Here is a 62,183-nt window from a genome sequence, read left to right as displayed (position 1 = left end):
TGGGGGGCCAGGGGCCAGCATGGCTGGGTGGGAGGACGCAGCCAGCCGGGGATGGGGCAGTCCTGAGGTCCCTCTGCCTCCCCCGGCAGCACTGCTACCCGCCGGAGCTGGACCCTGGACCCCTCTGGAGATTGGTACTACTGGTGGATCAGCATCATGGCGCTGTCCGTCCTCTACAACTGGATCGTCCTCATCTGCAGGTGCCTGGGAGGGCACAGGGCAGGTGCTGCTGCCGAAGGCCCCCGGCGCCTGTGGCGGGGTGGGGGCACAGGGCATCCTGGCACTCGTCGGCACTGTCTGAGCCCCAGTGACACCGTCTGCACTGCCAGGTCCTGCTTCCCCGACCTGCAGGAGCAGTACATTGTGCTGTGGCTAAGCCTGGACTACCTCTGCGACGCGCTCTACCTGCTGGATATCGCCGTGCGCCTCCACACCGGTCGGTGCCTGCGCCCCGGTGTGCCCCAGCCCCCTGCCCCGGCCCCACGCCTGCTCCACACCTGGCTGCAATTGCACATGCAAATGCACACTCACCTGTGTGCACAGACGTGTTTGTGTGCACTCACAGCTATGTGCAAACAGCCATGCATCACGTGCACATGCATGTGCATGCCCATGTGTACATGAATGCACACACACGTATGCAGCCATCCACACCTCAGGCCATCGGGTGCACACACACACACCCCCCCCCACCCGCCCCAGGCACGGCCGTCACCCCATCAGCCAGACCAGCACGTGGGGGGTGGGCCTGGGTGGGTGCGCTGGGGTCCCAGCACCCACCGCTGAGACCCTCAGCCCCACGGGCAGCCCAGGCAGCACAGGGGACCCCCAGCCGACAGCAACGTCCCACGGGACACCTGTCTGGGTCCCTGCCAGGAGAACCAGGCCCAAGGACCCCTCTGTGCCCTGCAGTGGGCACCCACCTGGTCTTCCACCACTAACCTCCTCCCGGCACAGGGAAACCCTGGGAACCCTGAGCCCGTCACCCCTCACTTCAGCCCCCCCCCGCTTGATGGGAGACCCCCCAGTGCCAGCATGCCCCCACCAAGGAGCCCCAGCAGTGATCCGGGTCCTGACCCGCTGCCACCCCCAGGCTTCCTGGAGGATGGCATCCTGGTGCGGCACCGTGGCCGGATCCGGCACTGCTACCTGAGCTCCCCATCCTTCCCCTGGGACGTGGCTGCGGTGCTGCCCACCGACCTGCTCTACCTGTGCCTGGGGCCAGGGGTGCCGGCGGTGCGCGCCAACCGCTGCCTGCGGGCGCCGCGGCTCTTCGAGGCCTTCGACCGCTGGGAGACGCGCACGGCCCACCCCAACGCCTTCCGCGTCGCCAAGCTGATGCTTTACGTCTTCATCACCATCCACTGGCACAGCTGCCTCTATTTCGCCCTCTCATCCTGGCTGGGGCTGGGCACCGACGCCTGGGTCTGCCCCAACGCCAGCCGCCCTGGCTTCACCCACCCGCTGCGGCAGTACCTCCACAGCTTCTACTTCTCCACCCTCATCCTCGCCACCGTGGGCGACACACCGGAGCCCCAGCGCGAGGAGGAGTTCCTCTTCATCACCACCGGCTTCCTCCTGGCCGTGCTGGGCTTCGCCACCATCACGGGCAGCATCAGCTCCGTCATCTCCAACAGGAACGCAGCCGATGCCGCCTTCTACCCCGACCCCGAGCCGGTGCAACGCTACCTGCAGGCGCAGGGCGTGGGCGGGCGGCTGTCGCGGCGGGTGGCTGACTGGCACCAGCACCTGCGGGCACAGCGGAAGCTGCCGGCGGAGCGGTCGGTGCTGCAGCACCTGCCGCAGGGGCTGCGGGCCGATGTGGCGGCCAGCGTCCACCTGCCGGCCCTGCACCGCGTCGGCCTCTTCCAGAGCTGGGAGCGCGGCGTGCTGCAGCAGCTGGTGCTGCGGCTGCAGCCCCAGGTCTTCGGCCCCGGCGAGTTTGTCTGCCGCAGGGGCGACGTGGGGCGTGAAATGTACTTCATCCGCGAGGGGCGGCTGGCCGTGGTGGCGGAGGACGGCGTCACGCAGCTCGCCATCCTGGGTGAGGGGCTCTACTTTGGAGAGATCAGCCTCATCAACATCAAAGGTGAGCCCCCTGCTGCACCCCACCGCAGCCCCCCAGCCCCCCCCGGTCTCACCGCAGCCCCCACCTCCCCAGGGAACACCTCGGGGAACCGGCGCACAGCCAACATCATGAGCATCGGCTACTCGGACCTCTTCTGCCTCTCCAAGGAGGACCTGGCGGAGGTGCTGGTTGAGTTCCCCAGTGCCCGGGCCATGATGGAGGCCAAGGGCCGCGAGCTCCTGCTGCGCATGGGCAAGCTGGACGTGCACGCCGAGGCGGTGGCAGCGGTGGCGGCAGAGGAGGCCGAGCAGCGGGTGCAGGCGCTGGAGACTGCCCTGGAGGGGCTGCAGACCCGGGCAGCCCGGCTGCTGGCCCAGCTGGAGTCCAGTGCCTTCAAGCTGACGCTGCGCGTCGAGCGCCTCGAGTGCCGGCTCCGGCGGCGGCAGCCTGCCAGGGGAGCGGGTCCTGCCAGGGCAGAGGGTCCCACCATGGCGCAGAATCCCAGTGGGGTGCAGGGTCCCAGTGGGGTGCAGGGTCCCATGATGCCGCGGGGTCCTGCCCGGGGACCAGATCCTGCTGGGGGACGGGGTCCCACTGTGGCACAGGGTGACAGTGGGGTGCAGGGTCCCCCCAGGGTGCAGGGTCCCTCCACAGCACGGGGTCCCAGAGGGGCACAGGCTGACAGTGGGGTGCAGGGTCCCCCCAGGGTACAGGGTCCCCCCACGGCACGGGGTCCCCTCGGGGTGCGGGGGTGACAGGCCCCCGGCGATGAGCGTTACCTGGGGGCAGCCTGTGGCCTGCCCGGGGCGGGGAGGGGACAGCAGCAACAACAGCTGCTGGGTGACGGGGACAACCATTGCTGGGTAACCGTGACAACCGTTGCTGGATAACGACGAGTTGTTCAGGAACCAGGACAGCGCCGTAACGGGGACCGGGACCGGGACGGGGACGGGGATGGGGCGGGACACGGAGGAGGGCAGCGGCAGGGGCAGGGGCGGGCGCCGGGCTGTGCCGGGGCGGGGGCAGCTCGGGGTGCCGGGGGGTCCCGGAAAAGCGGCGGCGGGAACCGGGCGGGAGCCCGGAGTGGGGCGGCCCGGGGCTGGGGGCGAGCCGGGCCCGGGCCGGGGGCAGCTCGGGTCCCCCAGCCCCGCCGTGCCGTCCCCAGGGGCACCCACAGCCAGCAGCCGCGGGTGCCCGCACCGCCGCCCGGTGACCGCCGCCGCCGCCCGGTGCCCCAGGAGCGCTCCGGGGCGCGGCCCTGCGAACGCCCCCGGCGACCACCGGGCGAACCCCCCCCCCCCGAACCCCCTGACCCCGCCCGGGGCCCCGCCGGCTCCGGCTGCAGCCCGGTCCCAGCGCCCCAGCGCCCCCCCGCCCCGCTCCCGCTGTCCCCGGCGCCCACCGCCCTGCGCCCCCACCAGCCCCGTCCCCCGCACACCTCCACCCCGCAAACTCCCCTGCCTCCCCCCACGTCCCCCCGCTCCCCGCCACCGCCCCCCCCCCCGGGCTCCCCCCGCCGCCGCCACCCGCCCCCGGCCCCGGCCCGCCCCGCGCCGGGCGCCGCCCCCGCTCACTCTCCCGGCGGCTCCGGAGCGGAGCGGAACGGAGCGGAGCGGAGCCGAGCCTCCTCCCGGTGCCGCCGCCGGGGCGGGCGCGATGGGCGCGGGGCGGCTCTGACGGCGGCTCCGCCGGCGCCATGGACCCGCGGCGCCTCAACGAGTCGCTGCAGGAGCTGCTCTGCCGCCCCGGGAACGGCTCCGGCTCCGCCACCGGCTCCACCACCGGCACCGGCACCGGCTCCGCCGGGAACGGCTCCGCCTGCGACCTCCTCCGCAGAGGCTTCCGCGGGCCCCCGGCGCCCAAAGGTGAGACCGGGATGGGACGGGAGGCACCCCCCGCTGTCCCGCCGTGCACACCGCCCGCCCGCCCCGGTTCGTCCCGCCGTGCCTCCCGACGCACCCCGGTGCCCCGCATCCGCCTGCCCGGTCCGTCCCGGCGCACCCCACCCGCCTGCCCGGCGCACCCCGGTTCATCCCGCCGTGCGCCCCGGTGCTCCCCGCCTGCCGGCGCGGTGCAGCCCACAGCACCCGCCGTGCCCCCCGTGCGTCCCCGTCCCGCCACACCGGGCCCGGCATGCCCTGCCGGCCGCTGTCCCCAGCCTCAGCCCTGGTCCCCGGTCCACCAGTCCCGGTGCCGGCTCCTGGGGCAGCACGGCAGGCAGCAGAGCCAGCACGGCGGGGGCTGCCCAGGGTGCAAGCTGGGCTCGGCCCAGGGGGGCAGCGGGAAGGTGGAGGGGACCCCAGCAGGGGCACAGCCACTGCCCACCTGCCCCACCACCGGGGGCCAGGACCCCCGGCCCACTCCACCTTGCCCAGCCGGGGCTCCGCGGGCAGCGGGATGCAGTGCCAGCACCAGCTGTTGTTCGGCTCCTGGGGATGAACAGCCCCGGTCACGTCCCAGGGCGGCCGGGGGAGTGGGGGGGTCAGGGACCCGGCTCCCTCTGCGCCGGGAGGACAGAGGCCCAGGGGCAGCCGCAGGCAGCCACATCCTGCCAGCATGGCTGAGGGCACAGCCCTGGGGTACAGGCAGGACACGGGCAGCACCGCAGGGTGCCCCGGTGCTGGAACCCAGCCCAGGTGGCGGGATGTCCATGGAGCCGAGCCGGGGAGCAGCCGGGGCATCGCAGCCCCACGTCTGCTGTGGTCACATCCACGTGGAGGGAACCCGGGTGCCCGGCTCCCAGCTCCCCACCGAGCCTGCTGGACACGGCCGGAGGTGGAGCCCAGGTGCCCGCACCGTGCTCGGCCATGCTGCCCGCCTGTGCCGGGATGCCTGCAGGCTGCTGGGGGGGACATCTCCTCGGCCACGCTGCCCTCCCCTGCCGGGGTGCCACCAGGGTGTCCGCATGGCAGCCCGTGACCCTGCTGCCCGCAGACCTGGACCTGACAGTGCGTGTCCTGCTGTACGCGCTGATCTTTGTGCTGAGCGTCTGCGGGAACGCCCTGGTCGTGGCTGTGCTGCTCCTGAACCGCCGCCTGCGCACCGTCACCAACTCCTTCCTGCTCTCCCTGGCGCTCAGCGACCTGATGCTGGCAGTCTGCTGCATGCCCTTCACGCTCATCCCCAACCTCATGGGCACCTTCATCTTCGGAGAGGCCGTCTGCAAGCTCATGGCCTACCTCATGGGTACGAGGGGGGTGGCAGGCGGGGGCTGGGGGAGGGCTGAGCCCCTGCCGTGCTACTCCATGCGCTGTGGACGCTGACCCTTGCTGCCCGCAGGCATCTCCGTCTCGGTCTCCACCTTCAGCCTGGTGGCCATCGCCATCGAGCGGTACAGTGCCATCTGCAACCCGCTGCAGTCCCGCGTCTGGCAGACGCGGTCGCACGCCTGCCGGGTCATCGCCAGCACCTGGTTCTTCTCGGCACTGCTCATGTTGCCGTATGCCATCTACAGCACCACGCACGCCATGTCCACCCACGGCGCCCGCCCGCCCATCAGCCAGTGCACCCACAAGTGGCCCAGCGACCACGTCCGGCAGGCCTGGTGAGTCAGCCCCGGGACCCCCCATCTGCCCCCGGCACCCCGGCACAAGGCACGATGTGGTCCGGCCGCCAGCCCCGCTGCTGCGGCCGGGCTGGCGAGGGGCCACTGAGCGACTGGTGCCACATCTTCCAGGTATGTCCTGCTGCTCCTCATCCTCTTCTTCATCCCGGGCATGGTGATGATCGTGGCTTATGGGCTCATCTCCCGCGAGCTCTACCGAGGCATCCGCTTCGAGCTGGACATCAAGGGGGAGGCTGCAGGTGAGGGGCCGGGCTGGCGTGGGGCAGGGCTGGGGGCACCGCTCAGCCCTGCCCTCACCTCCCGCAGCAGAATACCCCCATGGGAAGAGCCCCCTGCCCTGGGACGAGGGGGAGGGCTGAACCCCCACCCCGGGTCCCCACAGCTGGGGGGTTCCCTGGGGACCCCTCCCTGTGCAGGGCCCTGTGCTGCATCCCGTCCCGACACCCCCGCTGCATCCCAGTGGAGGATGCGCTCGGGTCCTCGGGGCGACGCAGGTCCCCGCAGTGCCACGGCCGTGACCACATCCCCTCCTCCCCACAGCTCAGCGCAACGGCGGCGGGGAGCCGGCACCCGCCTGCGACGAGGGGGACGGCTGCTACCTGCAGCTCTCCCGGCCGGGCGGCGCGCTGGAGCTGCGGGCGCTGGGTGCGGCGGGCGCACAGCAGGACCGGGCACGCATCAACAGCTCGGAGGCGAAGCTGGTGGCCAAGCGGCGCGTGATCCGCATGCTGGTGGTCATCGTGGCCATGTTCTTCCTCTGCTGGCTGCCCATCTTCACCGCCAACACGTGGCGTGCCTTTGCCCCACAGGCGGCCCAGCGGGCGCTCTCAGGGACGCCCATCTCCTTCATCCACCTCCTCTCCTACACCTCCGCCTGCGCCAACCCCCTCATCTACTGCTTCATGAACCGCCGCTTCCGCAAAGCCTTCCTGGCCACTTGCGCCGGCTGCCGCCGTGCCTGCCCACGCCGCCCGCTCGAGGAGGAGGTGGCCAACGCCAATGCCTCGCTCTCCAAGTTCAGCTACACCACCGTCAGCAGCCTCGGACCCCCCTGAGCTGGCCATCCTGGCCCCCACTGCCCCCCGGGCTCTGCCTGCACCCCCCGCGCCCCCGCCTGCCCTGGCACCTTCCCTGTGCCCCCCGTGTGCCTGGCACAGCTCAGTGCACCCCCAGCCTCCGGGCCCCCCATGCCCCCCCCTCACCCGTCTGCTTCAGGGCCTCACCAGCCCCCGCACAGCCCCAGGACCCCCAGTGCCACCCCCAGTGCCCCCCAGCTGCACATGTCACCGTGCCCAGGCTGGGCTGGGGCCACAGAGCCAGGGCAGGGGCTCCCTGGGCGGGCAGGGAGACCCTCAGGGCCGGACAGGCCAGGGATGGGGGGGGTCAAGGTGCCCTCAGCCCAGTCTGGGGTCTCCCCGCTCCACTCCTGGGCTCTGGCCACAATAAATTCACCCTGCGCCTGCCTGCGCCCGCCTGCGCCGCTGCTTCCCACCGCACTCGGCCTGACCCGGCACTGGGGGGTCCACGGGCCAGAGCTGTGAGGGACCGGGACTCCACACTGCTCGGGGCACAGGGGGCCACGGGGCCAGGCCCCTCTGCTGCGGGAATGCCCGCACCCTGGGGCAGCAGCCGGTGCCACCAACAGGAGTGCTGGGTCAGTGCCCGGGGCTGGGGATGGCCATGTCTGGGACAGCCCTGCCGGACTCTGCACCAGTGCTGGGACAGCGTGGCACCGGTGGGGAACAAGCATGACACCAGGTCCTGCCGGATCTCCCAAGCATACCCAGGGAGTCCTGCTGCACCGTGCCCACCGGGACTGGACTCACACATGTGCACACACACATTGCTGCACACACCCTGGCACACGCGTGCATGCACACACAAGCACATGCATGCACAAACGGAGCTGCAGCAAACACCTGCACAGACATGCGTGTGCACACACACACACACAGAGTGGGAGAGATGCATACGTACTGGAACACAGAGACAGACACAAACCCCCTGCACCCACAGGCATCTCTGCACGAGCAGTGGGTGCTCGGAGCCAACCATGGGTGTAGTGACCCCACACGGCCGGGTCAGGACCCCAAGGAGACTCCATCTCCCACAGTGCCCCGAGGAAACTCCATCTCCCACAGTGCCCCAAGAGATTCAATCTCCCACAGTGCCCCCAGGAAACTCCATCTCCCACAGTGCCCAAGGAGACTCCATCTCCCACAATGCCCAACAAAACTCCATCTCCCACAGTACCCAAGGAGACTCCATCTCCCACAATGCCCCGAGGAAACTCCATCTCCCACAGTGCCCAAGGAGACTCCATCTCCCACAGTGCCCCAAGGAGACTCCATCTCCCACAATGCCCAACATAACTCCATCTCCCACAGTGCCCAAGGAGACTCCATCTCCCACAGTGCCCCGAGGAAACTCCATCTCCCACAGTGCCCCAAGAGATTCAATCTCCCACAGTGCCCCCAGGAAACTCCATCTCCCACAGTGCCCAAGGAGACTCCATCTCCCACAATGCCCAACAAAACTCCATCTCCCACAGTACCCAAGGAGACTCCATCTCCCACAATGCCCAACAAAACTCCATCTCCCACAGTGCCCAAGGAGACTCCATCTCCCACAGTGCCCCAAGGAGACTCCATCTCCCACAATGCCCAACAAAACTCCATCTCCCACAGTGCCCAAGGAGACTCCATCTCCCACAGTGCCCCAAGGAGACTCCATCTCCCACAATGCCCAAGAGACTCCACCTCCCACAGTGTCCCAATGAAACTCCATCTCCCACAGTGCCCCAAGGAAACTCCATCACCCACAGTGCCCCGAGGGATTCCACCTCCCACAGTGCCCCAAGGAGACTCCACCTCCCACAATGCCCAACAAAACTCCATCTCCCACAGTGCCCAAGGAGGCTCCATCTCCCACAATGCCCAAGAGACTCCACCTCCCACAGTGTCCCAATGAAACTCCATCTCCCACAGTGCCCCAAGGAGACTCCACCTCCCACAGAGCCCCAAGGAAACTCCATCCCCCACAATTCCCCAGCGGACTCCATCTCCCATCATGCTCTTGGCGCCATTTAAAGGCACCGCCCTCGTCCTGCTCTCTTCCCCCCGCCCCGCGCACCGGCCCCGCCCTCGGCCCCGCCCCGCGGTCCAGGCCCCGCCCCCGGCGGCGGAGGCGTCTGTCGGCCATGGCGGCGCGGGCTCGGGGCCGCGGCCCGGCCCCCCCGCTCTCGCTGCCGCTGGCCCTGGCGCTGTCACTATCGCTATCGCTGTCGCTGTCGCTGTCGCTGGGGTCGCCCCCTGCCGGGGCGGAGGCGTTCCTGGAGGCGGCGCCGCGCTGGGGCTGGCGGAACGTGTCGTGCCCGGTCTGTCACCTGCTCTTCGGGGCGCTGGACCTGGCGCTGCAGGTGGGGACGGGACCGGCACCGGGACAGGGACCGGGACAGGGACGGGCGGAGCGGGCCCAGCGGCGTCCGGGAGAGGAACGGGGTCAGGAGAGGACGGGGACAGGAGGGGGACGGGGACGGGTCAGGGCGGTGACAAGGACGGGTCGGGGCGGTGACGGGGCCCGGGGACAGGACGGGGCTGGCGGCAGGAGCTGGGTCGGGCCGGGACCTCGTGACGGGGCCGGGACAGGCTGGGGCACGTCGTGACTTGTGACAGGCACGGGACCGGGACAGGGACAGGCTGGGACGGGACGGGCCAGCGGCTCCGCTCTGAGGGACGGGGTCGGTCTGGGGACAGGCCCCTGTGGGCTCCCACTTCCTTCCCCAAAAGGGGAACTGGGCTGGGGCATGGCGGGGAACTGGGCGGCGGCGGGTGATCCCGGCCTCAGGGCTCCCGGCCGGTGGGCGAGGGGCAGCGACAACGGCAGGGCCGTCCCGGGGAGCCGGCCACAGTCCAGCCGGTCCCTGTCCCGCAGCTGGAGCCCAACGTGGCGCGCGTGGGGCGTGTGGCGGCCCGGCTGTGCCAGGACCTGCGGCTGGCGCGCCCCGAGATCTGCCGGCAGGCCGTGCAGCTCTTCCAGCAGGACGTGGTGTCGGCCTGGGCCCGCTCGGTGCTGCGTCCCGGCGAGGCCTGCGGGCTGCTGCTGGGCCGGCGCTGCGGCCGCTGGGACATCTTCGGCGCCTGGAACGTCTCCCTTCCTGCCACCCCCAAGCCGCCGGTGCAGCCCCCGGTGCCCCCGCCACCCGGCGCCCCCACCGCCCGCCTCCTTTTCCTCACCGACCTGCACTGGGACCGCCACTACGTGCCAGGCAGCGAGGCCGCCTGCCCCGACCCGCTCTGCTGCCGGGGCGCCATCCGCCCCGGTCCCGGCGGCGCCGGCTTCTGGGGCGAGTACGGCAAGTGTGACTTGCCGCTGCACACCATCGAGGCGCTGCTGGCCCAGCTCCCCGGCGCTGCCCCCTTCGCCGCCGCATACTGGACGGGCGACATCCCGGCGCACGATGTCTGGCAGCAGAGCCGACAGGACCAGCTGCTGGCCCTGCGCACCGTCACCGGGCTGCTGCGCCGGCACCTGGGCTCCCTGCCCGTCTACCCGGCCGTGGGCAACCACGAGGCCACCCCCGTCAACGCCTTCCCCCCACCATACGTGCAGGGCAACCAGTCCTCCGCCTGGCTGTACGACGCCATGGCCCAGGCCTGGCAGGACTGGCTGCCCCCCTCGGCGCTGGAGACCCTCCGGTGGGGGCAGCTGCTGGCTGGGCGGGCAAGGGGGGGTGCTCAGGGCTAGCAGGGGCTCAGAGCTGGGAGGGCACAGAGCAGTCTCCATACTGGGGGGGCAAGGGGGAGCCCCGGGCTAGGAGGGATTGGGGTGGGGGAACTTGGGGCTGGGAGGGTGCAGGTGTCTCGGGTTAGCGGGGGGGGGGGTGTCTCTATACTGGGAGGTGCAAGGGTGAGCTTGTGGCTGGTAGGGATGCAGGGCACTTTGGGTGGGCAGGGGCAAGGGGGGCTCCAGCACAGGGTGGGTGTGGGGGGCGTTGGTCAGGCAGGCAGAGGGGAGGGGGGTGCCGGGGTGGGCAGGGAGCTGGGGGGGCCCAGGGGCCATGGTGGGAGGGGGTGTGGCAGAGTGGGGGGGCAGGCAGCGCTCACACCACCCCCCGCGTGCCTGCAGGGCCGCTGGTTTCTACACGGTGCAGGTCTGGCCTGGGCTGCGCCTCGTCTCCCTCAACATGAACTTCTGCTCCCAGGCCAACTTCTGGCTCCTCATCAACTCCACCGACCCCGCGGGGCAGCTGCAGTGGCTGGTGGGGGTCCTGGCAGCTGCCGAGCAGGCGGGGGAGAAGGTGAGGGCAGGGTAGGGGGGGTGCTGTCCCTGCACACAGGGGGTCTCGGGCACCCCCCAGCCTGCCCCCGTCCTCCCCTCCCTCCTAGGTGCACATCATCGGGCACATCCCCCCGGCCCACTGCCTGCGCAGCTGGAGCTGGAACTACTACCGCATCATCAGCAGGTCAGCCCTGTGTGCCCCCCCCCGCGCTGCCCAGCCCACGGTGGATTCAGCGGTGGCATGGGGGAGGGGGGGGGGGACACGGGACGGTGTTGTGCCGGAGTGTCTGGGGTCGGGAGCCCAAAGCTGCCTGTGCCAGGCAGGGCTGCACCAGAGCCAGGGCAAGGGCCAGGCAGGAGCCGGCGCCGATGGGCACAGCCTGGACAAGCAGTGTCAGCTGAGCCCCGCGTGATGGGGTGGCGGGGGGGCTGCAGCTCATGGGACAGGCTGCACCGCACCAGCTGCTGGGCAGCACGGCAGGGGCAGGACTGGCTGCACTATGCCAGGTGCAAGGCAGCAGGGCAGGGACGGGACTGGCTGCACCATGCCTGCTGCCGGGCAGCACAGCGGGGCCAGGGCAGAGGTCTGGGCACCGGCAGCCCTCACGCCCCGGCCTGGTGCAGGTTTGAGGGCACAATCGCGGCTCAGTTCTTTGGGCACACGCATGTGGACGAGTTCGAGATGTTCTACGATGAGGAGACGCTGACGCGCCCCGTCTCCGTCGCCTTTGTGGCCCCCAGCGTCACCACCTACATCAACCTCAACCCCGGTGCGCCCTGACCCCCCCACCCCACCACTGCCCACCCCTCCGGCCACAGTGCCGCCGCCTGGCCCTGATGGTGCCCACCCTGACCGCAGGCTACCGTGTGTACGAGGTGGACGGCGCCTACCCTGGCAGCTCCCACGCCGTGCTGGACCACGAGACCTTCATCCTCAACCTCACTGAGGCCAATGCGCCGGGGGCAGAGCCGCACTGGCAGCACCTCTACCGCGCCCGCGAGGCCTACGGGCTGCCCAGCGCCTTCCCGGCTGACTGGGACCAGCTCATCCGCCGCTTCCAGGACGACGAGCGCCTCTTCCAGCGCTTCTGGTTCCTCTTCCACAAGGGCCACCCGCCCCGCGAGCCCTGCCTGGCTGCCTGCAAGGCAGCACTGCTCTGCGCCCTCCGCACCGGCCGCTCCGCCGACCCCAGCCTCTGCCAGCCCCTGCGCCCGGCGCTGCCCTTCCCGCGCATCCAGGCGCTCTGGCAGCAGCGGCGGCTCTGCTGAGGGCAGCGGGATCGGCCAGGACAGGCGGGGGCTGAGGCAGGTCCCTGCCCATCCCTGAGCTCCCGCCGGCCGCCGCCACCACCCGCGGCACAATAAAGGTGTGATGGACCCAGTGGCTCCTGCCCAAGGCCCCGCGGGATGCGCTGGGGAGCAGGCGGCCCCACTGCTGCTCCTCATCCTCCTCCGGGCGGGTGCCGCAGGGAAGGGGCCAGGCCGGGCTGGTGGAATGGGTTTATTAATTATTTAGTACAACACAGATCTTCGTTACAGCAGGAGTGGTGGCTCCGGAGCCGGCGGCCCCGGGGAGCCCCACGCCGCAGGTTAGACCACATGCATCGGGGCAGGGCGGGCCCTGCACCCCCGCCATGCCGGCGCCGTCGTCCCCGCGGGGCCGAGGGGGGCTCGCCCCGCCGTGTGGGGCAGGACCCACGACCCACAGGCACGGCCGGAGGGGCCAGAGCCACGGCAGGGCATGGCACTCGGCATGCACCCCCGGTGCAGGCGCGTGCCCTGCAGCCCCTCACGCACAGGGACGCTCACACACACGCATGCCCGACCCCCCGGCGCGGGCTCGCCCTCCCGCCGGCACCCTGCGTGTCCCCGGCACTGCCGCCCCATCCGTCCTGTCCCCCCCGTCCTGTCCCCGGGGGCGGCAGGTAGGGAAGGGGTCTTGGTTGCTCCCCCCCCATCCCAGCTCACGGTGTCTGGGCCCCCAGGCGCTTGGGCTTCAGGCTGCCCAGCAGGGTCTGCACGCCCCTGCGGACGGAGGAGCCCACCCGGCGGGCCACTGAGTCGGCGGGCGGCGCGGGCAGGCAGGAGCTGGAGGCCTGGGGCCGGGCGTCCAGGCACTTCTGGTAGCGCAGCTGGGGAGAGTGGGGTCAGCGGCAGGGCCGGGGATTGGGCTGCAGGGATGGGGAGGGGGCCGGGGCGAAGGACACTCACCATGCAGGCGGCCTGCAGCGCCTCGCTCAGCCCCGCGGCGTTGGGCTCGCACCAGACCATGTGGCAGCGGAAGGCGCCCGGGGCGCTGGCCATGATGAAGGCGAAGGAGCGCACGTCCCGGCCCACCCCCATGAAGGACAGGAACCGCACGCGGCACTCGCACAGCACCGCCTCTGTCTGTGGGCACGCGATCAGGGGTCACCGCCGCACCGCTGGGGTGGGGACGGCAACAGGGCACCGCGGGGCCGGACCCACCTGCTCGTGGGTGATGGTGAGGGTGGCGGGTGCCACGTTGACCACGATGGGGGTCCAGTGCTCCTTGCTGCCGGTGGCCAGCGCTGCCTCCAGCGCCGCGTTGATGACATCCATGCCTGGGGACGGGCGGTGGGGCTCAGGGGCGTGCAGGAGGGGGGCCAGGGCGCCCGCCCCACAACAGCTCCATGGGGTGTGAGTGCCCCCCCCACTCACCCACGGGCTTAGCGACGGGCACGCAGCCCAGGTAGCACACCGGGAACTTCTGCACCACCTCGCTCTTGGGCGCCGGGAACTCCACTGCAGCACAGGGCAGGGTCGGCCTCGCGCCAACACTGCTGCACCGCGTCACCCAACACCCAGCCCCCCACCGCCGCTGCACCCCAATGCCCGGCCCCCACCCCAGCCATTCCCCAACAGCCGTCCCCGTCCCACAGCTACCCCTCCCTCCCGCCCAGCTATGCAGCCCCCAGCACACACCAGCCCCCCCCGCCATACCCTGGAAGGGGATCTCCACCAGCCTGGAGGGGTCCATGGAGAGGCCATTAGCCAGCGCCCGGGCGCTTCGCCGCTCCACCATGATCTGGGGAGAGCACAGGGGCACCGGCCCCCACCAGCCGTCACACCACAGCCCCCGGCCCTTGTTCCCCACACGGGGCCACTGCACCCCACAGCGACCCACCAGCCGGCTGCTCCCTGGGGACACTGGGGTGGGGAGGGTCTCACCCAGGAACAGACCTCAGAGCTGGCTGGGGAGGACTCGGGGGGGCTCACCTGGGAGCAGACCTCGTGCAGGCTGGTGGCGATGTTCTTGGCGGGGCTCTCGCAGCGGAAGACATGGCACTTGAGCATCTGCGTCAGCTGGTCCCGGGCCACGTAGGCGAAGTCCCTGCACGGAGGGGCTGCACTCAGGACCACCCCCGCAGCCACACCAGCCGCCCTGAGCTCCCCACCGTGCCACCCTGGGTGCCTCCACCACCAGCCCAGCGAGGGATGGGACTGGGAGGACTGGTGCAGGGCTGGGCTGCCGTACCTCTCCCTGCGTCCCCGGCCAGCGCAGCAGGAGAGAGCCAGAGAGCAGAGTTAGGGGGGCCAGGACACACATGTCCCCGCTGGCCCCCGCCACATGAGTCCCCCCGCACCCGCACGGGGCCATGCCTCACCTGCAAGACCCCTCCCCACCTCAGCACCCCTGGGGGCTCAGCTTTGGGACCCTGCAACACCCCTGCACCGTGGGTGCACGGGACCCCACAGCCCCATACCCCACATGCACCCGGATCCTGCACAGCCCCACACCCCCCCCAGCACGGGACCCCCACAGCCCCATGCCCCGGATCCGCGCACCCTGCAGGCACTGGACACCCCCCACCCCGTCCCCAGGACCTGTGGGAGGGGACGCGCCCCACACCCACCCCCCGTGTGCACAGACCCCACATTGCACCCGCGCCCGCCTGCACCGCGCTCCCCACGTGGCCCTATCCTGCGCAGCCCCTGCAGGGTCCCATGCAGCCCCCCCACCCTGCGGGCACGGATCCCCCCTCACTCCCAACCTGCGTGCCCAGCACATCCCTGGGGGGACCCCCCACGCCCCCACCTGCCGCTGTCGCGCCCCACACCCCAGACGCGGATGCTGGCCACGGGCTGCGCATGCAGCAGGGCCTGATCCTGCGGGTCCACCAGCTTCAGCGTCTGATTCTCCAGCAGCAGCAGCATCGCCCGGCCCTGGGGGGAGCAGCGTCAGGGGGGGTCCCGGGAGCCACGCTGGTGGCTGCTGGCCAGGGCAGTGTGCAGGGCAGGGGGGCACTCACCTCCCCCCAAGCGCCGGGAGGGCCGCGCTGGTGCAGGGAGAGCTGGCGGATGCAGTTGTTGACGGCGATGCTGCTCCGGCCTGGAGCCAGCTCATCCTCGCTCATCTCCACCCAGCCCAGCGAGCGCACGGCGAAGCGCTGCGGGGACAGCGTGGGGCAGGCACGGCATGGGGACCCCAGCCGCCCGCCTGCACCCACGCGCCCCCCAATCCTCAGGGCAGGGCAGACCCCGCAGCAGGGGCACCGCACACCCCGGACCCGGCTGAGCCCCCTCCCGTGGCAGTGATGGCACCGTGGCAGCACCGAGCTGCAACCCTGGGGTGGGGGTCCCAGCCGCCCCCTGGCAGCGGGGCAGACCCCAGACCCCCGTGGGGGCAGCGATGGTGAGGAAGGGGCCAGCCAAGCCAGTGGGAGCCCCGCGGCCTGGGGGGGTCCGGGCTGGGCACCAGGCCTACCTTAGAGCCTGGCTTGTCCTCCTCGGCCAGGGCCGCGCTGCAAGAGCAAAGGGGCCGTCACCGGCTGCTGCCCCCTGGGCACCGGTGGGGAGACCCCAGCCCCCCACCCCATGCACAGGGCCCAGCTCCTGCCCCATGCCACCCCCTCCCGCTGCCCATCCCTCGGGGTCCCACCTCCCTGCAGGCCCCACACCCTCCATGCCCCCCACACACACCCCATGCTCGGCGAGGCCAGGCCCGGTGATGGCAGCTCCTCATCCTGCGCTCCCGGCTCATCATCCGCCTCCTCCGCCGCGGGGTCCTGGGGAGGGAGAGGGGGGCTGGCAGGGGCCAGGCACCGTGGGCTGCTGCACCCCCCAGCTGCCCACCGCCCCCTCTCACCTTCCAGAAATCTCCCTCGCCAAAGCGCTCAGCCGGGGCGAAGCCCGTCCAGGCGAGCTGTGGGGAGAGCGGGTCCGGCTCAGGGCACGCACCATGGGGCAGCCCCACGGCCCCAAGCCCCGGGGGTCCCCACAGTCGCAACTCACCGGTGGTTCCTCGGAGGGGGTGTTGCCGGGGGAGCCGGGGGCCAAGCCACGGGCCAGCCCCGAGGGGGGCTCCCACTGCGTGGTGCCGGTGGGGATGTGCCAGTAGTAGGTGCCCGAGGTGTCCTGCACCCGCATCCATCCCGCAGGCAGGTCTGAGTCCGTCTCGAAGGAGTTGCGGGTCCAGAAGGAGTCTGGGGGAGAAGCAAGGGCCGGTCACAGCCGGGCGCCACGGGGACGGGCCCTTCCAGGCAGCCCCAGCACGGCATGGCCCCCACGCTCAGCCCCACGGAGCCCCCCTGCCCCCTGGACCAGGCACCCGCCCCAGTGCCCAGTGAGGTGGGCACTCCCCAGGGAGGGCTCGGGGCCCCCCATTGCCGTGAGGATGGGCGCCTGTGCCCAGGCAGGGCCCAGGGCCCCCCACTGCAGTAAGAAGGGGGGTCCCACGTCGCCACGAGGACGGGGGGCCCCAGCCAGGCCCCACAGGGACGGGGGGGCCCCCAGGCCCAGCAGGACACGGCCCTGCAGCCGGTCAGGGTGCCAGACGCGCCCCCCCATCGAGGGACCCCGCAGTCGCTCGTGGCCCCGCAGAGCCCCCAGGCCAGACCCCACGGCCGGGTGGTGCCGCAGCCCCCCGCGCCCCCACCCGGCCCCCGCCGCGGCCCTACCTGGGCGCGTGTCCAGCAGGACGATGGCCACGAAGTAGTCCGTGCTGCACATGGTGCCACCGCCCCATGCCGGGGGTCGTGCCGGCTGCCGGCCAGAGCGCAGCCTGGAGCCCCCGCGGCCCCGGCCGTGGGGCGCCGTGGGGCCTGTCCCGCCGCAGCCTCCCCGCACCCGCGGCCCCACCACCCGCCGTGGGGCCCGGAACCCCCCCGCCCCCGGCCCGGCCCGGCACCGCCCCACCCGCAGCCCCCTCCCCACGGCGGGCCCCGCGGCAGCCTTGGCCCCACGGCAGGCTGTGGGGCAGCCCGCTCCCGGTCCGTGTCCCCGTCCCGGTCCCCATCCCGGTCCCCGCGGCAGCGCTCACCTGCGGCCGGGCTGGACCAGGCGTTTCCCCGGCAACCGCTGACGGCAGCACCGGGATGCGCCAGCGGGACCGGGATGCGCGGGGGGGGGGGGGGGGGGGCGGGGACGGGCACGGGGCGGGGACGGGGACGCAGGGATGGAGGGACACAGGGATGGAGGGACAGACACAGGGATGGGGGGGGACGCAGGGACAGCGGGAGCAGAGGGATGGGGACACAGAGAGTGCAGGGGACAGCACAGCACAGGCCGCGGGGGGCAGCCGGGGTGTGGGGGCACACAGGACAGGGAGGTGACACTGCCAGGCGTGGGGACAGGGAGCTGGGGACATGGGGGGATCTACAGCCTGGGGAGGGCGCATGGAGGTGCTGGGGGGCACAGAGGGGCTGGGGGGGGCTGGCAAGGCCACACCCCCAGAGAGGGGCTGGGGGTGATGGCGCAGCAGGGCCAGCGCCATGGGGCACAGTGGGGACTATGCCGCCAGCAATGGCGCAGGGGGGCACGGCCAGGGAAGGGTGCTGGGGGGTACAACACGGGCAGGGGGGCACACAGTGGGGTGCCATGGAGCCAAGAGGGGCTGGGGGGCCAGGACCAGCACCCAGCAGGGACGGGGGGAGCACAGGCAGCGATGGTGGGGAGGGCTGGGGGCAGCAGCGGACACAGCCAGGACAGGGGGAGGAAGATGTGGAGCCAACTGGACCTGGCTGGGCACAGCGGGATGGGGACAGGCAGGGGACAGGCAGGCAGGGGCTGCCGTGGGGCAGGCAAGGGGCCACCACAGGGTCGTCAGAGGAAGTCATGGGGCAGCCATGGGGGAATCAGGGCAGCCACGGGGCAGGCAGGACCAGCTGTGGGTCAGCTAGGGACCGCTGTGGGACAGGCAGAGCAGGCAGGGGCAGGCAGGGGACACCACAGGGTGGTCAGCAGAAGCCGTGGGAGAATCAGGGGCAGGCGCGGGACAGTCAGGCGCAGCTGTGGGGCAGGTGGGGGCCACAGTGGGACAGGCAGAGACAGCCACCAGGCAGGCGGAGGCAGTCACGGGTCAGGCAGGGGCCGCTGTGCGGCAGGCAGGGGCTGCCCTGGGGTAGTCACAGGCCACCGCGGGGGGCAGTCAGAGGTCACCGTGGGGCAGCCATGGGGCCGCCGTAGGGCCGGTGCCCGCGGGTGCCCACCTGCGTCGTCGGGGGAGCTGCCGGCAGGGCTGCCCTGGCTGAGCGTGGCCCAGCTGGAGTCCTCGTCGCTGGCGGTGCCGCTGCGCACCCCGAAGAGCAGGCTGGCACTGCGGCCGTGCTCGCGGGGCGCCCGCTCCCCACTCTGCTCCGACTCAGCCGTCATGGGGTCGCTCTGCACCGGCGTGGAGTCCCCGTCCCCTTCCTCCTCATCCTCCTCCTCCTCGTCCTCCTCCTCCTCGTCCTCCTCGGTGCCCCGCAGGTCGATGAGCAGGGGCAGGGCCCCCCCGCCAGCATTGCGGGCGTTGCGGGCCGAGACCTCCAGCTCCTCGGGGGGGGGCCCCAGCTCATTGCGGTTCTGGTCCCGCTCGGCCGCCCGGCGCAGCTGGTTCTGCCCGTCCTTCACCCACTTGGCATTGGCCGGCTCCTCGCCGGCCGGGGCAGGCGGCCCCCCCCCGCCCTGCAGCTCCGTGCTGCCATAGAGGCGGGGGCCCTGGGGGGAGCCAGGGGGGCCCTTGGGGCGCAGCAGCTGCCCGGGCTCGGGGGGGCCCTGCAGCCCCAGGCTCAGCCCCAGGCGGCTATTGTCGTTGGCCAGGTCGCTCCGCTTGCTCAGGGACCCCGACATGGCTGGGGCCGGGACGGGGGGGCACACAGAGGGTGAGGCGGCACGGGGCGGCACAAGGCGGGGCGGCGGGTGCCCCCCCGGTCGAGCCCCCGCCCGACCCTCACCTGCGCCTGGCGGGCGGCTCCTACAGCCCCCGGGGCACCTCCGCGTCCATGGGGCCTGCGGGCAGGGGGCAGCAGGGCAGCCGCGGCCACGGCGCCCCCCCCGCGGCCCCGGGGTCCCGTCCGTCCCCCCCCCTGCAGCCAGGCCCCGGCCTCCCCGGGAGGAGACCCCCACGGCGGACCCCGCACCCACGGGAACCTCCCCCCGCTCCTACCGTCCGGCCCCAGGACCCTCACCCCGGCTCTGGTGGGGGGCGGTCTCCACGGCCCCCCCCCCCGCCGAGCCCTCCCTCCCCAGCCCGCCCCCGGGCCCCCCCCCCCCCAGCCCCCCGGCTGCCCCCAAACCCGGCCGAACCCGGCCGAGCCCGGCCAGGCCGCCCCCCCCCTCGCAGCGCAGAGCGAGAGCGGGGCCGGGGCTGGTCAGCTCCGTCACCCCCCCCCCGCCCCGGTCCCGGTCCCACCGGTTCCCCCCCCCCCCGGCCCAGGCGACACCGGCCCCATCGCGGCCCGGCCGGTACCTGCGGCGGCTCCGCGGGCCCGGGGCGGGGGGGCTCCGCTTCCGCTTCCGCTTCCGAGGGCGGGGCGGGGACAGAACCCCCACCCCCACCCGCACGGGCACCGGCACCCGCACGGAACGGAACAGTACGGTACGCTATGGTACGGCACTGCACCGGCACCGGCACCAGTACAGCACGGCACTGACACCGGCACCGTCAGGGATCGGTCCACACGGCGCAGCACGGGATGGAGCGGGACGCGGTCCGGGAAGGACCCGGACAGCACGGCACGGCGTGTCACGGCACGGCACAGCACGGCACGGTACGGCACAGCACAGCATGGTACGGCACGGTACGGTATGGTACGGCACAGTTCGGTACAGCATGGTACTGTATGGCACGGCACAGCACGGCACGGTACAGGACAGCAGGGAGCACGGTGGAGCAGGACAGCACGGCACGGCTCAGAAGGGCGCGGTATGTAACAGTACGGCACGGTGTGTCACGGCACAGCACGGCACAGCATGGCACAGACAGTGGGGAGCAGCCCGGATCAGCACCTGACAGTGCGGAGCAGCATGGCACAGACCCGCATGGCACCATCCCGTCTGGCACGGCACAGCGTGGCACAGCATGGCACGGCACAGCACAGCACCAAGGGGCAGCGTACCACCCAGAAGGGTGCAGCACGGCACGGCTTGGCACGCGTGGAGCAGCACAGAGCAGGACAGTGCCGAGTGGGGGGACAGGGTGCGGTGCAGGGACACACGATCTGTCATGGCACAGTAACACACGGTGCAGTACAGTAACGCACGGTACATCATGGTCTAACATACGGTATGGCGACATGTGGCACAGAATGGCACAGAACAGCACGTACCGGCGCGGCACTGGACAGGACACAAGTGCGCAGCGTGGCCTCAAACAGCACCGGTGGCGGAGCCAGGCATGGAGCAGCGCGGGGGGGCACAGAAGGGATTGGTACAGCACGGCACAGGGGGCACACAGGGCACTGGTACAGCACGGCACAGAGGGGCACTGCAGGAGCAGGGTGTGCTGGGAGGGAACCACAGCGTCGGTCACAGACCGGTGATGCTGGCGGCACCACCGGGGTCCCTCTGGTCCAGCCCGGCTCCCCTGGAGCCGGTGGCCCAGGATGACGTCCAGCCACTGAGGATGGCGACCCCGCCACTGCCCTGGGCAGCCCGTGCCTGTGTCAGCCCCACAGTGACGAGTGTCTCCTGGTGCTCAGTGGGACCCCCCCGTGGGCCAGTCTGCACCCCTGGCCCTGGCACTGCTGCAAAGAGCCCGGATACTCCTGCCCCCCCCGCAGGTGCTGCTGCCCACGGATGGGACCCCCCAGCTGACTCCTCTCCAGCTGGGCAGCCCCGGCCCCCCCGGCCCCATGGATGCTCCAGCCCCCACAGCCTCCTACAGCCCTGGCCGGGCTCTGCCCGGCATGTCCCCGGCTCGTACTGGGGAGCCCAGCACTGGACCCAGTGCTTTGGGGTGCCCTCCCCAGCGCCGGGCAGGACAGCGCGGCACGGCACAGCACAGGGCTGTGGTGTGGCAGGGCACAGCTCAGCCCAGTACACCAGCATGGCTCAGCACAGCATGGCTCCAGGCAGGATGGGATGGCATGGAGTGGTGCAGTGTGGCACAGTGCAGGTGGTGTGGGTCAGTACAGTGTGGTACAGTGCGGCACGGTATGGTGCAGCACACATTGTGGGGTAAAACACAGCATGGCACAGCGTGGCACAGAGCAACAGGACAGGGTGCCGTGTGGGACAGCACAGCAGGGCACAGGACAGCACTGTGTGGTGTGGTGTGGTATGGCACGGCGTGGTATGGCACGGCATGGCATGGCATGACAGTGCCATGAGGCACGGCACAGCACAGTGCACTGTGGCACATTACAGGACGACACGTTTCAGTCAGCACGGTATGGTGTGGCTCAGCACCGGCTGGTGCTGTGTGGCACGGCACAGCATGGTACAGCCCACTTCAGCCCGGTACAGCCTGGCACAGCCATGGACTGCGCCCCCATACCTCATCCCCTGGGAGTCACCTACCAGGACACCCCTGCAAGACCTGAGGACCTGCACCTGCCAGGTCCTGCCCCACTGCCCCTGCCACAGCCAGCCGAGGTGGCATGGGCACAGGGACAGGGACCGCGCCATGCTGCCCCACGGCCACTGCAGCCCACCTTCACTGGCCCCACCGCCCCCCCCCCCCAGCACCCCCAGAGAAAGCAGGGGGATCTCAGGGTCTCCCTGGCTTTTATTGCATCCTGGCCACAGACATGCCAGGGCCAGCAGAGCCCCAGGACTGGCAGCACCGTGGGGGCCCAGGTGGTGGCACCAGCCCCGGTCACTGGGGGCAGTGGAAGAAGTGGGTGGCGATACTCTGGGGGGGCACGGGCTCTTTGGCCCCCAGCAGCTGGGCCACGCTGTGGTACTGATGGTAGCTGGGGCCGTGGAAGAGGAAGACGCCGTCGTTGGTGCACATGGCGCCATCCACGTGGTCGTGGGGCAGCGGCACCGGCTCGCCTGCCTGCCGCGGCGTCTGCATCAGGTCCACCAGCCGAATGTGGTCCCCTGTTGGCACAGCACCCGTCAGCCCCGCGCCCAACCCGGCAGAGAACCCGGCACCACAGGGTCCTGGCGCACCGGCTGCCTACCTGTGATGAGGTAGAGGTTGGCAGAGCCGGGGCAGGTGAAGGCAGCGTCGGCGCTGGAGACCCCCAACTCGTCCTGCAGGGCCCGCGGGTAACCCAGCACCCGCCGGTAGCCCTGTCCCGAGAGGAAGATGGAGACCTGGGAGCCCTGGAGAGAGCAGATGGTGTGGGCCACGGGTGGGCAGGGATGGGGATGGGAGAGGGATCAGGCAGGTACAGGATGGCTGGGGATGGGCAGAGACAGGCAGGGCCACGGGGCTGCCTGCAGGCTGGGGCAGGCTTGGGGATGGGTTTTAGGGGGTGCCCGGGGGCTCTGGGCGGGGGTGGAGGGCCTGGAGGTGCATCCCACGGGGGGCTGGGGGCGAGGGCAGCGCGGTCCTGGGGGCCGCTGCCATATGCTGTGCCTCCACGTCCCCAGGCTGCCCCGGGGTGGGGGGGGGGTGACTTCCTCGAGATGCCCTGGTCCCGGGGGTGATGTCCCCCAGCAAGCCGCAGTGCCAGGATCGAGGTGCCTGAGCTGCCCCATCTCGGGCATAGGTCTGGGGGCGGGGGGGGTCTTGCCAGTGGGGCAGCGAGCTGGGGATAGGGGTGGGACCCACAGGGGACGGGAATGGGGACAGGGCAGCCCCACGGGGCCAGACCTGTATCAGGTAAGTGCGTCTGTCCCAGGCGAAGGCGGCATCCACCTCTCCCTCCAGTCCCGGCCACGTCTGTCCCAGGGGCCAGGCGTGGTGCCCGTCCCGCAGCGAGTCCAGGCGGAAGGACAGACCCCCTGCGGTATGCGTTAGCATCCCTGCCCCACGGCACAGCCCCACGGCACGGCCGCAACCGCAGCCCACCACCACCACCACGGCCCCGCAGCACAGCCAGCCCCACGCTCCATGGCCCCACAGAGGACCACCGTCCTCCGCCCCGCAGCCCCCGCCACACAGCCCCCAGCCCTGCCACTGTCCCGGCCGACCCTAGCCCCCCGCCGCCGCTCACTGCGGAAAGCGTAGATGCGTCCGGTGTCGTCGGAGAGGAGGGCCTGGAAGGGCATCTCGCTGCAGCGGTCACCGGCAGCCCCCCACGAGGCGTTCCCGTGCCCTGCCGGCAGCGGCAGCGCTGGCAGCGGGGCCGGGGCACTGCGGGCAAGAGCCGGACCCCAGGGTCCGGGGACCCTCTGCCGCTGTGGGGCTCAGGGCCCCATGGGACGGGGGTCCCCAGGGGGTGGCTGGGCACTCACCTCGACCCGGGCAGGGTATGAAGTAGTCGCGGAGATCACGGGGGTAGCCAGTGGGCACCTCGCCGGTGAGGGGGTTGAAGCGCTGGAATTGGGTCCCCCGCAGGCAGTAGTACCGCTCCAGCCAGCGCAGGGCGGCATCGCAGGGGCCCAGCCCCGGCCATGTGCGTGGCTTCGTCACCTGCATCATCCGCAGCGCCAGGTCGAAGGCGTACACCGTGTCCCCTGCACACGGCAACGGCACCGCCGGCGCGGTTTGGCACAGCTGGCAAAGCTCGGCAAGGCTGCCAGCACCTGAGCCCCACACCCCCCCCCCCCCCCACCCCTGCAGCCCCTCCACGCCCCACAGTAGCCCCTCTGCCACCCACCATTGCTGCCCCACGGCAGCCCCCTCCGTGCCCCACGGCTGCCCCTCTGGACCCCACGGCTGCCCCCTGGCCGTCACCCTCCTGCCCCCCTGCCTGACCCCGGCCCCTGCTCACCCTTGAAGAAGAGGATGGTCTCGCCCCCGCACTCCTCAGGGTGGCACTCCACGGCGGCGTCCAGCCCCCCAGGGACCCCCGGGAACTCGTCCCCTATGCGCCGGGGGAAGCCGGGCTGCAGCTGTCCCCCAGAGTAGGCCCACACCTGCTCGCCCTGCAAGCACCCCACGGGCTGAGACCCACGGACACCACCCCGGGGACCCCCGTGGGGCCAGACCAAGGGGGAGACCCCCAGGACAGGAGCCCCCCCCCCCCTCCAGGACAAGAACCCCCCCCCAGACCCGACCCACAGCCCAGGACCCCCAGGCTCATCCCTCCTGGCAGCCCCAAGAATGCCCTCCATGGGCCAGCCCCATGGACCCACTCGGGGGTCTGGGCAGAGGGGGAGACCCCCACCCGCAAGCAGCCTGCCTGGCCCCCATGGCAGCGTGTGGGGCCACCCAGCCCTGGACTTCCATCCACTGTCCCCCCACCTGCTGCCCCCAGCCCACTGCCCACTGCCCACTACCCCCCACCTGCTGCCCCCAACCCACCGCCCGCTGCCCCCCACCCGTGGCCGTGCCTGGAAGAGGTAGAGGCTCTGGTGCTCCTGGGGGTGCTGCCGGCTGTATAGGCGCAGCGCCGCCTCGACGGGGCCCCCCACTTCGGGCCAGGATGCGGCCAGGGGGCGGGCATGGAGCCGGAGCCCCCCATGGGAGCTCTCCCAGACCTCCTCACCTGGGCAGGGACAGTGGTAGCCCCACGGCAGGCAGTGGAGAGGGCTCACGGTGCTGCCCCACACTCTGCTCCCACAGCCCCTGGCCCCAGGGTGCCCCACAGCCACCCCCCTGCTCCTCATTGTCCCCCAGAGCCCCGTCTGCACCCCACTCCACATTCATCCAGACCTCCCCCCCGACACCCTCCCCCCCCATGATCTGGCCCTGTGGACCCCATCTTCCCCCCAACACCTTCCCATCTCCCCAAGACACCCCCCCATCCTATTCCCCCCCCCCAACCTGCCAGTGCCAGGCTCATTGTCCCCCATTTCCCACAGACCCACCAGGACCCATGTCCCCCCCCCAGTTCCCCCAGCCCCACAAACTCCATTCCCCTGCCCCCCTATATCTCATTTCTCCCCAGCCCCTATCCAGACCCCATCTCCCACCATTTGCCCCAGACCCCATTTTCCTCCAATGCCCCATGCCCCCCCAGCCCCATGCCCCCCCCCACCCTGTGACCCCTGGCCCCACCTCTGAAGAAGAGCATGGTGCCATTCTCGCTAAGCGTGGTGGCGTCGAATCTGCCCTCGTCTGTGCAGAGCTGGGCCAAGTCTGGGGCGGGGGTGTCAGAATGGTGCAAACCCCCCCCCCCGTACCACAGCCCCTGCCATGCCCCACACACCCCTCTGTGCCCCACATGCGACTCTGCCCTCCTCCCCCCCCCCAATCCCATGGGCTCTCACCAGTGTCGTTGCTGGGGGGCTCAGCCCCATGGGGGTGTCCTCCTCCAGCTGCCTCCGTTTTGCTCTGGGTCCTGGGGACAGGCAGCACTGTGGGCTCACAGCACAGACCCCCCCCCCAAAACAGCCATGTACGTGCCCCACACTGGCATGCAGCCCCCTGCCCCACACACCCCCCACCCCCCATACAGACCTCTGCAGCCCCCTGCCCCAATACGCCCCCTACCCCACTCCCCCAGCTGCTCCACATACACTCCCCCCCCCCCCCAGCTCCCTGCCCCACACCCCTCCCCCAGCACCCCACATGTCCCCAGTCCCCGGCGCCCCACTCACAGGGGGTGGGCACATGCCAGGGCCAGGGCCCAGGCCAGGCAGAGGACAGCAGTGGGGACCCCCATGGTGTATGGTGTGCCTGGGGCTTCTGCCACCCCCGGCCCTATATTGGGGCAGGAGGGGCTGTTGCACAACCTGCCCTGCCCCATTGCTCAACCCGGCCCGCCCCACGCAACCTTCGACCATGCAGGGGGGGGGACGACATGACAGTGCAGGGGGCCCCCCTGTCATCACCCCCCAACGCGGCAGGGGCAGCACAAGGAGCCACAGCGGGGGGTTGGGGGGGGGAGGGGATGGGGCTCACACCCCACTGGGTGTGACGGCAGGTCCTTGGCCCCCGACGTGGCAGAGATGGGGATGGGGGTGAGGGTCTGACTCCAGTGGGGCTCAGACACTCACAGGGCTCAGCCCCCGACATGGGGTTCAGCCCTCAGCGGGGCTCAGCCCCCAACATGGCAGGGCTGGGGAGGGGGCACAAGAACCTGGTGGGGTTCAGACCCCGAGGTGACAGGGGTGAGGGTCCAACTGTGATGGTGCCCAGACCCTGACAGGGCTCAGCCCCTGACACGGTGGGTTTGGGGAGGGGGGTTCAGCCCCCAGTGGGACTCAGACCCCAACACAGTGGGGCTGGGGGGGTTCAGCCCCCAGCAGGGCTCAGCGCAGCAGGGACAGGGGTGAGGGTCCGACTCCAACAGGACCCAGACCCTCCTGGGGCTCAGACCCCAATGCAGCAGAGCTGGGGAGGGGGGTTAGATCCCAGCAGGGCTCAGCCCCCCATGCAGTGGGTCTGGGGAGGGGGCTCCCCCTCCAGCAGGGTGCCCAGGAGCCAGGGGTGCAGCAGGCAGGGGCTGGCACCATCCCAGCCCCTTCCCAGCAGCCCCCCCGCCAGCCTGGTGCTGGGAAGGGCCTTGGCCCCACTGTGCCTGTTTGCTCTGGCCACCAGCCGCAGGCAGGAACAGGCAACCAGCCTGGCTTGGTGCCTGGGGCAGCTGGGAACACCGGAGGGGGGGGTCAGGGTGCTGCCCCCCGTGGGGTGCACGTCCTGGGGGTGCAGAACGCCACGGGTAGGGTGAGCACAGACCCCACCACTGCCGGTGCCAGTATGGACCAGTCTGACCCTGTCCCTGCTCCCAGTACGGACCAGTCCGACCCCGTCCCTGCGCACGGGTCAGCGGCGGCGGGAGGCTGTGCCAGGCAGGTGTCTGGCAGTGCCAGGGAGCTCCGGGCACTGTGCCCGTCCCTGCTCTGCCTGGTGCTGCCTGTCTCTGCCGTGGCCTGGGGATCCCGCTGTGGCCTGAGGGTCCCACCAGGGCATCAGCGTCCCAGTGCAGCCTGGGGGTCCCACTGCCCCACAGGGCACCCTGGGGTCTCCACGAGCACATCACCAGCACCCAGCCCAGCTCAGCTCCCACCTCCCCTGGTGCCGGGCACCTGCCTGCCCCCCCCCCCGTAGCCCCTGGGACAGGGAGTCCCACCACTGCACCCAGTGAGGCTTTGCCCCAGGGACCCCAGTGAAGGTGGAGCTGTGGCCATGACATGGGTCCACAGGGAGGGAGCTGCCCCAGCTCCCATCAGCCCCACCGTCACCCCCCCCCCCCTGCCGTGGGGCTGGCAGTGCTAGGTGGACAAGGTACTTCCAGAATACTTTATTTTGTACATACAGTATGTCAGCGTGCGGCAGCAGCCCCACACAGCCCCGCCGTGGGGCAGGCAGGCACGCGCGGTCGCCCCACAGCCGGGGCTCGAGCTGGGGGAGCAGGGCCGGCGGAGGGCAGTCCCCACGCGGCAGGGGGCTCCGGGACCTGCCGCCCCACAGCCCCGAGCAACGCGTGCCGCCCCCACCCAGCCCTGCCCGGCGGCTCCCCCCGCCCCATACACCCCCACGTGCCTGCGGGACCCCCGGCAGCAGGGGCAGTGGGGCTGCCAGCCCTGCCGTGGGGTGGGAAGAGGGGCATGACCGCGGCCCCATGGCCCCACGTCCCCCAAGCAGCCCCTGCCCCAGCCAGACCCGTCCTCGCCCCCCGCTCGGGGCCCCGGCCGCCCCCCCGGGATAAAGTGCACATGAAGGCCGGTGCGGCGCGCGGGGGGCAGCAATGGCTGTGGGGCTGCAATGGTTGGGGGGGGCAGCGATGGCTGTGGGGCAGCCGTCGCTCAGGGCACCCTGCTGCGGGCGCTCTCCCGAGGGGCCCGTGGGCGCCGTCGCGGCGCGGGCAGCGTCCCCGTCCCCGTCCCCATGGCGGCTACTGCAGGTAGCGATAGGCCTTGAAGCAATGGTTGCCGGAGTCGGCCACCACCACGTGTCCGTCGGAGGTGAGGGCCAGGCCCTGCGGCCCGTACAGGGGGTCGGCGGCCGTGTTGATGTAGGAGAGGAAGGAGCCCGAGCTGTCGAAGACCTGCGGGGACAGGCAGAGACGTGCTGTCCCCAACGTCCCCACTGCCACTGCTGCCCAGCCACCCCACCTCCCCAGGGAACCCCTGCCGCCCCGATGGCCCCCGGCATGCCGGGACCTTGTCCCCACTCTGCTGAGCCCCCCCACTGCCCTGCACGGGGTTCAGTGCTCGGGGCACAAGCCCCATCCCTGCCTGCAGCCCCCTCCTTGCCTGCAGCCCCTGCCTGCGCCCGGGCTGCCTGCAGTGGGACAGGGAGGGTGCTGGCCCAGCACCCCCAGGGACCGGTGCAGCATTGGGGGGCAGAGGGGCCCCGTGGGTTGTAGGGCCGGTCCCCCCACAGGGCAGCGTAGGGCTGCGGTGCCGGTACCTGGATGCGGCTGTTGCCCCAGTCGGCGACGATGATGTTGCCGTTGGCGTCGACAGCCACCCCCGTGGGGGCGTTGAACTGCCCGTTCCCCTCCCCGTGCGACCCGAACTTGAAGAGGAACTCACCGTCCGCGTTGTAGACCTGCGGAGAAGGGGTCACCGCGGGCTGTCCCAGCACATGGCACCGGCGCCAGCGGGGGACGGCACGGAGCCAGGGACGCCGGCAGCCACCCCCACTGCCTGCCGAGGCAGCACTCACCTTCACCGAGTGGTTGTGGAAGTCGGTCACCACGATCTCGTTCTTGTTGTTGACTGCCACGAAGTGGGGCCCTGGGGAGGGGAGGGGGCTTAGCCCCAGGACGGGGATGGGGTCTCAGCCCCAGACAGGGACGGGGAGGCCCAGCCCGGCACAGCACCAGTGCTGCGGGGACGCCCCTCGGTCCCACACCAGGGAGGGGGTGGCCCGGCCCCGGCGCCTGGTTAGTGTGGTTAGTGCCGCGTGAGCAGCCGGTGAGGCCAGCACAAGGGGGTTAGCACAGGCGGTGCCGGGCCCCCCACGGCTGGAGGGGGCACCCAGCCCCACGGCGGGACCAGTGCTGGGGACAGACCAAGACCCCGGAGCCCCGACCCACAGGGACAGAGCCCACTGCCAGAACCAGAGCCCAGAATCTAAACCCGGAACTAGAACCCAAGCCCAGAACCAGAATCCAGAACCAGAATCTAGAACCAGTGCCCCAGCCTAGAACCCAGAGCCCAGAACCAAAACCCGAGCCCAAAATTAGAACCAGAACCCGAACCCAGAGCCCCAGCCCAGACCCCAGACCCAGGTGTCCCGGTGCCGGCTGGGTGCCAGCTGCCATCGGCGAGGCGTGCGGTACTCACCGTCCCAGCCCGGCCCCGGCGCAGCGGGAAGCCAAAGGCATGCAGTAAGGAAGAGGGGACTTGCCAGTCGGTGTATTACCATCGAGTGTACCTGCAAACTGCCGCTCGGCCGTGCCGCGGCTCCCAAACTTGGTGACGAGCTTGCCGTTGGACTGGAAGATGAAGACGCAGCAGGCCTTGTTGTCCACCACGATGATGTGGCCGTTGCGGTCCACGGCGACGCCCTTGGGGCCCATCAGCCGCCCGGCCCCGATCTTGGTCTGCAGCCGGGGAGGGGCGTCAGGGCCGGGTGCGGAGCCACGGCCCCCCCACCCGGCCGCTGCCCCCTCACCTTGAATTTGCCCTCGGGGGAGAAGATGCTGACCCAGCGGTTGTCGTAGTCCGCGATGATGATGTCCCCGTTCATGTCCACGGTGACGCCGGTCGGGCGCTGGAGCTGGCCGGGGGAGCGGCCCCGCACACCGAACCGCAGCCGGAACTGCCCCTCGTTGGAAAACACCTGGGGGGGCAGCGAGGGGGGCATCAGCCAGGCGGGGGGGCGGGCTGGGGCCGGGGCCGGGGCCTCAGTCCTACCTGCACGCACTGGTTATTGCTGTCGGCCACCACGATGCGGCCACTGCTGGAGGTGGAGATGCCCTGGAGGTTGGTGAACTCCCCCTTCTCCCGGCCGCGGCTTCCTGCGGCAGAGGGAGGCAGGTCAGGGGGTGCCCTACCTGCCCTCAAGAGCCCCAAGAAGCCCCCACTGGCCCGGGGAGACCTGGGGAGCCCCGAGGAGCCCCCGCCGCTCACCCACGCGGAAGATGAGCTCGTCCTCGATGGGGTTCTCCTTCTTCTTGCCGCTGCTGTACATGCTGGAAGGGCGCCGGACGGCCTTCTGCCGGATGTGCCCACTGCTGGGGGACTTGACGCGGCGCTTGACGTCGTCGGGAGAGGGGGGCACGTCGGAGGCCTTGACGGCGCGGACACGGAAGGGGCTGCCGCGGATGGGCTGCCCATAGAGCAGGATGGAGAGGAGGAAGTCGCCCTCGGCGCGGGGGGTGTAGAGCAGCTCGTAGGTGCCGTTCTTGTTGTCCTGCACCTCCGCCTCGGCCGCGCCACCGTCCGGCGCCGTCACCTGGAAGCGCAGGCTGGCGCTGCCACTGCGCACCAGCTCCCCGTCTTTGTCCTTAGTGGTGACACTGAGCGAGGAGGGCTGCCCCACCACAGCGTGCCGCAGCCCCTCGCCCGTGGCCACCGTCTTGTGGGCCGTGGCGCTGGTGGTGATCAGCACGCCCAGGTTGAGGATGGATTTGCGGACACCCTCGGTCTCGACCACGTAGTCGAGCTGGGCGTTCTCGTGGGGGTGCTCAGGGAACTCCTGGCTGGCCAGCTCGCTCAGCCGCTCGCTCATCTGCTTCTTTACCAGCAGCACCTCGGTGGCGGTGCCGTGGTGCAGCGCCTGCTCGGTGAAGGCGCAGCTGCTGAGGATGCTCTCCTGGCCCTGGCGCAGGGCGTCCAGCTGCGCCTGCAGCACCTGTCAGGACAGGGCAGGTCACCCTCACCGCCAGGCCGGGACCCTCGCCAGCACCCGGACCCCGGCCGTGGTTCTGGCCGGCCCTCGCGGCACTGCACCTGGAGTCCAGCTGCCTGCACAGGCAGGGCTGGCTGGCACCATTGACACGGCCAGGGCACGTTCACCCTTTTCAGGAAAGCCGGGCAGGGGGCACAGGGGAGGGACGCCAGCACAAGGGCACGGCGGTGCGGGGGCACAGCAGTGCAGGGGTGTTACCTTCTGCTTGGCCCCACAGGTGGCCTCCAGGTCCCGCACCAGCAGCCCCTTGCGCTGCCGCAGCGCCGTCTCCAGCTCCTCGAAGGTGCTACCGATCTCCGACACTGCCTCATTCTTGCGCTCCACCAGCTGCTGGCTGATCTCCGACACCAGCCCGATGGCCGCTGCCAGCTGCGGGAGCCTGCGGAGGAGCCGGGCACTGGGTGGGCACTGGTGGAGGGGACCCCCAGAAGACCCCGGCGCCCCCTGGCCCCCTTGGCCCCATACCTGCTCCTGACAGCATCCAGCTGCTGCTGCAGGGCCGCCTTGTGCTGCTCCACCACATCGCGCAGCGGCACGGTGACGTGCTCCCGGTGCTCCCCCTCGGTGCACTCACGGCACATGGCTGTCTCGCACGGCTCACAGTAGAACTCCATCACCTGCGCAGGGACACTCAGGGCTGCCCGCAATGGCCCCCCCCCAGCCCCTGGACCCCCTCAGGCTCCCAGCCCCCCTGAGCCCCTACAGCCCCCCACAGCCCCTCCCCAGCCCCTGCAGCCCCCCTGGAGCCCCAGAGCCCCGCTGGGGCGACCCACCTTGCCCTCGTGGTTGGGGCAGGAGAGGGGCTGGCCGGTGACAGCGCTCACGGGGTCCAGGCCACGGCCGGGGTGGGGGCCGCAGCTCTCGGGGTCCCGCTGCAGCACCTCCATCAGGTTGGTGATGAAGAAGTTGTTCTGCAGGGCGGCGACGCCGCGCTCGGGCAGGATGGAGGTCTGGCGGCAGACGGGGCAGGAGAGGGTCAGGCTCTGGGGCGGGATATAGTTCTGGAGACACCTGGGGCGAACGGGGACAACCAGAGGGTCAGGACCCGCGCGGAGCAGGGCAGCAGGGAGGGGAGCTGGGGGGGGCAAAGGGACGGACGGACGGACAGACAGGAGGGGCCGGGGTGCATGGGGCAGGAGCAGAGGGATGGGGCTGGAGGGCAGGCAGACAGGAGGGATCAGGGTGCATGCGGCAGGAGCAGAGGGAGGGGCAGACAGACAGCAGGACGGACAGACAGACAGGAGGGGCCGGGGTGCGCGGGACAGCAGCAGAGGGAGGGAGCTGGAGGGGCAGACAGACAGCAGCATAGATGGACAGGAGGCATCAGGGTGCATGGGGCAGCAGCAGAGGAATGGGGCCGGAGGAGCAGATAAGACAGCGGGACGGATGGATGGACAGGAGGGCTACACTTTGGCACACCGGGGTGCAGGAGCGAGAGCGGGGGCCGGAGGGGCAGACAGACGGCAGGACAGATGGACAGGAGGGCTGCACCGCGGTGCCTGTCAGGACCCGCAGCCAGAGCCCGGAGGGGTGGATGGACAGACGGACAGAGGGGAGAGGCCAGGCAGGGCTGGGCTGGGGAAGGGGCTGGGGCAGAGCCAGGGGCAAGTGAGGCTCCGGGGGGAGGGTGCGGCGGTGGGGGGCAGGGGGTCTCTGGAGGGGCACAGAGAAAGCAGACATCAGTACAGAGCCCACCACCGCCGACCGCAGGTGCAGCCTTCCGCCCCAGCCTGGCCCCAGGCGTGCCCCCGGCCCCCCACGCCGGTAGATGCCAGTGCTGGATCAGCCCCGGCTGCTGCAGCCCACGGGGACGAGCAGGGTTGGGAGCAGTGGGGGGCTCGGGGGACACAGGGACAGGCTGCGCAGCCCTTGTGGGCAGCGGGGTCCCGGCCCCCACGTGGGCTGGGGGGGGAGGCAGCTGTGGTGTGCAGGGGGGCTCAGCCCTGTCTCTCACTGGAGAGGGGCAGGGGGGTGCAGGGGTGCCATGGGGCCCTGGCTCACCACCAGCTGTGGGGGGGCCAGGGTGGCAGAGGGGGCCTCTGCCTGCCCCATGGCGGGTGTTGGGGGATGCATAGGGAGGGCAGGCTGAGGGGGGGAGGCTCCACTTTCACTGGGGGTTTGGGGGATGCTCAGGGGAGGCAGTGGGGTGCAGTGCTTGACAGCTGGGAGGCAGCAGGGATGCAGCATGGGTGCAACAAGGTGCAGCAGGGATGCAGCAGGGCCCAGGGGCACAGCAGGGAACGCAGCGGGGATGCAGTGCAGTGCAGTGCAGTGCAGTGGGGGTGCAGCGGGGATGCCATGGGGATGCGGTGCAGTGCCGTCTGGGTGCAGCAGGGATGCCGTGGGGATGCAGTGCAGTGCAGTGCAGTGCAGTGGGGCACAGCGGGGATGCCATGGAGATGCAGTGCAGTGCCGCCTGGGTACAGCAGGGATGCAGTGCAGTGCAGCGCAGCGGGGGTGCAGTGGAGCACAGCAGCCCCAGCTCACCTCCTGCAGGCAGGGAATGCTGAGGGGATGCAGCGAGGTGCAGTGGAGCACAGCAGGGGTGCAGAGCGAATGCTGGGGGGTGCGGGGACCCCAGCTCCCCTCCTGCAGGAGCTGCGTGAGGAGGGTGCTGGGGGAGCGCAGTGGGATGCAGCAGGGGGGCACAGCGGGGCCCGGGAGGGGTGCAAGCCAGGGGATGCAGTGGGATGCAGCAAGGCATAGCGGGACACAGCGGGGCTGGGGGCGCAGCAGGGATGCAGCAGGGATGCAGGGGGAGGGATGCAGCGGGGCCCAGGGGCACGGTAGGGACGCAGCGGGGCCCGGTCAGGGTGCAGCGGGTCCAGGGGCGCAGGTGGGGCGCGGCAGGGTCTCACCTCTCGCAGAAGGTGTGCAGGCAGGGCAGCACCTTGGGGTTGCGGTAGCGGTCAAGGCAGATGCTGCACACCAGGAACTGTTTGTCAATCTGCCGCACCACCGGGCTGGCGCTGGCCTCCCGCTTGGCCATGGCGGCGTCCCCGCGGCCCCACGGCGCTCAGCCTGGGGGCAGGGAGGGTCAGCGGGGCCGGGGCGGCCCCACTGCTCCCCGCGACCCCCAGGATCGGGCCCCACGGCCGCCCCACGCTGGGCACGCCGGAGCCCCCTTGCCCCACGGGTGTCAGCCGCGACCCTCGGCCCCACCTGCTCTGGGGTGCACGGGGGTTGGGGGGGGGGGGTGTCTCCCCCTGCCTCCCCCCCCCCGCTCACGGTCCCTGGGCGCCCAGAGCCAGCCCCACAGCCCCCGCGACCCACAGCTCTGCCCTGCGCCCCAGCGCCGGGGTGCCCATAACCCTCACCCCATAGCGGTGGACCCCGCGCAAAGCCCCTGCCCGCCCCACCGTCCCCCCCCCGCGCTGATCCCCCCCCCCGCTCCCGTGTCCCGGGCACTCCCGGGCTGGCGTCCCCCCGCACCCCCCGGCGCCTCCGCGCACCCGCGGGCCGGACCCACGGGGGACACGCCGTCTACCCCCCCCCCAAACAAGCCCCGCACCCCCCGGCCCAGCCCCGCTCACGGCGCTGCGGCGGCCCCGCGCTCCAGGCCCCGGCCCGGCCCCGCCCCGGCCGCCATTGTGCGGCACCGCCCGCCCCGACGGCACCGCCCCCGCGCCGGGATGGGGGCTCCGGGCAGCGGGCGGCGGAGGGGATGGAGTTGAGGGGGGAGGGGGCACGACCGGGGAGCCGCAGCGGCTGCGGGTCCCCGCCGTGGTGCTGCGGGCACGGCACGGCTCCACATCCCGCCCCTCCTTGTCCCTGCCCCCCCCCCCCCCCCCCCGCCCCGTCCTGGCCTTGTGTGTCCCCCCCATTCCTCCTTGTCCCTGTCCCCCCTCCTGTCCCTGTCCCCAACCTCGTGTCCTTGTCCCCAGACCCCCCCATCCTCCTGTCCCCAGCCCCCACCCCGCTCGTCCCTCTCCCCCATCCTTCCTCTCCCTGTGCCCCCCACCTTGTCCCTGTCCCCGTCCCACCCACGCCTCCCACCCCAGCCCATCCAGGCTACCCCCCACTCGTGACAAGCCGGCGCTGCCCCCCCCAAAGGACCCACCGGGGCCCATCCCACCTCACCCCCCCCCGCCCCATCCCTTGCTAGCCCCCTCCGCACGGCGGGCCTGTGTCCCCGTCCCCTCCATCCCCACGCGTGACACCCCCACCCCACGCGTGACACCCGCCCCCACTCACCCCCCACGCAGCCCCCTCCTCGCTTCAGCCCCCCCCGCGGGCCGGCAGCGCGCATCCTCGGCCCGGCCCGGCTCGGCGCGGCAGGGACTGCGCCAGGGATGGGCAGGGAAGGCAGCTGCCAGACCGGACCGCACCACGGCGAGGTGGGAGGGGGGGTCACACGCTTTTTACCCCCCCTCGGACCGCGCGGGACACCCCCCCCACTCGCAGACCCCCCACTCGGGAACGGCGAGGCGTTGGTCCGCGACCCCTCGCCGTTTCCGAGTGGGGGGGTCCGCGAGGGAGGGGTCCCGTAGGAGGGAGGGGGGAGGAGAGCAGGATGCAACCCCCCCCAGCACGAATGGTCGGGTCCGGGCTGTGGCTCTGCAGTGGGGGGGGCTCCGGGCGCGCCCCCCTGCATCCCCGGGGTACCCGGCTGTCGCCACGGCAACCGCATCCCGCCCCGATGTGGTCCCGTCCCCCCCCCTCAAAGCGGGAAGGGGGGGGGGTCCCGGCTGGCAGACCCCAAAGTGGGGGGGGCACAGTGTGCACAGTGCGGGGGGGTGGGTGGCCCGTGTGCTGTGTGTCCCCCCTCTTCTTGTATGGACACGGGTGGGGGCAGAGCCCACTCGCAGCTTAAATGTGGGGTGCAGCCGGCCCCGGGGGGCGGGGGGGGGGCAGCACCCCCTCACGACACCAATGGGGGGGGGCACGTGTGCACACTGTACCTGTGTGCATGCAGACATCCCCCCCCCCCAGGCGTGTGTGTATGTGTAGGTGTGCACGCTGTCCTCCCCGCGCAGGCGTGTCTGTCCCCACCCGTGTTTCTGAGCTCCCGTGGGGGTTTGCACAGCCCTGTCCCGCTCAGCGCCTGCGCACGCCCACCCCTGTCCTGCTGCTCTCTGCTGCCCTTGGGGGACACGGAGACCCACGGACCCTCGGGGTGAGCGTGCCAGGCCCTGTGTTACCACCATCCCCCCTGCCCACACGCCACACGCCCCGTCACACGCCCCGGCACGCGCCCCAGCACACGCGGACTCACCTGCCTGCCGGAGCCATCCCCCTGTGGCACGGGCCCCCGGCGGTCGGCAGGAGGGACAGAGGGGCCTGGCAGGATCTTTCCGGTGTCACCGCGGCTGGGTCTGGCCAGGCCCCGTGCTGCTGCCGGGTGCCCGGTGTGGGAGAGGTGCCGGAAGGTGCGCGGGGGCGGGCGGACGGGGGCCAGGGACGCTGCGGGCGTGGGGGCCCCGGGGTGTGCGCACACCCTTGTGCGAGCATGCAAGCAGCCATGGTGCAGGACCGCCGGCGCACGCGGGGTCCCCAGGTCCCAGGGTCCCCAAGCGGGCGCTGCCTGTGGGTGGCCGCGTGCAGTGGCCCTGGGGGGGGGCTGTCCCCAACCTCGTGGAGGAACCGGCCAGGCGGCATTCCTGCCTCACACCATCTCCATCCGTCAGGGCCACGCCAGCATGGCACCACCGCCACGGCCGAGCAGGGTCCCGGGAGGTGACCGGGGCGAAGTCACCCCTGACCGCCCTGTCTGCCCTGCGTGGCACAGCGACAGGGGCTGCGGGTGACGGCCACTGGTGACAATGGCCATGGCTGTAACGAAGCTTTTGGCACCTTCTCCCACCATCCTCGTACCCAGGGCAGGATGTTACTGTTTGGAGGGCTGGACAACCAGGTGGGTAAAAAACAGGTTGGAGGGTTGGGCTCAGAGCGTGGTGGTTCATGAGCTGTGCTCTGCCTGGAGGCAGGTGACAAGCGGAGCACCACAGGGACCAGCCCAGGGACCTCTCCTGCTTAACATCTTCAGCAATGACCCAGGGCAAGCTCATCAAGGTTACAGATGACACCAGCCTGGTGAGGGGGAAGCAGCTGGCATGCTCGAGGGCAGGACTGCACCCCCAGGGCCTCGGGCAGGAGGGAGGAATGGGCCGACAGGAGCCGCACAAAACTGAGCAAGGACAAACGCCAAGTCCTGCTCCGGGAAGCAGAGCACCCCTGCAACAGCACAGGCCGGGACTGCCAGGCTGGGGAAGCAGCTCCGGGGAAAATGTCCTGGGGGCCTGGGTGGGCAGCGAGCGGGACATGAGCCACAGCGCACCCTGGCAGCAAGGAGAGCCCAGCAGCACCCTGGCCTGCGCAAACAGGGCACAGCCAGGAGGTCGAGGGCAGGCATTATCCTCCCCTCTGCTCAGCCCTTGCTAAACCACATCTAGACACCCCATCTAGTTTTGGGCCCCCAGTACAGGAAAGACCTTGACAAACTGCGGCGAGTTCAGGGGCGGCCACTGCGCCCGTTAGGGGCTGGAGCACCTGCCCCGTGAGGAGCTGCTGAGGGACCGGAGCTTGCTCAGCCTTCAGGGGAGAAGGCTGCAGACCTAAGAGCAAGCTGCCAGCACCGATGGTGAGCTTCTCGAGGAAACAGAGCTGGGCTCTTCACAGTGGTGCACAACAAGAGAAGAAGAGACTACAGGCATCGGTGGAAATGAGAACTTCAAGCTGGACACCGGGGAAAGCTTTTTCCCTGTGAGGACCATCCAGTATTGGAGCAGGTTGCCGAGAGAGGCTGTGCAGCCTCCCTCCTTGGAGCTTTTCAGGATGCTACTGGATGAGGCTGTGAGCAGCCTGGTCTGACCCCACAGCTGCCCCTGCTTCGAGAAGGAGGTTGGACCAGCAACCTCCGGTGTCCCCGGCCAGCCTGGCCCCCGCCTGGCTCTGCTTCCCCTCCCTGATCACGCTTCAGGCTGGGTTGCACCCCCCCCACCCCACGATGGCCCCCTGGGACAGGCTGCCAGGACAGGAGGGACCAGCACTGGGGTCGTGACGGTGCTGGCCGGGCCACGGTGATGGGACGGCATGAGCAGCCCCACAGAGTGGCTGGGCCAGGCTGGGGCAGGGGGTGGCCAGCCCGGGGAACAGCTCCCACGGGGGACAGGGTCCTGCACCACCCGCCTCTGCGCCGCCTGGCACGGCCGGCACCAGCCCAACAACAAAGGGCACAGTGATGGGGCCGGCGGAGGGCCCGCTCGGCGGGGACACGGCCCCGGGCCAGCGCTGGGGCAGCACCGGGCAGGGGACGCGGCTGATGCGGCGGCAGCACCAGGCGCTGCGGCAAGGCCACGAAGCCGCAGCATGGAGGCGGCGGGCGGGGAGCTGCAGCCACGGGGCCCCCCAGGCAGCTGGGCCAGCACCGCGCTGTGCCGTGCCTGACGCAGGCGGCCGGGTGCTGCCACGGCCTCGCGTGATGACAACACGGGGCGGCGGACACACCCAGAGTGTGGCCACCACCCAGGGAGCAGGAGGCCGGGGAGATTCTCAGATTTTTATTATCACAACAAACCAGACAGGAGCAGGGACATGGGGAAGGATAAAACCAGAGCCCGGCCCAGCAGCCCCGGCCCCGCAGCCCCTCAGCTGGGGGGGGCTCCATGTCCCTTCCCGCCCGCCAGGCGCCAGAGGAAGCCCAGCAGGGCAGAGCCCTCGGGGGGGGCAGCCGGGGGCAGCTGGGGGCACGCTGACCTGCTCTGGGCCCCGCTCCGCTGGAAGAGGCTGGCCAGGCTGAAGAAGGGCGTGGGGCTGGCGGGGGCTGAGGCTGTGGCCGGGGGGGGCGGCTCGGGCAGGCAGAGCTCGGGGCCAGACTCGAAAAGCCCCCCCTGCCTGCTGGACGGGGCGCCTGGGGAGGGCTGGTCGCAGCCCCCCACCTCAGGCAGGGCTGGCAGTGCCGGGGCCGTGTGCCGCCGCAGTGGGGCCAGGGGGGCTCTGGGCAGCCAGGTGGGACTCTGCAGAGCTGGGGGCAGGCGGGGGCTCCCGCAGCCTGGGGGGCCGGGGGAGCCAAGGGGGTCATCCCCCCGTGGGGCGGCCAGGCAGGGCTCAGAGCTGGGGCGCGGGGAGCGGAGGCCGTGCCGGCCGGGCTGGGGTGTGAGCGGGAAGGGGCCACACGGCCCCACGTCCCGGGGAGCCACGTCCCACGCGGAGCACGTGGCGATGGAACGACGCTTCAGCCGCTCCCGCTCCAGCTGCTGCCGCCGGTGCTGCGCCTGTTCCCGCACCCGGTTCTCCTGCGGGGCAGAGGCGGGTCGGGGCTGGCCAGGCGTGGGGTGGCAGAGCCAACACCGGCCCCACACGTAATGGGGGCGCGAGGGCCGGTACCTGTGCAGCGGTGAGGAGTCGTCCCGCGAAGCCGTGCAGGATGGCACACAGGTCCTGCAGGCCGCCAGGCGCCGTGTCCTCGCAGAAGAAGTCGAGGGTGGTGGCCGTGGCACCGTGCATCCGCTCCAGCGCATCCCACGCCCCACGCAGCTCCTCCTCGGCCGCACACAGGAAGGGCTGCAGCTGCGGCCCCAGCCCCCCCGTGCCCAGGCTCCGGGCCCCCTCCAGCCGCCCCGCCAGCTGCCGCAGCTCCCCCTCCACCTCCGCCACCTCGATCCTGCGGGGATACACGGGTCACCCATCCTGACGCTCCACTCCCCTCTGCCCCCCCTCCCTGCCATGCCGCCCGCGGCTGGGACCCCTCCTGCCCCTCCGCTCCCACCCCCGGCGGGTGCCACCCCGTGGGGCAGGGTCCCCGCTCGGCTCTGGGACGCGGGGATGCCCTTACCGCGAGGCTGGGCCCACGTGCCGCAGCTTGCCAGGGAACTCCAGCAGGCTCTTCTCCACTCTGGCCGCCTCCTGTGGGTGAGAGGGGCAGCGAGCAGCCCCCACAGGGCTGGGGGCATCCCCAGGGCCCCAGCAGAGCTGCCCGCGCTGGAGAGCCAGACCTCGGGGGAACGGCAGAGGTAACTCTCCGTTTGCCTGGCAGGGCTGGGGCCAGCCCGGGGCATGCATCCCCAGCCAGACGTGCTGCCAGGTCGCTGCGGGAGTGACTTGGACCAACACCCGCACTGACCGGGAAGGACAAAAACGTCCTTGAAGGCACACGGGCCTTTGGGGGGGACTGTGGCAGCGGTGACGGGAAGGTCCAGACCCGGTCAAGGAGGGACAAGCCGGTGCCAAGGGCAGGAGGGCAGAAGGGAGAGGATGGAGCACGCTGCAGGCGGCAGCGCCGGCTCCCTGCAGGCAGAAGTGCAGCTGCCACTGGGCAGAGCAGGGGCGAGCATGGGAAAAACGGCACTGGAGCTCGTCTGCCAGGGAAAACAGCCTCCCCCGCATGCGGGCTGGGCGCATCCCTGCCGGGGCAGTGCAGTCAGCGACCTTGCACAGGGTAGGGGAGGGAGCAGGGTCTCCCCGGGCACATGCAGGTGCCCGCAGACATGGGGATCCCCCGGCGAGCCCCACTCTGGCTGCACCCCGCGGCTCCTGGGCAGCAGGAGGCAGCCGGGGACAGCCCAGTGGTGGCACGCCAGCTGGAGGCAACAGGCCCACGTGGCCAGGCTGGCCCAGGGCCTTCAGCAGCCGGTGGGCAGAGGAGCTGCCGCAGAGCCCGGCGCCTCCCAGGGCAGCACGGCTCGGCCAGGCCACGCTCCCTGTGTGGGCTGGCAGCCACAGCCCAGGACGGAGCCAGGCACTCGCGTGCCAGCTGCTGCCCGGAGAAGGGCCACGGGGACGGCAGATGCTGCCACAGGGACAGTGGGCAGGGGACCAGGACGAGGCCCTGCCCATCGCGGCCATGCCTGGAGCAGACCTGAGGGCCAGGGAGAGGAGCAAGGGGGTGCACAGGGAACACCTTCTGTTTCAGACCCACATCAGGGAAAAGCCCGCTCCAGGCACGGACCCAATGCTCTGCCAAGAACGAGCTCCCCCAGCAATTAATCCGGCCATGGCCCCCAGCAGTGCAGGGAGGCCAAACACCACAGCACCACCGGTGCTCACCATCGCCACGAAGTGCAGCAGGTCCACGCCCGGCTCGTTGGCCTTGGTGTCGGGCAGCTTCAGCAGTGAGGCGAGGCGGAAGCCGGCGGCGCTGCCAGCATAGCCGCCCTGGGAGTGGAGTGGGGGAGTCGCTGCAGCCCTGCTGCGCTGGGGGGGGGGACCAGGGGGGCCGCAGGCCCCCTGCACCATGGGCTCACCGAGTTCAGGTAGTTGCCGGCGCTCAGGATGAGGTGGAGGATGGTGTGCAGCTCCTCACACTCCAGCAGCTCTGGGGAGCAGCCGAGGGGTAAGTGGGGACAGGGACGGTGCCCCCCCGCCACAGTCCTGGCGCACCCCACAGTGTCACTCACCGACAGCGGCATCCGTCAGGGTCTGGATGGAGCTGCGCAGGGTGGTGAGCCGGGGGAAGAAGTCCTCCTTCAGCACCAGCAGCTCCAGGCGCTGGGTGTAGCTGGGGGCGAGTGTGGGGTGAGCAGGTGGGGGCATGGGAACCCCCCGGCACACGGGACCCCCCACGTACAGGGGACCCCCCAGCTCCTACCTGGGCACCTCTGTCAGCAGCAGCATGAAGAGCTCAGGGTCAGCGAGCTGGTGGGGGCTGCCGGGGAAGGACCGCAGCCGGGCCACCTGTGGGCAGAGAGGGGTGTCAGGGGGGCAGCAGGCCCCACCCCCCACCCCCACCCCAGCCCTCACCTCTGTGGCACTGGGCAGCATCCGGGAGAGCTCCAGCAGCTTCTCCGCACCGTAGGGCGCCCCGACACCCTCCTGGATGTCCCGCACGATCTGGCGGACAGGCCTGGGGGGACGTGTCAGACATGGGTGACCCCCTGGCCCGGCCACATGGGCAGCGCTCTGCCGCCTGATGGGGTAACAAACCCCCAGCAGCCAGCAGACCCCCCCATCCCTCCCAGGGGGGCAGACACCTCCCTGACCCCCTGCAGTGGGCATGGTGGGGGGCAGGGACCCCCCCACATCCATGCCTGGGTGCACAGGGCAGCAGGAGCCCCTATTCCCCACCTGTGTGCGGGACCCCGGAGGGGAGCAGGTGCCCGCAACATCCCCCATGCTGGGACCCCTGGGGATAGCTCTCATTCTGCCCCCCCGCCACGGGCTGGACCCGGGGACACACACACATGGGTCCCTCCGTGTGCGGGACCCAGGGTGTCAGTTCCTGGGGGGGTGCAGGTTGCCGGGGGGGGGTGTCTCTCTGGAGGGATGGGACCATGTCCCCCGGGGGTGTCCGGGGGGTGTCGGCCGGGTATCCGGGGGGTGCCCGGGGGCAGCTCAGCTCACCGCTTGACCTGCTTGAGGAAGACGCCGAGGGCGAGGCTCCGCTTGGGCTCCAGCAGCGCGGCCTGGGGGGGGGCAGGCACGGGGCGGTCAGGGACCGCGGGGGGGGGACTCGGCCGGGACGGGGGGGGGACGACGACGCGGCTCTCACCGCGGGCGGCGGGCGCTGCCCCGGGGCGGCCCCGCGGGGCTCTCGGAAGAGCAGCCGGAGGCGCGGCAGGTCCAGCCGCGGCGGGGCGGCCCGCGGAGCCCAGACCGAGCGGCGGCCGCGCACCCGCGCCGCGGGCACCGGCTCCCAGTGCAGTGCCCGCAGCCGCCCCCCCTGCGCGGCCGCCGGCGGGGAGGGCAGCGCCGGGGGGGGCGGCCCCGGGGGGGGCGGCGGCGGCGGCGGCGCGGGGCGGCGCGGGGAGCCCATGGCCGGGACGGGACGGGACGGAGCACCGGCCGCCCCGCGGCTCCGGCGGCTCGGCCCGCCCCGGCCCCGCCCCGGCCCTGTCTCCGTCCCCGTCGGGGCTGGCGGCGGAGGGGAGCGCCGGGGCCACGGTGCAGACGTGGGGAGCCAGCCCCGGGTAACCCGGCCGGGTACCCGGCCCGGTGCCCTCCTCGGGGCCGTGGCACCCGGCGGGAGCCGCGCCCGGGGAAGGGAAACGCGGCCCCGCTGCAGGCGCCCGCCCCGCGGCGGCGGCCCCCGGGACCCTCCGAGCCCGGTGCTGCCAGTGAGACTGTGGCGACAGACAGCTCCCCGGTCCCGCCCGTCCCTGAGGAACGAGCCCCCTCTCCCGGGGTTACTCCCCAGCGTCTTCCCTATTCGCATCCCAGGCTGGAGCAGAGTTGCCCCGGCAGCCAGGTACCGATCCCTGCCGGTGCTTCAGGAGGGTGAGAACGGCTGCGGGGGATCAGAGCGAAGGCTCGTCGCCCCAGGACTCTGACGGCCAACCGCGGCAGATGCCCAGGGAAGACCTTAGGATGAGCAGGAGTCTCCCCCAGAGCCTTCTCCCGCCCTCCTGAGCCAGGGGCCAGGGCACCTGCAGCCCCCCCCGGAGGCAATTTCCCCCCCTGCCCTGGCCCAGTGCCCTCCTCAAGGTCCAGCATCCCACAGCTGGGCTCTTCCAATAGCAGCTGCTTGTCTAAACCCAATGCCGGGGCATGGCACAGGGCATCCCTGCCTCTTTTGGGGACGGTTTGGGGCTTGTCTCATGGTCTCCTGCTGGCCCCAGGCAGCCACGATCCCACCGCAGGGCTGGTGGAGCCCCGAGCCCCCTGAGAGACATTCCCACACAGTTGCTGATCTGGGCAAGGCCGAGCACAAGCAGGATCAAGTGGTCCTGCTCACCACTCAATCCTCCGGCTGCCAGCTCCCGGCACAGAGTGGCCCTGGCCCCTTGCTGCGGTGCCGGCAGCCCAGGCAGGGGGACACAGCTCCTGCAGCTGGGCTGGGAGAGCACTGGGCAGTGTGGCCCCCCGCTGCCCGCAGGGCAGCTCTGCTGCCTCCCCAGACCCACCTGGCTCTGGCCCCCGGGAGGGCAGCGGCAGGGGATGGTAGCCTGCGGCAGGGCCAGCCTCACCGCCCCCCCCCCCCCCCCCCCCCGGCAAATCAGCCTCCAGCCCAGGGGGGGCTCCGGCCCACTGCTCTGCACACACACAAGCAATCTGTACCGCTTTATTCTGGAGTCTTACAGAAGTTGGGAGGGAAGAGGGGGTCAGACCTTCACCAGGAAAGGGGGGGGTGTCAGATCCAGACATTAAATTACCAGGGATTAAATTAGCAAGAAAAACAAACTGTTTTGTCTCAGGAGAAAGTGCCCAAGTGCTGCATGTGGCCAGGGCTGGAAGCAACACTCAGCTGGAGCAGGACAGAGCTCTGGCCCCTGGGACGCTGGCCGAGGCCCCAGCCCCGCCGTGCATGGCACACGCACCCTCAGCACACGCAGACAGACATGCACATGCACCTGCCCGGGACGCGGCCAGCGTTTGGTCCTTGGTTGAAGTCCCCGCAGCCCGGTGGCCCCAACAGGGCCGAAGCATCAGGGTGGCAAGAGGACCCGCATCTGCCCAGCACCCACCTGCCCACACTTCGCTAGCAGCAGTGCGCGGGGTCCCCCCCAGCCCCCAGGATGGGCCCCCCACCAGACCCGGCAAGCGCGGCCCTGGAAGCAGCCGGCATGGCTCACCCTGCGCATGGGGGAGTGTAGTGTGAGGCTGGGGGGGGGGGCGGCCCCCAGTTCAGCTGGGGAGGGAGTGCAAGAGCAGCTACCTGGGAAACACCAGGGATCAGCCAGGAGGGAGACGGAGCAACCCCAAAGCTGGGAAAGAAAGCAGGAGCCCCTGCTGCCAGCCGCGGGGGCTGGGAAGCCACAAGCCCCCCCGGGCCAGGGAGGGGACCCGGCCGTCCGGGTGCCATCCCTCCATAGCTTCGTCTTCATTTGGAATCGAACACTTCTGCCGCAGGGCAGGGGTATTCCTGGGCTGGGCCCCAGGGAGTGGGGAGCCCCACGGAGGAGGCCCGGTGGGGGGGGCACGCTCCCGTCCTGTCCCAGGGGAGGCAGAGGGAGAGCTGTGGAGTGTCCCACCCCACCCAAGGCATGTGGTGGGGTCTGGGGCGCAAGTCCCCAGCGAAGGAGGGGTCTGCTGCCCCCCAGGGTGCCAGGAGGCAGGGAGGGCTCCCGGCCGTCATGCCAGGGGGGTCTGTGCTAAGGGAGCGTGGATGAGCTGGGCAGGGCTGGGCTCTGCCCCAAGGGGGAGATGTGGGATGGGGGAGCCCCGGCCTCTCTGGGCTCCTCTCCCCAGGCAGGACCAGGGCCCCGCTTGCAGCCTCCCATTCCCCCCCCAAACCAGGCCCCCCCATGCCCGGTGGGCGAAGCCCAGCTGCAGCAGGGCCCAGGCCGCGTCCCCTGCTCTCTCCGTGAGCACGCGGCCCGGCCCCGCGCCAGCGGGCAGAGGTCGGAATTCAGGTCCATAGTGCCCCCAGCCAGAGCACGTGGGGGGCAGAGGGGGCGGCTCACTGCTCCTCCAGCCAGGAGGGCTTCTCAGCACCCGGGGTCTTCAGCTTGATGTTGAACTGCTTGAGGGTCTGCTCCAACTGCTGCTGGTTCCCAGCGAAGTAGGCAGAGATGGCGTTGTGGAAGAGCAGTAGCTGCTTGTGCATCACCTTGATCTGGGAAGAGCAGGAGGGGTCAGCCTGCAGCGAGCCAGCTCCGCTGCCCAGCACCCAGAGAAAGGGCAGGGAGCAGAGACACGGCACCCACCCAGTGCAGGAGGGGGAGGTTGGAGCTGCTGCCAGCAGCTCCCAAAAGCTAGCCCTGAAAGCCAGGAGAAGGCCACACGGCAGCAGCCATGACAGCGAGAGGTGGGCAGAGATGGGCGCTCCCCTGCCATTCCCTGTTCACAGGTGCTGTCCGCCCAAAGAGAGATGTCAGGGGGGCGGCTGCAAGGCAGCATGGCCAAGGGACACAACACGTGCACAGCAGACCCCCACTCTGCGCCCCATGGCCCCTTCCCAGCCCCATGGCCCTCCCCACCTTGTTCTCCTCCAAGAACTTGAGCTTGATGGCCACATCAGCACGCAGCTTTTCGTACTTGTCCTTGTGGCTCTGGAACTGGCTCTGGGCTGCGTCCAGCCGGCACAGGGTGCTAGCATCCCGAGGGCCCATGCTCAGCTCCTCCAGGTCTGTGCGGTACGCATCGTACTCCAGCCTGTGCAGGGACAGCCAGTGTCGGAGCTACACTGCGGCTCCGCAATTCCCCCCCGGGGACGCCCGGCACCCATCAGGAACCCGGCCTGCGGGCCACGCTGCCGTTCTACCTGGCTGTCTCATACTGTTTGACCGTCATGAGCGTGTCTTCCATGGTCTTGTTCACCAGCGTGTTGATGCTGGAGACAAAGAAGTTGACAGCCCCCAGTAGTGTTTCTCCGTTCTTGCAGAGCAGTTTCTGCGTTTCTGCGTTGTAACCAAACTCCTCCTGGGAGAGGAGGACGAGTCAGGGTCCATACCAGCAAGGCCCCCTCTCTCCTCCCACAAGCCCAGAATCAGCCTGGCCTTGGGTGCTCCAAGGAGGTGCTGGGACACGGCCCTTCACGCTCTCCCCTGCCCCGCAGCCTTCGCTGAGCACTGTTATCCCCAGCCTCCTCCTGCTTCTCCTCACACACCCGGGGTGCTGCGGAGCAGAGAGCTGCCCCCGGCCATGCTGCAGAGCCCAAGGTTGATTTGGGTCTCTAGGTCTCCTCCCCAGGCACGAGGGGCTGCAGCACAGGCAGAGGCAAGGCAGGTGCCACCTCCCCCGTGGGCATACCTGCAGCTCAGGAGACTTCTGGCTGAGGTCCGCAAAGGCATCCCCCAGGGCATGCTGTGTCTGCACCAGGCTGTAGAAGTGGTTGGTGAGAGCCCGTGCAAGCTGCAGCACACACTCGTACTTGCGCTTTGTCTCCCGGAGCAGCTCAATCTGCGTCTCCAGCTCGAGGTCCACAGTGCGGGAGCCCCGGCCAAACCGCTCCGAGATCAGCTGCTTGGTACACTGCAGGGCAAGGGAGGAAGGCATCAGGAGGCCCCAGGTCCCTGGCCAACGGGAAGGGCTCCTTGCTGTTGCAGGCAGCTGCAGCACAGCTGTCCCCACAAATTCTGTGGGGAGATCCCCAGATGCATCCTCCACCTCCCGCTGCTCCTTCGCCCCTAGTGCAGGGGCTGGCCCAACCCTTCTCAGCCTGCTGCACGGCGGCCCCGGCAGTGAGCCAGGCCATCCCGATGGTCCTGGGAAGCAGCTCACCTTGTACGTGTTGATACCCCATTTCTTGACAATGTCAAACTTCTCCACGGCGATGCCACGGACAACTTCCTCTCCTCCGACGGCTGGGCTGGGGTGGGGCTGGTGCAGCCCAGAGCCTGGAACAGACACAGCCCCACGCGGCATCAGCGCAGCAGGGCAGCAGCACCCGTGAGGGCACAGGCCAGGCTGCTCACCCAAAACCAACAGTGCCTTCACAGCGGGGCACTGCGGCTGCACCCAGAGGGCTCAGGGCACTGGGAGGAGCGCAGGACTGCCACAGGGCTGCATTGGGGTTCAACAAAGCCCATGCACAACAGGTTTGTGGTCCAGGCAGCACCCAGCCCTGCTTGGGAAGCTGCCACTGCACCTGCTGTGGTGCAGCGCTGGGCACCTCGCCCTGCTCAGGCCCCGGTCCGGAACAGCTCTCCCCCACCAGCAGCAAGGGTACAAGCCGGCAGCATTAACAGGCTCCAGCCCATCTTGCACTGCTGCGTGCCTAATTGGCTTGCAGGCATCATGAAGCGACACCTCGTGCACGCAGCAGGGAACCTGCTCCTATGAGCCCTTCCAGAGGGGTCCCACGCAGGGCCCCGGCGCTGGCAGCAGTGGCAGCTGACCTCACAGGAGAAGGCACTGACCCCAGCCTACCTCGTCGCCAGCCCAGCCACCCCTCCTCTTGCAGACGGGGCCCCAGCGCCTTCCGTGCTACACCGTGCTACTCTCAGCCCAGAGCAGCGTCCTGCCTGACACCTCTCCTCACCAAGCAGGCCACAGGAGAGAGGAGGCAACTGGCAGCACCGGGGGGAGGCAACCCGCGGGGGCTCCTTGCACAGCCAGGCTCCATCTGCATCTCACCTTTGAGCTGCCCGGCACCCTGGCAGCGCCATCCTCTCCCCCCCAGCACCCAGACCAAGACCTTGCTGTGGCTGCTGGGGGAGGCGAGTGCTGGTCTTCCTCCCACAGCATCGGGCTCGCCTGCCTGCACGCTGGCGGCTATGTGGGGTTGCAGCCAAGTCTCTGTGCTCTGAGGGACCCCAGCACTAAGCAGGCACCCTAACCTGGGGTGAGGGACCCAAGCCCAGGTGGGAGGGGCCATAGAACGCCAGCCAGGGGCTGGGTGGCCACAGTACCTGCGGAAGCACCAGCCTGGTTGGCCATCCTGCTGGCGGCAGATGCACTGGGGGAGACGGATGGTCCTCGGGGTGGGTGAGGTTGGACAAGACAGCCTGGAAATGGAGGGGCTGGCAGGTGTTGAGCAGAGAGGGGCAAGAGGAGATGGGGCGGTGTGACGGGCACGGGGGCAGGAACAGCCAGGACAGAGGATGAGTGTGCAGGCGGGATGGCAGCAGGGGAGAGCAAGGGGAGCAGATGAGTGTGACGTGAAATCACAAGACATGGCTGGCTGCCAGACGGATACCTCCCGCACCAGGTGCTCCCTCCCCACTCCTTCTGTCCCATCAGCTGGGGTCACTGTGCCCCGTGAGCCGAGAGCTGGACAGGCCCAGCGTGACAGACAAAGAGGGACAGCAACCACAGCACACACCTCCTTCTGCCACCTGCTCGTGCTGCTCTTCGGCACAGCAGGCTGGGAGCAAATGCACACATCCTCTCTGCCTGTGCAAATCCACTCACTCAAGCCTAGCACAGCACGGAGCAGCTGTCTGCTGCGGAAGAGCCCACTGGGGCAAGTCAGGGGACAGAGACTCGTGTGAAATAGGACCATGAGGGACAGAGGGCGAGAGACACGGCTGCACCAGAGCTGCCTCGGCAGTGCCAACTTGGCCCAGCCCAGCCCAGTACCACCAACGCTCACCATGGACCCACTGGGCCACCGCTGCCCCGTGCCTGGGCAGAGCTCCCTGAGGGGTGCGGGGAGCAGCAGGGCCCTGGGGCTGTGGCACTCTTGCCCACACCGCTGCCTGGCAGGCAGGACGCTCGCAGCTGGGCCTTGCCGTCAGGAGCACCCGCAACCCCAGGACCAGCCTGAGCAACGAGAAAAGGAAATGAGTGGAGAGAGTAGGGCTCAGAGCCGCCCTGCCCTGTCCCACCACGGGCAGGCCATCCCCGGCACAACCACCGGCACCGGCGCATCCCCAGAGCTCCCCAGGACCAGAGAAGAGGTGGGACACCGGAGTCTTTCCTCACCACCGGAGGAAGAGCCTGAGAGCTGCTGTGCGTCAGCATGCTGTAAAGCCCAGGCACCACAAGCCACTGCCTGTGGCCCCGGGGTCCCCCACATGACCGGCCAGGCCCTCCCCAGCGGGAGGCCCCACACCTGCAAGAGAGGGGAGCACCCAGGGCCCAGCCCTCCCACAGCACCCCGTGCAGCCTCCCTGTTAGTTATGGCATGCGGGGAGCACCAGAGGAGCGGGGTTAGGGGGTGGCAGCCCCTCCAGTCCCAGGCAGCCAGGCTCCACCAGCCCATCAGCAGAGCCCAAGCCCGCCAGGGAAGAAAGGGAAGGAGCCGCCTTGCACTGGCAGGAGCCGCCATCCCGAGGAGGAGGCATTGTACCGAATGGTTGAGGCTCGAGACAGAGCTTCTGCCTGTGCACAGGACCCTCCGCAAGGCCCGGCCGGGGGCCAGCGCTCCCTGCCTGGCACCACCGCAGGCCGTGCCCCAACAGAGGGACCAGGCTCCCGGGCCCTGTGGCCCATGCAGCACACCTCCCTCCCCGCAGGCTCCCACAGCTCGACGGGGAACAGGAGGGTGGTGAGGCGAGCTGTGGCCTCCTTCCCACGATGGAGCCTCTCCATCCCACCTCTGCCGTCACGTGAGGAGCAGCACTGCCCTCGGCAGGCAGCCCCAGCTTTCCCCCACTGCCCCAGCCCCATCCACGCAAGCCTGTGCCGCGGTCCAGCCTACCTTTGATGGTGCTGGTGGGGATGATGCCTTCAGCCGTGCCCCCGTAGCCGCCAGAGACGATGCTGGTTTCATTGAGGTTGGGCCCCGATACCATCACCTGCTGCAGGTCCTGGAGCGGAGGGAGGAGCACAGGCAGCTGAGGCGCAGAGCCGGGACTCACGGCTGAGAGGACGGCCCGGCCCTGACGCAGAGGGCCTGGGGCAGAGCGGCACGGCCCTGCCCTGCCCACCCCACACAGCCCAAAAACCAACATCCCAGGGTCTGGCACGTCCCCACCCGGCCCCAGCCACAAACCTGCTCCAAGCCGTCGTCCTCTGGCAGGCTGCCCGTGTCCCCATTGCTGCTGATGGGGATCTCCATGGTGGCGGCCTTGCTCATGATCCCGTCCGACATCCTCAGGGCCTGCGAGGACACAGACGCTCTGCTGGAGCCTGGGGACCAGGCAGAGACAGAGACCACCCCCGTGCAGCTGGGGTCCCGGGGCTTCACCCAGCCAGGGAAATCCCGGGCTTCCCAGGCCAGGAGCCCACGGGGCCAAGGCCTGGGCTGAGCTCCCGATGGCCAGAGAGCAGGCGGAGGACAGCAGGCAGCTGGACCCACGCTGGCAGCCGCGTGCACCGAGCAGTCTCTGCGGCCGCTGCACGGCACGGCACGGCATTCCCTCGGGACACGCCGCCCCGGCCCTGCCCGTGGCCTCCTGGCTCCCAGAACGCTCCTGGCAGAGCCGCACATCCCGGAGGAGCCAGCCCCAGCTCCGGCTCACGGTACCGGAGCACGGCTGGCGCGTCCCCTCCCGCCCCTTCAGCCCACGGCTCGCACGTTTTGGAGAAGAGATGGTTCTCCCCCGCCCCTCACGGATCTCCGGGGTGCAGCAGCGGTCCGTCTGTCCCGGCTGGGTGGCAGACCATGCCCCGGGACAACCGGGGCTTTGCAGCAGATGAGCTCCTGGCCCAGAGCCCGGGAAAAGGGAGCCAAGAGCCACGTCGGCAAGCCGGGCCGCGCACCGGAGGGAGGAGCAGCAGCGAGGGCCCCGCTGCGCCCAGACCGGTCCGAGCACATTCCCGGGCAGGTGGCTCCGGGCACCCCAGCGGGGCCGTTAGCCGCCTGCCCTGGCGGGGCCGCAGCCCCGACGGCGGCTGGACCCCCGGGAGAGGGCCCTGCCCTGCCTGGAGGGGACGAGGCCTGTGTGCCGACGACGCGGCACCCCCCCCCACCCCGGCCAGCAGCCCCCGCAGCTGGGGAACGGCCCCTGCAACAGCCCCGGCCCCGGCGCGGGGAGACGAGCGCACGGGAGGAGACGGGGCCGGCGGCCGCCCAAGGGCTCTCCGCTGGGAGACGGCGGGCAGCCCGGGGAGCGCCCGGCCCCCGGCGGCCCCCCCCACCCCGCAGGCCAGGCTCACCTGCCCGGGCACCCGCCCGCCCTCCCGGGCACCCGGCGGCCCCGCTTCCTCCGCCGGTGCCCCCGGCCCGGCCCCCCGCCCGCAGCTCGGGAGCCCCGCTCCGCCTCGGCCCGGGACGCGCCGGAAGCCGCGTCACCGCCGCCAGCAGGGGCCGCCGGGAGACGGGCCGGACATAGCGTCACCGGCGGGCGGCGGCGCCGCCGGGCGGAAGAGCCCTTCCCGCCCGGAAGCGCCGCCTCGGAGCCCCGGCGGCCCGGGCTGGCGCGGCCCCGCCGAGGGCGGCAGGGCCGGGCAGCCTCCCCTCCTCCCCCGGGGCATGGAGCCGGGCGCCGAGCACCAGCAGCAGCTCCGCAGCGTGAGGGCGGCCGGGGCCGGGGCTGGCGGGGGCTCGGCTGGGGGCCCGGGGGGGGGGGTCGGGCCGGCTGGGCTGGTGGGGGCCCGGGCGCTGCGGGGAGGGGGGCCGGGTTGGCGGGGGTCCCGGGGTGAGCGTGTGCCGGTGCCGCCTCTCTTCCAGCTGCGGGACTTCCTGCTGGTCTACAATCGGATGACCGAGCTCTGCTTCCGCCACTGCGTCTCCAATCTCAACTACCGCCTGCTCACCGGGCGCGAGGTGAGGCCCCGGGGCTGCCCGGGGGCGGCCAGAGCCCACGGTCCGGCGGGCAGGCCCCGGCCGGAGCCCCCCTCGCCGCTCTGATCCTCCCCGTCCCACAGGAGACGTGCCTCGAGAGCTGCGCCGGCAAGCTGGTCCACGCCAACCACCGCCTGATGCGCGCCTACGTGGCGCTGATGCCCTCCCTCGTGCAGCGCCGCGCTTCCAACTATGAGGCCAGCGCAGCCCAGGCGTCCCAGATCTCGGCCACGGAGGGACCAGCGGCGGCGGTGACGCCTGCCCTGCCGGGGGCTGGGGGACCAGGAACCGCTCCTGACCCGCTGGCAGCTCCGGGCCCTGGCGGACCCTCGCAAGGGGCTCCGGGTGCTGGCACGTAGCACGGCTGTCATCCTGGGTCGCACCTTCCAACGACGGCAGCGGTGGGCCGGGTGGCAACAGGACAGAGCCGGGCCCCATGTTACCGGCGGGAGAAGTAACGTCTTGGCACTGTGGCGTGGTCTGGGCCTCCACGTGCTGCCGGCAGCCCTGGTCCGGAGCCGCAGATCCACTCTGCGCCCAGACCTGGCCTTGAGCATCTGCGTCCTCTAGAGCGTCAGCATCGAGAGCCTCCTGGCAGTGGCCAAGCCTGTTCTGTGCCGGCTGGGGCTGGTGGGGGGTGCGGAGGGCACCAAAAAAGAAATGGCAGTGTCTGCCCTTCCGGCCAGGGGAGTTCCCTCCTGAACTGTGTCCTAACAGCTCCTGCGCTGGGTTTTCCTGCTCCAGACCTGGGGCGCTAGTATTGCAAGGAAATGGTTTCCTAGTGCTAATAAAACATTTTTTCATTAACGTTTTGCTGTTAATGTGTCGTGAGGGTGAGTAGAGCCCTGGCCCTGCTGGTCCCTCCTGGGCGGTGCACCCCATGGGGGCAAGTGCCGCCCTCCCTGGGGCGCAGGGTTGGCGTTGCTCGTTCCGGGAGCCCTTTTGTCCCCACTTTGGCTGTTGGCATCAGAACAGGCTGCAGAGTACGGCTCTGCGGGTACGAGTCCTTCCTCAGTGAGGCAGCAGAACCATCCTCGTGGAGCACAGCCAGGTCTGACCCTGGGTACAGCAAGGAGGTGGTGGAGGCAGCTGAACCCGGTGGGCTTCAGAGTGGGGTTAGTTCAAGGCTGTGGCGGGTCAGGGCTTGCCAGGTCCAGCCACCGAGGCCGAGTGCGTTCCCGGGTGGTGCAGGGCACGCCGGCAGTGTTGGTGCAGTGGTACAGCCCCCCGGGCCACGCTGCAACGTCAGGACCAGCCAATGTCGTGTTCTTGTGCAGCGAGTTGTGACAGTCCAGTACTTCCTTATCCCAACTACAGTACAGTGAGTCAGGACAATTAGGCACCCCCCAACTGCACCTGGGGCTCCTGTTGCCTGGATCTGTACCCGAGACTCCTGCTGCCTGCGTTGTGACTCACTCTTGTCATTGCCTGACAAGAATTAATGGCTAGAATGGAATTACACAGACCAAAGCCAGTCATCTCACAAACCGATAAACAGCGGTCCCAAGCGAGGCCCTTTGAGCTCTCCTGGACCGCAGCGGGCTGTGACCAGCATCTCCCACTGAGGGGGACGCTTCTTGGAGCTCGTGGACTCTCCAGTTTGCAAAAATCGGAGGACCGCTGCCGAAAGCTGACAACGGGACCTGGGCTGATACCCTTTGCCCATTGAAGCTCAACCCTTTGCCTGCTGAGAAATGCTGAGGCATTTGACGTGAATGTTTCACTGAATGAAAGGGTAATTTTTAACAGGTATACCTCTGTTTGTATATATCTATATCTATCTCTTAGTGTCTGTCTGCCTGCGTGTGTGAATTGACCTGGGTATCTGATAGTAGGTATAGTATAAATATTGCCCTTTCAACTCTATAATTAAGTCACTGTTGTGATTGTAGTAAATACTATTGAATCACTTTGTAAATGTTAAATTAGTCAAGGATTAAGTGCTGCTAAATCTTGTGATCCTTAAACTGTGGATGAATCTTAGATGGCTGCTGGTGCACATACATAATCCCTTAAAACATAAACCATTGCCCAAGTCTGGGACTAGGAGTGGATCCAGCCACACCTAAGGTCCTTCAGGAGTTTAGAAAGCAAGGGGGTCTTCCCTGAACCTTGTGACTCAATGGGAGGGGCTCCCCTACCCTTTTGTGTGTTCGGTCTCTGCATAAATCATTCTAGTTTGATTCCAACTTGACTTCCTTTGTACACTTCATCCACGTGTTAAGTAATAGAGCGAACCTTGCCATCCAACTTTGTGAAGTCGCACTTTTACAAACTCCTATTGCATCACTTTTGCTAATACCCTTGACGGTGATTCTTTAAGTGGCCCAAACCACTCATTCGCGATGGTGACAGGCGCGGAGTCCGCGGGGCGTTGCCTCTGCTGGCAACTGCGTAAACACCCAGCCTCGGCCTGCGCCTGACCGGCACATGCTGCCGCTCCAGCTCCTGTCTCGCTGGCAAGGACTGACGGATGCCGGTGGAGTGTGGGCGCTGGGTGCCCACACCGGCGCTCTGCCCAGGAGATGCCCCATGCCCCGCTCTACTCCAGCCCCATGCAGGCGGCTGGGGCTGGAAGCCAGCTGGCACTGCCACCTCCCCAAGGGACAGCCACCGGCTGAGACATCTTTGCCCTCCTCTCCCTGGGTCCGGCAGCCCAGCCCGCGGAGGCTGGTGACCCTGCTCACCGCACGCTGGGACCCCCTGCCATGGCTGGGGGCTGCCACGGCAGAGTTGCTGCTGAGGGGCTCACTGCCAGCATGGGCCAGGGGCTGCAGCCCCACGTGGGGCCAGATGTGGCCTCGCCAGTGCTTCCCCCGGTGCAGGAGCCAGTGCAGAGCAGCCATCGCTGCTGGGGTGTGGTGCTGCCGTGGAGCCCCCGACGCAGTGCCGCCGGTTCGGGCACTGCTGGGCAGCACAGGGCATGGCACATCCCAGCTTTGGCCGGCCCGGAGCTGACATAGGCGAGAGACGGGCTCACGTGAAAGCAGCACGCTTCCTTCTGGTGCAGTGAGCGTTTGGGTTTTGTGTTGCAGAGACTGGAAACATTTATACAACAGAAATAAAAGAGCATAAGCTTAACATACGTTTGATGTTAGGCTCTAGTTCTGGCTACGATTAAGTAAACTTTGGTGCATTTTTCTGAATTCTCAGTGACCCAGTATTGGTTTACCTCTTACCACGATGATGCAAAACCCGCACTGGCATCTGTCTCCTGCTGAACCCACGTGCCGATGGCTGCTCCTGCTGGCCGCTGCACCCTGTGCCGGCACAGTCCACAGCTGCTTCACACTGTAGCGCTGCTCTGAGTCAGTTGGGGTCAGGAGAAGCTGCTGGGATGGCTTTGTGTGACAACAGATGGATTTGACAAAAAAGAGGGAACTTGGGCCATTTGTTTTGTTTTGTTTATCGTCTCTTTCAAATACTTGCAAGCTCTTGGCACCATACATCATCTGCCCTTGCATTTACCAGCATGCAGGAGCTGGAGGAAGGGAAGGGGAAGGGACCACTGCAGTGCAGTTCCTCTTTGGCTTATAGTTAATGTGGATCTCCCATCTGCCACGTTTAAGGGACTAAGCTGTTGCAGATGCTGAAAACTGAAGCCCGTTGAAGGATTGTCATGTAAGAGCAGCCCCTCTGATATTTTTCCAGGGCCTTTCTTGCCATATGCCCTTAGATGGCAAATCCAGCTGTGCTGTGGCAGTGGCCAGCTGCGAGCAGTGCTACCAGGGAGGTTCAGTCTGGCTGCCAGTGGGGAGCTGGGAGAGGTCCCCGAAGCAGCCACGCGGTGTAGGCACAGGGTGCCTGGCAGAACATCTTCCTTGCCTTGGCAAGGTCCCTCGGCAAAAGCTGCCGAGGAGCGACTGGTACCGTGGAGAAAGGGGACAAGTCCGTTGTTGGGAAGTGACCGAGTAAAGAACAGGAGCAGGGGAGAAGGGTTGTTTTTCCCTGCGGAAGGAGGTCACCAGGGAAGTCCCACAGAGACCCCTGCAGGGACCACTGCTGGTCAGCCTGTGCATAAGCGATCTGGACGCACTGTGGCAGAGAGGGAGGCAAGAAAGTCTATTCACAGCACTGAACTAACTAACACAGCTAATTAAGCTCTGAGGAGCTGCAGCAGGACATCGCAGTACTGTGTGTTACAGGGGCAGGATAAACTCAGTGTAAATAAATGGAAAGGGGCACCCATTTCACATTTTGCCTGTGAAGTGATGAGTTCTGAGCCGACCACTGCCACTCAGGGGTCAGATCTCCAGGGGATGACAGCTGTTTCTATGCAAATGGCAGTTCAGTTCTCAGGGATGGTCAAAAAGCAAATCAAGTGCTAGGAAAAGGAGTGAAGGCAATAGTGGAGGACAAAAGAGAACCTCCTTATGGTCCTCTTCTCAAACTGGAAAAGGTCCAGGGAGTGGCAGCAAGGGTGGTCGGAGGGCTGGAGCAAGCGAGCAGGCTGCGCATCCTTGGTGGGAAAAGATGCTTGCTCCGTTCCTGTACTGGATCCTGGTCTGACCAAGAGCGGTTGCTGAGTGGGGCAGCAGTTGCTCTTTCAGTCTGTCTCAGAATACGGCTTTAACAAAAGCTGCTTTGCGTAATGCAAGTTATTTAGGTCTGTTGATTTCAAAGTGTTATGTTCTAGCAAATACTTAACATACTTCTACATTTCTTGTCCTTTCTTGCTTGCCAAGAACCGACAGCTTCACAGCCGAAGAAAGTGGAAAAGATCTCACAAGCTGCTTCTGTCTGAAAATTTCCTCCTGACTGAGTTTAATGTGGGCTTTCCTCAGCTGTGGGAAATGAACATTTTTGCAGCATCAGCTACACCTGTTGCTGGCTGCAACTGTCCTCTGCTTGCTGGTGTGCAATGCAGCGGAGCACAGACGCTGGCCCCACAGCTGCCCGGCCGTCAGCTAGTCCTGCTCAAAGATTTGTCTGCAGCACCCTTTGTGCTAAAATTTATGGATTAGAATGTTCCAGGCACTCCAGTGATTTACTCTGGGCTACCTAGTGGCTCCAGCATCCATCTCCCAAACTGAGCCCTCCCATTATGAGACAGCGTTTCTCCTACATATGGCAAGCTGATGTTTGCAGCAAACACCCAGTTCCCTTCCCTGGAGAGCGTGGTCCCAAGACACCTCTGAGAGACGCGTGGTGCCGAGCTGTCAGCTGTAAAAGAAACGCTGGTGTCCTTAGCAGCAATTACGTCATTTTCCTCACACACATGCTCTTATTTTAATCCATGTTATTGCTCCTAATCAGATTATAGACAGAAAGTCTTGGCAGGCCTGTCTGTGTGTGTAAGCAGGTGAGTGTGAAGCCACGCACGGGGAGACTGATGTGAGAATCCTCGCTGTAACCTGGCAGCTTGATGTCTGGCAGCGACAGAGGACAGGACCCTCGGGGTATCTGTCATCTTTACAGGTTCCAGGCTTGCACGGAACAGCTCCAGGCGCCAGAAATTCCTCTTCCCAGAGGGCTGCTCGTTTGCCTCCCCAGGCTAGCCATCACACGGCAGAACTGCTGTCAGTCCTGCTGTTTGGCAGGTTGTTTCTCCTGGTTGTTTTTCTCCTCTGCTGTCCACCTCCCGCAGTCTGAGCCTCCCCAGACTGCAGTGGTTCCCACTGAAGCCGAGCTACGTCTCCCGTGCTGTCCCCACCTGCAGTACAGCCAGTGTCACAGACACTGCCCATGGCCTGACATGGTGCTGGGCAGCTTTCAGCCCTGCTGCCAAGACACGGCTACGAGGATCTCAGCGGTGTTGGATCTGATTCCTAGTGTGCCCCCAGTGCGGAATCAGTTCTGACATGTTACAATGCAGTCAGGGACCTGCAAAGCTGTCAGCACAGGTCCTCTTCTCCCTGCTCATTGCTCTGCCCGGTGCTACACATCTCATGCCACTTGTCCTGAGACTAAAACCTTTTAGAGCCTCATTTATTGGTTGTTATGTTACTGGAGATGTTTCTCTATCAGGATAGAAGTATATAGACCAGGACTCTTACACAAAGAGCATAGCATGCCAGTTTTATGGACCATTCATCATATGGATAACCAGCTGTTCTTCCAGGGGGTGCTGAAGAGGGTTCCTAACTGCTTCCATATATAAAAAAAATACCTTCATAAGTGATCTGGTTGATGGGATCAAGTGTACCCTGAAGAAGTTTGCTGATGATACCAAAATGAGTGGGGAAGTGGATACTTCAGAAGGGAGAGCCACCCTGCAGGAAGATCTGGATAGGCTGGAAGGGTGGGCTAACAAGAACCTTCTGAAGTTCAATAAGGACAAGTGTAAGGTCTGGCACCTGCGAAAACATAATCCAGGAGTGCAGCACAGGCTGGGATCTAGCCAGCTGGGGAGCAGCTCTGTGGAAAGGGACTTGGGGGTCCTGGTGGATGTCAAGCTCAGCTGCTGCTGCAGCAAAGCAAGCCAACAGGATGCTGGGTTGTGTCAACACGGGCATCACCAACAGAGATAAAGAAGTCATTATCCCACTCTACTCAGCGCTTGTCAGGCCACACCTGGAATACTGTGATCAGTTTTGGTCCCTGCTATACAAAAAAGCTGTGGACAGGCTGGAAAGGGTCCAGAGAAGGGCCACAAAGATGATCCAAGGACTGGGAAGCCTGCCCTATGAGGAAAGGCTGAGAGAATGGGGTTTGTTCAGCCTTGAGAAAAGAAGGCTTAGGGGATACCTTATCACCATGTTCCAGTATTTTAAGAGTGGCTGTAAAGAAGATGGACACTCCCTTTTTACAAGGAGTCACATGGAAAAGACGAGGGGTAATGGGTACAAGTTACTCCTGGGGAGATTCCAACTGGATGCAAGAGGAAAATTTTTCACAGCGAGAACAATCAGCCATTGGAATAATCTCCCTAGGGAAGTGGTGGATTCCCCAACATTGGACACTTTTAAGATTCAGCTGGACAGGGTGCTGGGCCACCTTGTCTAGACTGTGCTTTTGCCAAGAAAGGTTGGGCCAGGTGATCCATGAAGTCCCTTCCAACCTGGCAGTCTACAATTCTATGAGAAAGAGGAGTTGGAGCCATTGCAGAGGTCTCTGACAAGCTCCTCCACTGGGAGGAGCATTCTCCACTGGGAAAGATGCGTTTTGCCCATAAACAATGTCACAGAAAATTCAGCCAAGAACAATGGCATCTGCCTAGGCTTTCAAGAAGATAGTGTGTGTGTGGGACGAGAACTAAGATTCCTTTCTTGAACTCTATTCCTTCGTCACTGACATTTTGCAGCTATCTTTGAAGAGGCAAAATGATCCAGAACAGTTTAAACTAGGGGCCCTGGTGATTTATATTATTTTGGGGAAATAATTTATCCTAAAGGCAAGCGGACAGATTTGTTTGGCCAATGGCTGCCAAATTGCTTACTGTAATGAGCAGGGTGAGGGCAGTGTACAGCAGCTGATGACACATCTTTGTGCACTGCAGCTTGCACAACTGCTTGAGGTTTTGTGCAGCTGATTAGTGCAACAGGAGCTCACAGGCATAAGTGGACCCTCACAGCGCAGCTGGTGATGGCTTATTACGGCAATTCTGAACTTGTGACCTACCCAGAGATGCCAGATCTCATCCTGCTGCTTAGACCGGCAGGTTTCTTGGCAAGGCTTTCTGCTCCATTTCTTTTCTGTCCTCCAGATCACGGCATGTCTCATCTCCCCAGGTTTTTGGCTCAGCGTATCTTACAATAGCCGGTCACCCCTTTTGCACCGGATTTCACCTGGAAGCTACTTCACACACACACCAGACTGCAAGTCTCCTGTCATACAGTGTGCACAGCTTACCCAGCTCTCAAACCTGGGAAAGAGCGTACCTCACTTGGCAAGAGGCTAACCACCACCCGAGCAGCGCAGTTTGTTTGTCTGAGAGCAAACCACTGTATTGCATATATGTGAAAGGTAAAGCTGAGGCAAAGCCTACCTGCCAAAGCACCTGGCTCGCTCCAGTCTTCCCTTGCCACAGCCCTACCTGCTCGTGCTGCCTGTGGCACTGCCCGTGTCCAAGACTGCATGCCCGTAGTGCCAGCCTGCGGCGCTGCCATCATCCCCTTTGTACTGGCTGAAGTGTCTGGACCTTCCTTGAGTTTTAACTGTCTGTACGTGCACCTTCACTGCATGTCTGCAGACAAGCACCTCTGAATGCGGTATCTTACTGCACCGATGTCTATCATGTCATGCTCTAAACTCTCTTCTCCCTTTGCATTTATATTGTCTTAAAAAAAGTGGGGCATACCCTTTCCACCAAAGCACTTGTTCCTGTACCAAGTGCTTTTTATAGCCACCTTTTTCTCTCACTCCCCTGTGTCCCATGAAGGGCCTCTTTTTATATTGTTGAAGGCCTGTTTATAATGTGCACACACAGACATCGGCACACATATTTACAGGCTTCTTTGTGTTTTTATAGACAGCTCTGCATTTTCTGAGTCAGCCATCATCTTTATTGTCCAATCTGCTCTCCAACCTGCCAGCTCATTGCTGAAGCATGAGCACAGAATCCCAGAATGGCTGTGGTTGGCAGGGATGTCTCGAGATCATCCAGTCCAACCCCCTGCCCAAGCAGGGTCAGCCAGAGCTGGGTGCCCAGGACCATGTCCAGTTGGGTTTTGAAAATCTCCACGGAGGGAGAGTCAACAACCTCTCTGGGTAACCTGTGCCAATGCTTGACCATCCTCACAGTAAAAATGTTTTTTAAATGGAACTTCTTTTTTTTTTTTTTTTTGACACCTGTTGCCTCTTGTGCTTTCACTCATTGCTACTGAGAAGAGTCTGGGTCCATCTACTTTACACCTTCCCTTCGGGTATTTATACAACTAGACATGAACACCTTGAGCCTTCTCTTCTCCAGGCTGAACAGTCCCAGCTCATAGCAGAGATGCTCCAGCCCCTTCATCATCTTTGCGGCCCTTCACTGGACTCTCTCCAGTATGTCCATCTCTCTCCTGTGCTGGAGAGCCCAGCACTGGACCCAGCACTCCAGCTGTGGTCTCACCAGTGCTGAGTAGAGGGGCAGGATCACCTCCTTTGACCTGCTGGCAACACTCCTCCTGATGCAGCCCAGGATACCATTCGCCCCCTTTGCAGCAAGGGCACATTGCTGTTTCATCTTCAACTTGGTGTCCACCAGGACCCCCAGGTCCTTTTTTGCCAAGCTGCTTTCCAACTGGGTGGCCCCCAGCATATATTCCTGCACAGGGTTGTTCCTCCCCAAGTGCAGGACTTTGCACTTCCCCTTGTTGAACTTTGTGAGGTTCCTGTCAGTCCATTTCACCAGCCTGTCAAGGTCCCTCTGGATGGCAGCATGACCCTATGGCACATCAGCCACTCCTCCCAGTTTTGTATTGTTTGCAGAAAATCGGAGAGATTCTGGCAGTGGTTTCCTCAGTCTGGCACAATGCCAGCGTCCTTCGCTGGACAAACCATCTGCTCCCAGGAAAACGAGACACAGCCTTTTTGCAGCTCCGGTCTTGGTCATTCCTGCAGAGATCTCAAAGGTGAAACCTCGAAGGCATCACTGTAGAGCTGCACAAGTTGACCCCTGCCGTGTCCCCAGAGACTCTGTGAGCCTGTGCAAGTGTACACACATGGGTCTACATGTGTCTGGGTGTGTACACATGCACTCACGCACTCCCTTTTGCTGTCAGCAGAGTGATACAGGTAAAGCCCTGGCCATACCTGGCCATACCTACCTCACTGCATTTCCAGATCTGTCTACAAGCTCTTTTACTTGCCCCCTGCTCCAAGCACCCCTCACCCTCTCATGGCCCATGGTGTGCCATTCCACTCATGCTTTCTTTGAGTCAGTTTGCTGGTTTATGCTAGCCGAGAACCCCCGGGGCTTTCTGCATTCCACATGCACTAGGACGGTGTTGGTGTGAAATGCTGAAAGGCTTTTGGGGACATGCTGGCGAGCCAAACCTTGTCTCCTGTCCCTGTCTTTCACTGGCTCTATAGAATCAAGGATTGTTGGCTGGAAGGAACTGAGCAGAAAGGGCAAACTCTGGCTTTTTATGGGTGATGCACAGTGTGTATATGAAATGGTCTGATGGGCAATTTTTCTGGACAGTAGTGCTTTGCATGAAGGTACAGATGACTGGCTGTACAGACACATCTGAAACAACAGCAGGCCCAGGTAGGCTTGCTCTCCATGCCAGGTGGCTGTATGTGGCTCGGTTCATACCTCACCAGCAGCTGCTATTGCAGAGGCATGGAGAAATGATGGGTGAAGCAAGCCTACCATCATGGTTTGCATGGAGGTTGACCCAGCACATGCACCTGTAGGCTACCACTCAAACCGCCCAGGGGATGGTCT

The 62,183-nt window shown here is 68.0% G+C and overlaps 9 protein-coding genes across 20 annotated transcripts in view; 4 read left to right on the top strand and 5 right to left on the bottom strand.

Annotated features, from left to right (window-relative positions):
- Positions 1-2,823, top strand: part of CNGA4 (cyclic nucleotide gated channel subunit alpha 4) — a 6,134-nt gene extending 3,311 nt beyond the window's left edge. The window contains exons 5-8 of the mRNA XM_052812996.1: positions 90-200; positions 330-436; positions 1,094-2,089; positions 2,162-2,823. Of these exons, the coding sequence (XP_052668956.1) occupies positions 90-200; positions 330-436; positions 1,094-2,089; positions 2,162-2,823 (1,876 nt within the window). The remainder of the gene's footprint in view (positions 1-89; positions 201-329; positions 437-1,093; positions 2,090-2,161) is intronic.
- An 844-nt stretch (positions 2,824-3,667) lies between these two features.
- On the top strand, positions 3,668-6,796 carry CCKBR (cholecystokinin B receptor). Its single transcript, XM_052812661.1, has 5 exons — positions 3,668-3,933; positions 5,003-5,254; positions 5,348-5,612; positions 5,745-5,872; positions 6,174-6,796. Exons 1-5 carry the CDS (start codon positions 3,765-3,767, stop codon positions 6,686-6,688), a joined length of 1,329 nt encoding a protein of 442 aa, XP_052668621.1. The 5' UTR covers positions 3,668-3,764; the 3' UTR covers positions 6,689-6,796.
- Positions 6,797-8,787: 1,991 nt separating this feature from the next.
- On the top strand, positions 8,788-12,297 carry SMPD1 (sphingomyelin phosphodiesterase 1). The gene is made up of 6 exons (XM_052812827.1): positions 8,788-9,051; positions 9,567-10,330; positions 10,761-10,932; positions 11,021-11,097; positions 11,538-11,683; positions 11,773-12,297. The coding sequence occupies exons 1-6, from the start codon at positions 8,833-8,835 to the stop codon at positions 12,180-12,182; spliced, it is 1,788 nt and encodes a 595-aa protein (XP_052668787.1). The 5' UTR covers positions 8,788-8,832; the 3' UTR covers positions 12,183-12,297.
- A 104-nt stretch (positions 12,298-12,401) lies between these two features.
- Positions 12,402-19,647, bottom strand: APBB1 (amyloid beta precursor protein binding family B member 1). 3 transcript variants are annotated; one of them, XM_052812823.1, is made up of 14 exons: positions 19,603-19,647; positions 18,362-19,142; positions 16,167-16,357; positions 16,021-16,077; positions 15,855-15,940; positions 15,640-15,676; positions 15,185-15,322; positions 14,971-15,098; positions 14,151-14,265; positions 13,875-13,959; positions 13,593-13,676; positions 13,380-13,495; positions 13,125-13,301; positions 12,402-13,045 (listed from the first exon to the last, which is right to left on the bottom strand). In XM_052812823.1, the coding sequence occupies exons 2-14, from the start codon at positions 18,981-18,983 to the stop codon at positions 12,878-12,880; spliced, it is 2,004 nt and encodes a 667-aa protein (XP_052668783.1). In that variant the 5' UTR covers positions 18,984-19,142; positions 19,603-19,647; the 3' UTR covers positions 12,402-12,877. The 3 variants fall into 3 exon arrangements, with proteins under 3 accessions (XP_052668783.1, XP_052668784.1, XP_052668785.1); XM_052812824.1 differs by lacking the exon at positions 19,603-19,647 and adding an exon at positions 16,832-16,916 and having other exon boundaries at positions 18,362-18,491; XM_052812825.1 differs by lacking the exons at positions 14,971-15,098; positions 15,185-15,322; positions 15,640-15,676; ... (3 more) ...; positions 18,362-19,142; positions 19,603-19,647 and adding an exon at positions 14,410-14,526.
- A 2,196-nt stretch (positions 19,648-21,843) lies between these two features.
- HPX (hemopexin) lies at positions 21,844-25,841 on the bottom strand. Of its 2 annotated transcripts, none has more exons than XM_052812970.1 (10): positions 25,734-25,841; positions 25,404-25,474; positions 25,192-25,272; positions 24,513-24,679; positions 23,963-24,116; positions 23,484-23,705; positions 23,243-23,344; positions 22,900-23,030; positions 22,262-22,406; positions 21,844-22,178 (listed from the first exon to the last, which is right to left on the bottom strand). In XM_052812970.1, the coding sequence occupies exons 1-10, from the start codon at positions 25,796-25,798 to the stop codon at positions 21,952-21,954; spliced, it is 1,365 nt and encodes a 454-aa protein (XP_052668930.1). In that variant the 5' UTR covers positions 25,799-25,841; the 3' UTR covers positions 21,844-21,951. The 2 variants fall into 2 exon arrangements, with proteins under 2 accessions (XP_052668930.1, XP_052668931.1); XM_052812971.1 differs by having other exon boundaries at positions 24,525-24,679.
- Positions 25,842-27,594: 1,753 nt separating this feature from the next.
- TRIM3 (tripartite motif containing 3) lies at positions 27,595-35,216 on the bottom strand. Of its 5 annotated transcripts, none has more exons than XM_052812877.1 (12): positions 35,137-35,216; positions 33,801-33,963; positions 31,716-31,953; positions 31,408-31,559; positions 31,141-31,321; positions 30,162-30,885; positions 29,946-30,049; positions 29,704-29,871; positions 29,452-29,632; positions 28,750-28,820; positions 28,492-28,632; positions 27,595-28,126 (listed from the first exon to the last, which is right to left on the bottom strand). In XM_052812877.1, the coding sequence occupies exons 2-12, from the start codon at positions 33,929-33,931 to the stop codon at positions 27,974-27,976; spliced, it is 2,244 nt and encodes a 747-aa protein (XP_052668837.1). In that variant the 5' UTR covers positions 33,932-33,963; positions 35,137-35,216; the 3' UTR covers positions 27,595-27,973. The 5 variants fall into 5 exon arrangements, with proteins under 5 accessions (XP_052668837.1, XP_052668838.1, XP_052668836.1 ...); XM_052812878.1 differs by lacking the exon at positions 35,137-35,216 and adding an exon at positions 34,476-34,583; XM_052812876.1 differs by lacking the exon at positions 35,137-35,216 and having other exon boundaries at positions 33,801-34,059.
- A 3,222-nt stretch (positions 35,217-38,438) lies between these two features.
- On the bottom strand, positions 38,439-42,539 carry LOC128153551 (FH2 domain-containing protein 1-like). Its single transcript, XM_052812986.1, has 10 exons — positions 42,368-42,539; positions 42,220-42,281; positions 41,620-41,722; positions 41,468-41,553; positions 41,277-41,377; positions 41,124-41,194; positions 40,927-41,034; positions 39,716-39,786; positions 39,268-39,544; positions 38,439-39,176 (listed from the first exon to the last, which is right to left on the bottom strand). Exons 3-10 carry the CDS (start codon positions 41,638-41,640, stop codon positions 38,529-38,531), a joined length of 1,383 nt encoding a protein of 460 aa, XP_052668946.1. The 5' UTR covers positions 41,641-41,722; positions 42,220-42,281; positions 42,368-42,539; the 3' UTR covers positions 38,439-38,528.
- A 1,325-nt stretch (positions 42,540-43,864) lies between these two features.
- On the bottom strand, positions 43,865-51,383 carry ARFIP2 (ADP ribosylation factor interacting protein 2). Of its 5 annotated transcripts, none has more exons than XM_052812789.1 (9): positions 51,241-51,383; positions 50,135-50,242; positions 49,841-49,976; positions 48,108-48,218; positions 46,978-47,093; positions 46,507-46,728; positions 46,019-46,176; positions 45,735-45,909; positions 43,865-45,370 (listed from the first exon to the last, which is right to left on the bottom strand). In XM_052812789.1, the coding sequence occupies exons 2-9, from the start codon at positions 50,231-50,233 to the stop codon at positions 45,215-45,217; spliced, it is 1,173 nt and encodes a 390-aa protein (XP_052668749.1). In that variant the 5' UTR covers positions 50,234-50,242; positions 51,241-51,383; the 3' UTR covers positions 43,865-45,214. The 5 variants fall into 5 exon arrangements, with proteins under 5 accessions (XP_052668749.1, XP_052668750.1, XP_052668751.1 ...); XM_052812790.1 differs by having other exon boundaries at positions 49,841-49,949; positions 51,241-51,381; XM_052812791.1 differs by lacking the exon at positions 48,108-48,218 and having other exon boundaries at positions 51,241-51,381.
- Positions 51,384-51,433: 50 nt separating this feature from the next.
- On the top strand, positions 51,434-52,675 carry TIMM10B (translocase of inner mitochondrial membrane 10B). The gene is made up of 3 exons (XM_052812794.1): positions 51,434-51,595; positions 51,755-51,850; positions 51,952-52,675. Exons 1-3 carry the CDS (start codon positions 51,557-51,559, stop codon positions 52,225-52,227), a joined length of 411 nt encoding a protein of 136 aa, XP_052668754.1. The 5' UTR covers positions 51,434-51,556; the 3' UTR covers positions 52,228-52,675.
- Positions 52,676-62,183: the final 9,508 nt, after the last annotated feature.

This window comes from Harpia harpyja, chromosome 17 (assembly GCF_026419915.1).
Source record: "Harpia harpyja isolate bHarHar1 chromosome 17, bHarHar1 primary haplotype, whole genome shotgun sequence".
Classification (NCBI taxonomy): Eukaryota; Metazoa; Chordata; class Aves; order Accipitriformes; family Accipitridae; genus Harpia; species Harpia harpyja.
The sequence above is the reverse complement of the archived record's forward strand: the minus strand, read 5'-3'. Positions and strand labels throughout refer to the sequence as shown.

What these genes read in the sequence shown, in the direction of transcription:
- CCKBR (XM_052812661.1), top strand. Translation starts at nt 3,765, where the DNA reads ATGGACCCGCGGCGCCTCAACGAGTCGCTGCAGGAGCTGCTCTGCCGC. An exon ending in GCTCATGGCCTACCTCATGG is followed by an intron (nt 5,255 to 5,347) that starts GTACGAGGGGGG and finishes TGCTGCCCGCAG; the next exon opens with GCATCTCCGTCTCGGTCTCC. An exon ending in CATCAAGGGGGAGGCTGCAG is followed by an intron (nt 5,873 to 6,173) that starts GTGAGGGGCCGG and finishes TCCTCCCCACAG; the next exon opens with CTCAGCGCAACGGCGGCGGG.
- SMPD1 (XM_052812827.1), top strand. Translation starts at nt 8,833, where the DNA reads ATGGCGGCGCGGGCTCGGGGCCGCGGCCCGGCCCCCCCGCTCTCGCTG. An exon ending in TCGGCGCTGGAGACCCTCCG is followed by an intron (nt 10,331 to 10,760) that starts GTGGGGGCAGCT and finishes GCGTGCCTGCAG; the next exon opens with GGCCGCTGGTTTCTACACGG. An exon ending in CCGAGCAGGCGGGGGAGAAG is followed by an intron (nt 10,933 to 11,020) that starts GTGAGGGCAGGG and finishes CCTCCCTCCTAG; the next exon opens with GTGCACATCATCGGGCACAT.
- APBB1 (XM_052812823.1), bottom strand. Translation starts at nt 18,983, where the DNA reads ATGTCGGGGTCCCTGAGCAAGCGGAGCGACCTGGCCAACGACAATAGC. An exon ending in CCCCCTCCGAGGAACCACCG is followed by an intron (nt 16,078 to 16,166) that starts GTGAGTTGCGAC and finishes CTCTCCCCACAG; the next exon opens with CTCGCCTGGACGGGCTTCGC. An exon ending in CTGGCCTCGCCGAGCATGGG is followed by an intron (nt 15,677 to 15,854) that starts GTGTGTGTGGGG and finishes TTGCTCTTGCAG; the next exon opens with CGCGGCCCTGGCCGAGGAGG.
- HPX (XM_052812970.1), bottom strand. Translation starts at nt 25,798, where the DNA reads ATGGGGGTCCCCACTGCTGTCCTCTGCCTGGCCTGGGCCCTGGCCCTG. An exon ending in GACCATCCTCTTCTTCAAGG is followed by an intron (nt 23,706 to 23,962) that starts GTGAGCAGGGGC and finishes TGCCGTGTGCAG; the next exon opens with GGGACACGGTGTACGCCTTC. An exon ending in GACGCACTTACCTGATACAG is followed by an intron (nt 22,407 to 22,899) that starts GTCTGGCCCCGT and finishes TGCTCTCTCCAG; the next exon opens with GGCTCCCAGGTCTCCATCTT.
- TRIM3 (XM_052812877.1), bottom strand. Translation starts at nt 33,931, where the DNA reads ATGGCCAAGCGGGAGGCCAGCGCCAGCCCGGTGGTGCGGCAGATTGAC. An exon ending in GCAATAACCAGTGCGTGCAG is followed by an intron (nt 29,872 to 29,945) that starts GTAGGACTGAGG and finishes CTGCCCCCCCAG; the next exon opens with GTGTTTTCCAACGAGGGGCA. An exon ending in GTTTGCAGGTACACTCGATG is followed by an intron (nt 28,821 to 29,451) that starts GTAATACACCGA and finishes TCCCCTCCCCAG; the next exon opens with GGCCCCACTTCGTGGCAGTC.
- LOC128153551 (XM_052812986.1), bottom strand. Translation starts at nt 41,640, where the DNA reads ATGCTGCCCAGTGCCACAGAG. An exon ending in CTGCTGACAGAGGTGCCCAG is followed by an intron (nt 41,378 to 41,467) that starts GTAGGAGCTGGG and finishes ACTCGCCCCCAG; the next exon opens with CTACACCCAGCGCCTGGAGC. An exon ending in TGCTGCACTTCGTGGCGATG is followed by an intron (nt 39,787 to 40,926) that starts GTGAGCACCGGT and finishes TCTCACCCACAG; the next exon opens with GAGGCGGCCAGAGTGGAGAA.
- ARFIP2 (XM_052812789.1), bottom strand. Translation starts at nt 50,233, where the DNA reads ATGTCGGACGGGATCATGAGCAAGGCCGCCACCATGGAGATCCCCATC. An exon ending in GGGGTATCAACACGTACAAG is followed by an intron (nt 46,729 to 46,977) that starts GTGAGCTGCTTC and finishes CTTGCCCTGCAG; the next exon opens with TGTACCAAGCAGCTGATCTC. An exon ending in AGAAGTCTCCTGAGCTGCAG is followed by an intron (nt 46,177 to 46,506) that starts GTATGCCCACGG and finishes CTCCTCTCCCAG; the next exon opens with GAGGAGTTTGGTTACAACGC.
- TIMM10B (XM_052812794.1), top strand. Translation starts at nt 51,557, where the DNA reads ATGGAGCCGGGCGCCGAGCACCAGCAGCAGCTCCGCAGC. An exon ending in ACCAGCAGCAGCTCCGCAGC is followed by an intron (nt 51,596 to 51,754) that starts GTGAGGGCGGCC and finishes CCTCTCTTCCAG; the next exon opens with CTGCGGGACTTCCTGCTGGT. An exon ending in GCCTGCTCACCGGGCGCGAG is followed by an intron (nt 51,851 to 51,951) that starts GTGAGGCCCCGG and finishes CCCGTCCCACAG; the next exon opens with GAGACGTGCCTCGAGAGCTG.